The sequence below is a fragment of the Rhineura floridana genome, chromosome 4 (genome assembly GCF_030035675.1).
Source record: "Rhineura floridana isolate rRhiFlo1 chromosome 4, rRhiFlo1.hap2, whole genome shotgun sequence".
Taxonomy (NCBI): Eukaryota; Metazoa; Chordata; class Lepidosauria; order Squamata; family Rhineuridae; genus Rhineura; species Rhineura floridana.
Window position 1 is genome coordinate 148,587,139 of NC_084483.1, and position 72,089 is coordinate 148,659,227.

Here is a 72,089-nt window from a genome sequence, read left to right on the forward strand (position 1 = left end):
CACACATACACACACACAAAATTCAACATGGAGAACAGCTTAAACATAGCAGTCTCCAGGGTATCGCTGTGATTACTGTTTGATTGTCAGGACTCTGGTAGAAGGAACCCTTTCATTTTCATGGGATAATATGTCAGGACAAGCAGGTTTACAAAACTTCCCCTCCCTCTACTCCATTTTAATTTGCACCTTGTGTGATCTAGATCAGGATTGAAGAGACTTACAGAACGAGAAAAGGTGTGTCCATATAAAGAATGTAAAGGATTGGTATTACATATGACTCTCACTGGTGCTGACTAGAACTGAAACAAATACTCAAGATTTGCCAGTATTTCCAAACTGGCTTCTCAAATTTTAATGTGAAATTTCAAATTTCAGGGTTTTTTTAATGAGAAACTTTACTTCAAAAAGTCAACATGTGTGCACTTCACACTTGTTAGCATCTCTTGGTCATTTTGAGTTAAGTGGGCACCAAATAGAAAATCTCACATTTTATGTGTCAGATAGTAAATGCAACTGCATATCAGCCATCAAGTAAATTCAAATACTATACTATATACCATTACATGTAAAAGCCCTGAACAACTCGAGACCAGCTTACTTAAGGGACTGCCTTGCTCCATATATATTATCAGTGGATGAGTACTTGTTAAGGAATTTTGTCTATTGCGCTGTATTTATCTGGTTTTTAAATGATGTGTTGCTTTGAGAATTTTTTTGTAAAAAACAAATAATAAATGCAATAAATCAACAAATAACAATAATACCTGCTCTATCTTTACATTCAGCCAGAAATGCTCTCTTAAGGGTGCCATATGATGCTTACCTTGCTTTTACAAGACAGAGGACATTTAGTGTGTGTGCTCTGTGTCTAGGTTGTGGAATACAAGTACCATTACTACTTTGTTCAGATGCCTGCTTAAAACACTTCTGTTTACATGGGCCCTTTCTGATCTACAGCTCTACCATCGGTTATTCTGTCATCGTCCAGATGTTGACTAAGTATTTTATGCTTTTTTATGGATGTATTACGTTTTCCTAGACAGTTTGTTTATTGTGCGGTATATAAGCCTATAAATGAACCAGCCAACAAACACACATTGTCAAACAGAAAGTGGTATGTTGAATGGGGTTGTGAGCAGTACAGAGGTGCGTACTGCAAGGTCACTGTGTACTGCAAGGACTTTTGTGTGGGTGTGCAAGGTATAGGCCCTGCAAGATCGTTGTTAGCAAGAGCCCAGCTACACACAGCAAGGAATAGCGGCCAGGTTTTGCCTGATCCTCACTGTAACATTGCCCACAACTGCAGAGCTTTACTATTCGCCATTTCCCAAGAACTAATGGCGTCATTAGCCCGTTGCTGCGCGACCAGTGACATCATCCCACTGCCAGTCATTTAACAGCCACGCGGCACGGTGCTGTGCCACTTGCCCACTGCTTGGACTGCCTCCAATAGATGGGCATCCCCTGGCCTCTCATCACCCATCAGTGGTGGCAGCTGTCTACGGCCCTGTATATATATAAAAAACCAAATAAACTCAGTGGCCGTGCAATCTGCTCAGGCGGCCTCTGAGTGAGAAGTCTTTCTGCCCTCCTCCCGATTCCTTCAGGACCCTTTGGTGGCGGTGCTGAAGGGGCAGCAACGCGCGCCCGTCCGCCTTTCCCTCTCTCTTTCTTTCTTGCTTGGCCGCCGTGTAGGTGGCGGCAGAATTTTCCCCCGTCAGGGGGCGATGCGCGCAGCCGCTTGTCTTGTGAGGCGGAGAAGGAGGCGGTGGCACGGAGGGCGGGTACTGCGGGTGACAGGCGGACACAGGTGCCGCGGCCGCCTCTGAATCAGAGGAGAGGCGCCTCCGCGCCCCAACCAGCTGCTGCTGCTGCTTCAGCCGTCAGCCAAGGGCAGCTCTTCAGAGGCGGCGCGTGCAGAAACAGCCGCACGAGCCGAGCAGCCGCGCGAGCAGCCCACGCGTTGGCGGAATCAGTAAGTTGCTACTCATGCTGCTGCTGCTGCTGCTGCAGCGTATGAACTGCTGTTTCTACTGGTAACTGCTTTGCAGCCGAGGCGATTTATTTTGTGACTGATTATTATTTTCTTTTTCCATCTCCTGCACCGCTCTCGGTCATTAAAAACTAGAGGAGGTAGGAAGGCAAGAGCGGTGGGTTGCAAAGCCAAAGGCGGACTGGGTCAGCCATCGCAGGACGCACGGAAGGGGTCGTTGTGGGAGCACGACGACGACCGGACGGGCTGCCTGGTAGGATCTCGTCTTTGACCCCACCTCCCCTGCGGTTCTTTTGGCGCATTCAGTGGGGAATGAGGACTGCGCCGGGAGCCGCCCAGTGCTATAGGAAGACTCCTGCTTTGTGTGTGATGTCAGTGAAGAGCAGCGTCGGATGTAACGGGAGGATTTTGAGAATGGGGGGTTGTTAATGAGTGGGGGGGGGAACAAGGTGACACAAGAGCAACTGGCAGCACTGGCTGTGAGACGGTGGTGGCTGCAACTCAAAAGAGGCACAACCTAGATAGCCTCGCAGAATTGAAGTTCATCTGATGCAAATATGGGCAAATCTAGTAATAGATCTTGCAGGGACCGTTCATAATTTTAATGCGACATCTTCCAGAGGGAGGGGAAGAGATGTGTGGGGGAGTGTTAATGGACACCCAAGGTAGATTTCCTCAAATTCTCCTCTCCTGTATTATATGCAATTTCCGTGCATGGTTTTACAATGAATTGTGGCTGCTGTGAGGGAAAACAATAGATACCCAGGATAGGAAAATCTAAGCTAATCAATCAATTCTCTGAGATCCACACAATGCATAATTATTTATTGCATTTCTCATATCACATTTTCATTAAAAGAAGCTCTAAAGTACATGATTCCTCATTCTCCTTTTATCCTCACAACAACCCTGCAATGTAGGTTAAGTTGAAGGACAGGGATAGGTCAAAGGGGATGCAGTGTATTTCAGGGCTTAGTGTGGATTTGAACCTAGTTTTTGCTAGGCCTCTCTGAAGCTAACCACTGCAGCATGCCAGTTTTGCTTTTCTATTATTATTATTATTATTATTATTATTATTATTATTATTATTATTATTATTATTATTATTATTATTATTGTTATTAATGTAACAGTTTGCATGATAAAGCTTGCTGCCAGATATATTGATGAGCACTGCCCTGTTCTGTAGACTTTTACCTTCACTGAATGAACAAAATTCCATGTGTCGATCCCCCCTGAATACAACTCAGGCATGCATGCACCCACTGCATGTGCCAATATTGTCATTCCTCAGATGTTCAAGCAGGGTACTGATTTGTTCCATGGTAGTAGTATAGTTTTAGAATTGATGTTGTGAGCTTCTTATTTTAACAACAACAAAAACCCCACAGATTTTTTCTCTCCCAACTTTAGTGCCAACTTGATGTACCTTGTAAATGTAAATTACTGCTCTTTAGTTTATGAGGTCTTTGTTATATTATAATTGTGCACTTTTGGATGCACCATTTAAAAATAAATGTTTTCTCTGTTACTGAATTATTGCATAGTCAAGCAGCTGTGACCTTAACTGCCTTAAAGGAGAGGACAAATCTGAACAGAAAATCTATAGTGAGCACACAAAGTCTGTAAGATAGGGTAGAAGTAGCCTTTATATGTGGACAAGTACAATATTTGTTCTGTTAAATCAGTGGACATTTATTTTTTCCAGCTGTGCTGTAGATGTGGACATTAATTTGAGAGTACATGTTAAATGGAAAGGTGTGTTACTTTATTTCTGCTGTGCTTGCTTTGCCCTTTCCACAGAATCCTTAATTGGTTCTTTGCTTCCCTGTTTGCTGTTCTGTCAGCCATAGCTTATGGGTGTTTTTGCATACGAAGCTTAAATTGGGTTGTACTTAAATTGGCCTATAATAGTAATGTGAAACATTAGCTGACATGCAAATTTGATTTACCTTCCCTATTTTAGCCTGCATTTAAAACATTCATATTTGTTACACAAATAATACCAGAGGGCTCATAAAACATAAGAAGTGCCTTTCTGGATCATACTAGAAGCCTAGCATTCATTCTTTCAACAGCAGCCAGCCAGATGTTCCTAGGAATCTCACCAAGAGGGCATGACTGAGATAGGCATTCTGTGTTGTTTGATCCCAGCTTTTATTTAGCTGTTGTGTATAATAGCCATTGATAGACCTGCCCATCCCCATGGATTTGTGGACTCCTTTCAGATTATTAAATGAGTGGTCATCATCTCATCTTTCTTTCTTGATTGTTTGTTGGACTTACAGCTCACCCAATCCGAAGGACTCAGGGTGGATAATTATATTAATCTAATCTATCCATCTGTATCCTTGGCCACCAAAAAGCAATTTGAATAAAGCTTTCAATCTCACGCCACTTGGGCTCGTAGTTTCATGGGTTTCATGAGGAAGATAATCCCAAAGTTGAGGGGCAGCTGCTGAACGTGCCTCAATGTGACTATTGTAGGTCCAATTTGACACCTAGATGGTATATTTTAGAGAGTGTTCTTGATTGGACTTAGAGGATGTGGTGGAACATAGGTCTGGAGATTGCCTCTTAGGTTTGCTGGGCCCTGACCATTTTTTGAATCCTGTACGTGAACGATGATGGGTTGTGACAAAGTACTTCCCTTTCTCTTTCCTTTTTAGTGCCACATGTGAAAATTGACCATGTCCTGAGAGCTGAACAATGACCTCGTGAGGAGGATTTCCTTTAAAATCTGGTTTAGCCTCTCCACAGATTCATTGCTGCTCTTAGATGCTGTGTGCTTTACTATGTTAATTACAGTTGGGATACAGCTATTAAGTTGTCAGGGTGTCATCTTGTCAGAGTGTGTGTTAATTTCATTCATTTCATTCCATCTGGCAATTTTCCTACATTCACTTTCTATTCTTAACACTTTAGCACTAGGGCTTCCACTTAGAGAAGATGGCAAATATATTTGGGGCAATCAGGTAGTGGCATTTAGTTGGAGGCAGCTAGATAGTTCTGGGCTTTTAAAGAAGTTCTTTGGCAGGGTGCGTGTAAAGACCAGTCACTGATTTTACCTATCCCTCTAAAATTCATCATTGTCCACTGTGCAAGGAAACAGGATATTGTTCAAAGAGATCAATAAGAAGCTTTCAAAAGTGTCTTGGACAAATAGTTTCATGCTGCTTCAACAGGGAAGGATATAATTGTACATGTGACTTTCACTGAGTATTATCTAGTATTCTAAATTGAAGCTATTTGGATTACTTGTTCTTGCTAACTCGCAGCCTTTTAAAGTCTTTTACACTTTGATCCTAAACACATTTGCTTGGAATGGAGGCCATCAGTCCCCCACAAGATGCTATGTGTAGTATTCTCATGTTACAATTTTGAATACAGTACACTGCTGTTAGGCAGCCAAAAGGGTCATACATTTTGCAGTTATAAAGGCATGTTGCAATAATAATCACAACCTACTTCCCGCATACCTTTTTATAAGTGTAACATATAAAAAGTAGGAGAAGGGGAGGAGTTGTAAAGCTAGGAATGTATGGTAAATGCTCAATGTGAAGGCAGAGGAATTGGAGCATATCTCTACACCACAAACTTACAGACATTTTATAGCAGTCCTAAGTATCATGCCTTCCCCCCAAGAATGCTGGCAATTATAGGTCAGTGTGTGTCCTGAGTTCTGTATACCAAGCTTCCTGGAGACAGTGAGTGTAGATATGTGTGCCTAACATTATTAATTTAACAACTGCTTTGATCAGCAAAGTTAATCTTATTTCTGCCTCCTTCTGGAAGCTGTTCACTAAGGCGGCATATGGGTGGTTGCCATCCTGGTGCCCTTCAGATGTTTTCGACTACAACTGGTTGGGGCTGGTAGGAGTTGTGGTCCAAAACAACTGGAAGGCACCAGGTTGGGAAAGGGTGCACAACAGACATCATCTTGTGCTTGCAAAAATGGAGGTAGAACCCCTGCTCTGTCCTGCTTCTCACTGTAATTCCCTATTCTACTAGGAATCCTGGGGTGAGCCCAGGACCTCCATAAAGACCAAGGCTGCTTCCACAACCCATTGGATCCTGAGCAGTGACCTTATCTCCCACATCACCTCTTCCCAGATGCCTCAGTTTGCTCTCCAATCTCAGAAACAAATCTTTGTCCAGCTTAGCTTAGATGTGGATGAACTGAGCTCATCTGGAGCAGGGATTGGATTTTAGACATGCACCAGAGCAAAAGAACAAGTTAACCCCTTGCACTTAAACTGGAGGACAGCCTTGCATTTAATAACTCATCTGCTCACCAGAGGCAACAAGGAATTCTCCAGAGGCACTGAATGAGCTGACAAAAGGCAGGACTCCATTATTCTCCATCAGACTGCTTGTCCTTCTGTGTTGGCTGAGCATGGAAGGAAAGCGAGTTCCTCAGCTTGGTCCCTTCTCTATCAGCCAAGTTCACTTGGGAGAATACATTTTTTCTTCTTTTATTATCCTGTTAAGAAGGTAATATCCTGAATTTTCATGCTGGATATGGAAGAAAATACAGGAGACTAATAGCTTCTTAGCAGGTAGGCTAGTAAAAAATGTTTTTACAAATGGAGGCTAGTAACTTTAGTTGACTTACGTACAAAGCTGCTGGTGGACCTTTACATCAGATCCTGTGTGCCAGTGCAGCAGATCACAATCTTATGTTCACTGCACTGATGATGACTAGCCGGAGGACTGGGTCAAAAATGTTCTTCTTTACAGCCAAGAAAGGTGGATTAGCTGTAGGGAGGAAAATGTTTTCTTTATTCTAGTTAGGCTGCTTATTGAGTGCTAGAAGAAGGTGACTCCTTCTATGACTCTTCATCATTTTCGTATGACAGGGTCTATTACAATAGGAAATGAAAGGATAAAAGTTTACAGTCATTTTAAGGCTTGGGAGGTACTCTCAATTAAAGCAGAAAGCAAAGTAATTAACAGTCAACTTAAAAACATTAACTTGGAGGTAAGCCCTGCTCATTACAATGGAACATCCAATCAAAATATATGTACTTGGGATAGCAGCCTTAGATAATTTTATGGTTAATTTCTTTTCTTTCTTTTTTCCCCTTGCTCCAAGTGTATCTACTTGGTTTTTGTTTAATGATCCATGTCCTAAATTAGGCTAACACATTTTGAAATGTAGGGGAGAACTATTGAGTTATGGATTTAAAACCTCTTGTTTGGGGCTGATGCAGATGCAATCTCTCTGTCTCTCTCTGTCTCTCTCTCTCCCCCCTCCCCCAACCAGCTGGAAAACTGTGTGGGTTCCCCTTTATTCCTTTAGCCTCTTCCTTCCGTGGACTAAATCCTTCATCCCCTGCTAACCATGGTTGAACCTAACCAGGTCCCCTGTTTACCAGGGTTAGAAATCAGCTTTTAAATCCTGGTTAAGCAGGATACCTGGTTTACATTAAAAGTGTTTAATGTCAGTCCATTTATTGTAGTTATGGCAGGGGAGAGGAATTTGCTCTACTGAGGAAATACCGCTGCTCCATCTGGCCTCCACAGTGAAAATGCAGTGGATATATTAGGTTTTAATCTGATGCCCTAACCATGTGACCTGTGGTGGGTAGGTAATGCTTGTCTTCCTGAGATTATTTTCTCCTCAGTTCAATCCATTGATCTCGGAGGTGCTTGCTTCCAAGAAAGTATGCTCCGCAAGTGATTGTGGTGTTTGGGTTACTTTCTTTGGTGTTTTGATCCTAAACATATTTACATAAATGGGAGTCTCATTAATTTCAGTACAAACTGCTTCTAGATCGTCACACTTAGATTTGCAGATAATGGATTGGGGAGCCCTGAAGATGACAATTTTACTACACAGCTGCCTTTCAGGGGTAGTAAAATTCTCTATCCCGCTCAGCAGGATGATACATTTAATCAAGCTACCCTGTGGTGAAAAATTTCACCTCATGGTTGTTTGTCTTTGCAGGAAAAGATTGAAAGACATTAGCCACAAAAACTAAATATAGACTATCAGTAGGTATGCTAGTGCTAAGAAAGGTCTCTCTTTGGATAATTTATTATAAGTTCATAAGAAAACTGTGAAGCTGCAACCATCCTCTTCTCTGTCCAGGCTGTTACCTCAAAATGAAAATAACTGAATGTTATTGTTACATATTAGCTATTGCTTAAAATGGCTTTATATCTCCTCTGAAAACTTAGAACTAATACAATTGTCTTAACTTCTGCTTAAGGATTTGTAAGAATTGCTTGGGGATATCTTATAGAGACTTACAAGCAGTCTCAAATAACTTCATTTCCCAGGATTCCCTGGGGCAAGGGTATGACAATTCAACTGGTGTAAATAATATTTATGTGTATGGTGTAAAACTGCATTCCAGATTTGTCTATCAGTCACCCAGTCTGGAAATAGGGAGGAAGCACATCTGCATTAGCTCCTTTTTGGCTTCCAGGTACAAGGTTGTGGCTTTGATCGATACAACCCTAACCACACTATTTGTTCCTTTGTTTCATCATGACTTTTCAGTTCAGCCTAGAGTATCTTCTTGACTGTACCATCCATGTGCCAACTTCATTCAGCAAGGGGACATAGAGAGGCATTGTAGATGGCTCATCTATTACTATAAAAATCAGTTCCCTTAAAGTTCCATCAAAGTCCAAGCTTGGATGCCCATGTTGAATCACTGAAAGGCTGATTTGTTTGGCCTGATGTTCTACTAGGAGTAAGAGAAGATATTCAGCTTAGTGTATGAATAAATAATTTATTCCCTTAGGGAGACATATTTTTTGCCTTCTTTGGCATGTGGCCAGTGCTTATTATCTTAACCAGGCCCACCATGCCACCTGCGGTGGAAGTCATGAATCCCAATCCTCAGGATGTGCAGACAGGCTGTGGTTTCTTGGTGGTAATGGAAAGAATTTTCTACAAGTTCAGAAGCTTGGCATTTATTCTTTGCATAATCCTTGACTAGTATTGAAAATATATTCCTACATTGAGCCCTGGTGATCCCTGCATGTGGCAAATTGCATGAGAGGGTTTATTTTCCTAAACATATTCTTTATCCTACAGGCAAGAGCCATGGCACAATAAGCTTTTTTCTCTCTCTCTTGCTAGTAGGCATGAAAGAATGCATCTGTCCATTCAGGGAGTTATGCTGTCTGAATCTCAGATACAAACTAGCACTAGAATTCTGATTTTGGAACAGAGTCTGACATATATCTGATACACATATCCAGACACATCTGGATATTTGGCTCTTAAAAGGAATTCTCAAATGTCATTCTCTATTACCAATCCATAGCAAAGCTGGCATTTTACATGCATTTTGTAAACTATATTATGTTCTACAGGAGAGGCAATTTTTCTCTCTTTATGCATGTTTCACATATTGTTTGTATGGGAGTAACTGGATCTTCTCATCTAGGGCAGAGTTAATTTAGACTAAAATTGCTTTAAATTGCCTACCACAATTAGTTATGTTGACTATCATTTTGTATTTGATATAACCCCCTAGCTTTGCCATAAAATCAAATTAACTGCTGAGGATAATATGGTTTAACTTAGATTCCTAAACTCTCTTTAATTCAATTTATTCTCTGAGGTGAACAAGCTAAAGCTGGGACATTGTAGAAGACAAGAGACATATACTATTATTTTGCCTATGCTTTTAAGGATGCAGATTCCATATGCACAGTGAAGGGTCTGTTTTCAGTTAGAGATACCAGGAATTGAGTAATGTTAGGATGTCTAGAATGCCTGCTGCCAGTGTTACTAATGATAAATTCCCAGTAGGGAGTTGTCTTTGCTGTCAGTTTACCATTTATGCTTTCAAATTCTGATAATGAGCTCTCTGTTGGGCAAACACTCAACTGTGGGACTTTGGTAAGAATAATCTCCCTCTCCCACCCCCACCCCCAATAACATTCTATTTAATTCTGCTGTTACGTTTGTCGTTAATGGTGATCCATTTCCATTTTGATCCATTCTCACAGGCACATTGAATATGGTAGCTGCTGCATGAGCAGGCATGGTCATGTGAAGGCCATCCACATGGCTTGATCCTAATTGACAATGAGTATGTGTTGACATACTGCTAATGTAGCTTTTTAAGTATTCAGATAGCCTGCAAAAAACCACAATGTATACTGAGAGTTTTATGCATAGCATTGGTATTCAGAGGCTCTCACTGTGCCAGGAGAAAGTCAGCATGCACCGTGGCCATCACACTAGAGGTGGTTGTGACAATGTGCTTTCATAGATGATAGCTGTGGTCCCATAGAGGTTCACTGAGCACATGGAGCTCTGTGGGACAGGGACTGACCATTAACAATGTAAGTGTTGGAAAATGTTCCATGTGCACAATGATCTTGATACTAAGGAAGCACCCAAACAGAAAATAATAATAATAAATTACAATGTGTCATGTCAATAATACAGCTATCTTACTATAATTAAAGCTACATATTAAAGAAGTTGCTGCAGTAGTGTTTTAAAATGTGACAGAATAATAAAGATGTAGAAGACTAATGTCACATAAAGCTATATAATTCATGAAAGCTAAAAAAGTTTAAAAGATTTATTTATTTATTTATTATTTATTTATTAAATTTCTATACCGCCCCATAGCCGAAGCTCTCTGGGCGGTTCACAACAAGCTTACTAGTTTGATAGCCCATGTCAGCATTTGCTTTGATCATGTGTTCATGGTAAGAACGGAGAGTAATCATAATTTCATAATTCCATATTTCAAATGGGATCCATATTTCAAATCATAAGGGGTTCCCCTCGTGTGTTGTGCATTTTACATTGTTAGACTAAGAGCAGTTACAGTAGTTAACTTTTGTAAATTGTATTTTGTAAATTGTATTGTTTTACTGATGTATTTTATATTGTATTTTTATATTTGTGTTTTTTTTGTAAGCTGCTTTGAGGGCCTTTGGTCGAAAGGCGGGGTATAAATAATAATAATAATAATAAAATAATAATAATAATAAAATAATAATAATAAGGTATGGTAACTTACCTTGTCTATTGACAACTCAGCTGTAGATTATCTAAATTTACAGATTTAGAATATGTAAACATAGGAATCACCATTTTAGCAATCCCCCTAAAAAGAAAGGGGGATGGCTTTATGTAGAAAAGGGGTTAATAAACTCATCCTGCATCTATCTCAAGAGATACTGCAGAAGGCTACTGTTGTACAGAAGGGTGAACGTGAAGCATGCCTTTGTTGAACTGAATGGGGCACATACGCACCCATTTTCATATTTTGCCATAAAGGCTCCCTATGGGCAGAGAACTACTGAATAAATTTTAATAGTTGCATGTTTGCCTCCAAATTATATATTCACAAATTCTATACTGCTGAGTGACACCTGCACAAACATAACTTTTCAGTTAATGATCTTGGTAAAAAGATGCAAAACTGTAAGTGTGCTTTCTGCTTCATGGCTGATAGCCATTCAAGGGGGAATTTGCATCAGGGAATCAGTTCAGCAAAAGAGCTTACACTTGCTGTCCCAGTGCCACCTAGTCTAAATTAGGCCCTCCATGGCTGCTTTTAGGAGAAGAAAACTATGGATTGAATCACAGATCTCTAATATTTACCTAGTTTGGTGCTCAGTTCCCTGTCTGACCAATTTTATAATACTCTGAAATGTATATATATAATACTCAAGAAATGATATATAGATGAATAATGACACAAAAGTAAAAGAAGTAAGAATACTTGTTATTACACAAGGGATCTATGTTTTCTGAGTAGAAAAAAAAATACAATATAAGACAGACAAGTCCCTTAGTATTTTGTTTATTATGGCACTAATAACATTGTTATTACCAGAGCCGGCACTGAAGGGCAGCCAGGTTGGGCCCTCGCTGAGGGTCCCTGCGGCCCAGAGAGGCCCATGAAGAGCCCCTCCTTAGGGTTAGAGGGTGGTGCTCCTATTCCATGATCCGTGGCAGCATTGGGTCCTGCAACCCGGCCCTGCCACAGATCGCCAAGAGGGAGCTTTCAGGCAACCCCCCAATACAGACAGCGTGGGCTTCAGTAAGCCCACATGCACATGCCACCTACCTCTCCCGTCATTCGAATGCTGTGCATGCTGTGTGCTCATGCCTGCCATCATACAAGATGGTGACAGGGTCTTCCCTAGGGGATTGAGGCCCCCGCCACCGTCTTGGTTGATTCCAGGCTACGTGTGCACATCATTCACACAACATCCAAGGGTCCAGTCATGCCTGGCACTGACTCTGGTTATTCCACACCGGAATGCTTACCTAGAAGGTTCCCATTACTCTGTTAATGTTTTGGGGGGAAGGAAGGAAGGTTTAAGTAATAATCTTCTTTGGACACTGAGCTGTTTGTAAAATTTTCTGGTCTCTAACCAGTGCTTCTCTGGGCAATCTGTATATTTCTGAAAAAAGACAATAAAATTATGTAAAAAAGAAAAGAAAATCTTACTTTAATCTTACTTTATTGACTGTAGTCATGCAATTTCTCAGCCTGTCTCAGGAGTTCTTCAATTGCAGGTTTAATAAAGTTTATGTTGACACTGTAATATAATTGCAGGGATATTTTATTCGGTAACAAAACTAAAAGAATTAACTCTACAGCGGCAAATATAAAATCTGTAACAGTGACATCTAATTTTCCTTCTGGTTTAATATGTCAATTCACACTTCCATGTTCATTAGTTTTGAGTAATTCACTGAATTAAGCAATAATCCTTTCTCAATTGGAGATAGTATGCTTCTGAATACCAGTTGCTGGAAACCATTGGGGGGGTAGTGCTCTTGTGCTCAGGTCTTTCCTGAAGTCTTCCCATGGGCAATTGGTTGGCCACTGTGAAAACAGGTTGCTGGATGAGATGAGCCACTGGCCTAACCCAGCAGGCTGTTCTTATTTAGGATGGGCCCAGTTAGCAGTGCACAGGCATTACTTGGGAACCAAACTCTGTTGCCATCTACAGCAGCTTTCTAGCCACCCTCCTCCCTGTTGCCTCACCTGGGTTCTGAGAAAGGGGCAACGAGATCCATCTTCTCAGACATTCAAGGTTGGGGTAGCCAGAAAAGAAAATTACACTGCGGCTGTGGTTTACTGTAGTGCATAGGAAGACCTTTTAAACTTTTTAAAAAAGCTTTTAAAAGACTTCTAAGTTTAAAAGGCCTTTCTAGCTGCCACAACAACTGCAGGAGCAGCACAGGCATTCTGGCCACCTCGCCCAGAAAACCTGGCTCTGAAGAAGGACCCCTTTGCTGACACAAATAGGACGAGAGCAGGGTGGTAGCAGTGGGTGGGGTTCTGGCTTGCCAGACTGTGCTGAGGAGGCCTGTAAAGTCTGGTGCCGTCCTAGGATGATAGGTACCTGAAAAAGGACTTTCTTCGCTGTGACATTCTGTTTGTGGACACAAGTTTTATAGTCATGATGAGTGTGTATCTTTTCAACATATTATGTGAGGATAGAATCCATGAAGAAGTCCTATAATTGCAAAAGTGTTCTTGCAGTGCTGATTCTTCTCTGTTGGAAATAATGCATCTCAAATAGTATACTCTGAAAGCTAAAGCATGGGCTTATTGCAGCTAAATATATGGGGATGTTGGCACTGAGATAAATAGCAGGGGTCACTGGAAGAGCTTTAATTTCAACTCAGTTAACCTCAGCTAATTTAAAATACATCAGAAATGTTTAAATCATATGCTTTCACTCAGCCTTTTTGCATCAATCGTTGCATGTGGCTAGCAATCAAAAAATTTGGGAGGAACCTTTTCTTAATTTATCATGGGTAAATCGACTCATTTAACCAGCATAAATCCAGTCCTTAGACATTAGCTATGAGAATTACATGCCAAATCAGTTTGGTGTTCTGTCAGTTGATAGTGTCTGAGCCTGAGATAGTGTCTTAAGACTAAAGCAATGTCTTTTTGTATTTGGGTAGTCTACCAGAATTAGGCAATTATATTTATTTGCCATGGAATCCCTGGCCTGACACACCCAAGATCAAATATTTGATTGGAAACACCTTGTTTGAACGTAATTATATTTTCAGTATTAGAAATTAAATTTTCTTTTGTTCATATTGGGCAGGTTTGAATGTAATGCTAAATCATGGTTTAGCATTATGAGAACAAGCCCAGGCAAGCCTTGGGCTGTTATGCTACCTTCTTTTCCTATGGTATGACTGCAAATAGGAGTTCAGAAACTTTTGATTCTGTTTTAGATTAACCAAAGCTTGCCATATTGTCCAAATCCAATAAACTTCCAACTCCGTAGTTTATGGCTTGTTTCAATAAACTGTAGTTAAGATAAACCACAGTGTAGGGTTTGAATGTAAGACTAAACTGGATAATTTAAAGCAGAAGCTTTCAATCTCATTGCAGAATTGTTGGAGGACAAGGAAAGCATGTGGACCAAGGGTGTAGTCATTCGGGGTCTTGGGAGGTTTTAGACGCCTTACTTGTTTAGGAGCAGGGTCCCTATGTCTCCTGCATCCTACAAGCTAATCAGCATGAAAGGGGAGTGTGGTGGGCACTGATAAGAGTCTTCTAGCTTGTTTCCTTATCATTTCCTGCATATTGGAGCCAATCAGAGTGAAAGGAGGTGACTCTAGCTAACACTTTCCTCTTTTATGCTGATTTGCTCCTAGGAATGTCTGCTCTTGTCGGAGAAGGCATTATCAAGGATCTCATTCTCAACCCCACAGCAAAAAAAGGTGGGGGAGAGGAATGGGTGTGGCTGCAACTAACATGAAGGGACTCTGCACTTCTGAATTTGTCACTGCACTACTGATGTGGACCTGTGTGCTAATCCTTGTAATTCTAAACCATGGTTTTATATTACATGCCAGCTAGGCCATTGTATTGCTTGAAGATCCATAGATAAGAATAAAGTGAAAAGGAAAATGGTAATCAAGTGAGAACAGACAAGAACTGAAATAACTTTTCCTCGGATATCCCTGAAAGAATTCACCCATTTATCTGCATTGCTGCTTCATTAATTGCATGGAAGACTACTTTTGTTTGGTCAGCTATAAATTTACACTGACTGACAGCACAATCATAATGCATGTTTATTTGGAAGTTAGTCCCATTAGTTCATGGGAGTTACTCATAAGTTACTGTGTTCAGGACTACAGTCTTAGTTGATCCATTCCAGCTAGAAGATAGACCACTTCATCATGACTATTGCATGCTATTGCCTCCCGATAATTTGTGCCTTCAGGCTCTCCACATGATCAGGGTTAGGGCTGTACATATGTAGACTGCCCTTTTGGACATCACACAGAACATGCAGGTGTTGGGGCAGGGCATGAATATTGGGGATGAGAGGTGCAGTTCTGCTGGCCCCTTCATTTGTTTGTGGATCAAGTGAACATGTCTTCTCTCTTGGATTATGGCCACTCTCTTAAGTTTGTCAAGCAAACTCTCTCTTACAAATCAGCATCTGAAAGGTTAATTGATTCATTAGCGTTCTTCACTATGTCTCCATAGTGCCCTACAGACTGTGTAAAATGGAGATCTGCCAAACAATTTTGTATGTTGTGACTGAAAGGCAGCACATGGTCTAATTACTGTTTATTTGAGTCTGTTGAATGCAGTACGCCAGTCATAGCTAGGCGGAACCAATACCTACAGTAGGCAGAGGGAGCCATCTACATAGCTGAAAAGATGGTATTAAGTTACACATCAAAGAGAACAAGACTCCTGTTCTCCTGTTACTAAACGAGGAGGTGTCTGTGATATGTAGAACTATCTATTGCCAAGGTGGGCAATTGCAGCTGTCAGCCTAATTTCATGTGGGTGGCAAGGATGAAAAAAAATGCATTGGCAGAAAGAGAAAACAATGTGGCAGAAAGAAAGAGGGATGTTAGAGAGGGGGTTGCCCTCTTTCTTGTCTCTGATCCAACTGAAAAGGGTCTGCCTCATCCACTTTGGGCTTTAGCACTGCCCACCACTGGCTTTGGTCCCAATGACTCCTGGCCTATAGCCCCCATCAGAATCCCTCAGGGCATGCAGCCCTTGATAGACAAGAGGTTCCCATGCCTGATCTACTGTACGTTGGATGAAGGTGCAGCATAATGTCTCTGAGATTAACTCTTGGGCCAAGGCCTGCTAGCAAGTGGGGAGGTAGGACTCTTCTTATGCTTCAGAACAAGGCTAAAAGTTCACATCTCAGCCCAGGCCTTTGGAGAAGGCATAGCATTACACAGAGCAGGGGTGAGGAACCTCAGGGCCAGGGGCCAAATACTACCTTCCAGGCCTCTCTGTCTAGCCGTAAGGATTCTTTCTAGGTCTGTCCAAAGTAAATGGAGATGGGGCATGATAAGGTACATGAAGTCCTCTGGGGACAGGACAGGCCCACACAAAAATCCATAAAATTTCCATATGCCTCTGGGAAATTAAGATGGTGGGTGGCTGGGATTTCACCAGCATTGTGGTTTGAAGTATGGCCAGCTGCTCTATAAGTAAAGTATAAAGAAAAACCATTTTTGAAGTTTTAAAAAGGGGAGATGGGGCAGGAGAACTTGTGAAGCCAGTCTGTTGCATAAGATCTCCCAGACAACTATAATTGCGCAACCAGAATTTGTCAGTATGTAATTTAATCCCATCCAAAATTAGCAACACTTTGCAAGTGCCCCAAGAACCCTGGGAGTTATTCTACAATTTCATTCTAGGATTTTGTGCACTAGTTTGCAATAGTATGCTTCCTTTGGAATTTAGCCCACACTGATTTATCTCACAGAAATTTAAGCTGAAGCTGTCATTTTGGATTCGGCATTAGCTTCCCAGAGGATCTCTCAAATAATTTCTGTAGCACTTTATGGGCATTATATCTCATTCTGAACAGAGAAGTTAAGCATTTCTACTTTTTAATGGCTAATATTTGGAAAGCTAGTTTTCAAATGAATATGCTAACAATTCTTTGGGTTAGATCCATAGTTCCTGTGAGCTTCTTGGAAGCAAAGTAGAATAAAAATGGAATAACTAAATAAATAACATTATTATTATTATTATTTAATTTTTTCAAGGATTAGCTTGTGCTTTTTGTATTTTACAATAATACATAATATTTTACAATAATTGCAAAAACAATTGCAATACTCTCTGTGGTCTGATTTATGCAATACTTATGAAAACTATTTGTATTCATACTAATTACATGCAAATAAAGTGTGATCCCACTTCCAGTGCTTGGACTGAACTAGTTCAGTTAAATTAAGTTTATTGACCTAGTTCAAAAATCTCTGAAGTATACTTGAAAGTATTTCCCATAATTGCCAGGTGAACTAAGTTCATTTTGGGATAGAACTTTGAACAATTTATCAATTGAATTTTATCTGAACAAAATATAGTTCATCTTTACATTCAATGCCTCTCTAACCCTACTCCACCTGGAGGAGGCCTGGACTGTTTGACTTTCTTAAAAAAAAGTTATCTGACATCTGTAAATAAAGTTAGAAAGCAAAACATGGAGCCATGAGAAGTGATTGCTGGGGCACTGGAGTTGCCCATCAATTAGTACCTGGACAGCAGACTGAACAGGCACACAGGCCATCTGATCACAGATTTCCTTACTATGGTGAAACTGACAGTGTTGTATTTCTATTTAAATTGTAGTAATTATTTCTAAAACTACATATATAATTATAAATTAACATGCAAATATTATGCAAATGTGTCCTTTCTCTTTTTTTGGTGATGAATTGCCCGTTGTTTGGTGATTACATAAGTGGCTACCTTATTCCCTCCTCTCCGGATCATAACTTGAATTTGATCTTGCACTTATTGATGAACAAGTTACTTGCTCCTGAACCTCTGTACATATTCAGTTGACTTCAGCTTCTTATGCCACATTGCTCCCACTTCCTCCTCCTGACAGCTATTTCATAGGTGCTCTACAAAGATCTGTTAGTAATCCTGACCCATGTTTTTTTTAAAATGGTAGGTTACTCAAAGTCAGATTATAGAAATTTCTTGTGACTATGTATAATCTAGAAAACTACCACCAATCCTAATAGCTAGAAAATAATGGGAGTTCTGTTGGGAATGATTTTCAAGGGCTTTTCCCTCCCATTTATTGTGAACACTTTAAAAGTGAATGTGATTGGAGTCCTAAGTTGTACCCTTATTATCTCAGATACTCTCAAAGCTCTTATTACAGGTTACTTTGGCTACAGTAAAATAAGAGATTGTCTCAGTCTTTCATCAAAGGAAAAGCTTTTGATGCAACCTTTGAGCAAGCAGGAAAAGGGCTATTATACACATGTGAAAGGAAGCATTGCACAAAGCTTTTTTTACTTTCTGCAACCCACTACGATGTTTTCTTTCTTACGGGTTTGTTTTTATTTAAGATATTACTGCGTGGTTCATCAGTAAAACTTCCAGGCCGACTTACAACAGAATAACAACACAGAAATATAACAATATTATAATAATAAGTTAATACCAGCAGCAGTAATCATACTGCAAAATCAGCAATCAGCAGAAAGCAGGCATTAAAAACCAACCATAAAATACAACAGAATGGACAAAAACTAGGCTTACAGATAAGAAACACAGGCAAATAAATTGCCTTGTCCTTAAGTGATATCAAAACTGCTGTCTCCCTTAGATCAATGTATTCACTGTGCGAATCATCTATTTTAACACACAGCTCTTTTTCAGCACAGGCCACTTCTAATCCAAAAATTAAGAGAGTTTGTGAAGTATCTAAAGATTAATGAATTCATCATCTCAATGCTTTTTCTTATTTTGGAAAATGCCCTCTTCAGTTGAAGAAGAAACTGTAAATTCAAAAGTGTGCTTGGTTGCAGTCCTAAACACAGCTTATAAATAACAACTCACCTGATTACATTGGAGGCTGGTGCCCATTGGGAATGGTAGGGCAGAAGGCAGGAAGACCAATAGTAGGTGGAGCCAAAGCTAACTCATTCTAGTTTTGTCCCCATCCTCCTCGCTACTGAGTTCTACAGAAACGCTGAGACTAAGGAGGAGGAAACTGATGGCCAGGGCTACCCTTGGACCAGTTGTAAGTACTATGTCAGGCAGGTGGGGGCTGGTTGGGGGCATACTGAGGTTTGTGGGGCAGTGCCAGATTTGCCCTAATGGATCAGCCTCCACTGCCTGGTTATCTGTGGCAAGTAACAACATCCTCTGGTTGTCAGAGAGGGAAGCTTTCTTAAAATAGAACTGAGTTGCCACATACAGTGCCTTGCAAAAGTAATCAGACCCCTGACCGATGCTCTTATATTGCTGAATTACAAATGGTACATTGTAATTTCATTCTGTATGATATTTTATTTTGAAACACTGAAACTCAAAATAAGTTACTGTAAGGTGACATTGGTTTTATGTTGGGAAATGTTTGTAAGAAACATAAAAGACTGAAACATGTTGCTTGCATAAGTATTCAACCCGCACACATTAATATCTGGTAGAGCCACCTTTCCTTGCAATAACAGCTTTAAGTCTTTTGGGGTAGGTATGTACCAGCTTTGCACACAGTGTCGGAGGGATCTTGGCCCATTTTTCTTGGCAGATTCACTTCAGGTTGGTTGGACGTCGTTTTGGGATGCAATTTTCAAAGAGCACCACAGATTCTCAATGGGATTGTGATCAGGACTTTGACTGGGCCACTGTAGGACATTCACCTTTTTGTTCTTGAGCCACTCCAATGTTGCATTGGCCTTGTGCTTGGGATCGTTGTTCTGCTGAAAAGTTCATTTCCTCCCAAGCTTCAGTTTTTTAGTGGACTTAAGCTGGTTCTCTTGCAGTATTTCCCTGTATATTTCACTGTAGGGATAGTGTGTCTTGAGGCATGGGCAGTGTTAGGTTTGCTCCACACATAGCGTTTTGAGTTTTGGCCAAAAAGCTCTATCTGGGTCTCATCTGACCACAAAACCTTTTCTCATGTCACAGCTGGGGCATTCTCATGCTTTCTGCCAAACTCCAGACATGCTGTCAGATGGTACTTTTTGAGTAACGCTTCTTTCTTGCTACCCTCCCTTACAGGCCAGTGTTATGCAGAGCTCTTGATACAGTTGACTGGTGCACCATTACTCCACTCCCAGCCACTGAACACTGTGGCTCCTTCAAAGTGATTGTTGGCCTCCCTGTGGCCTCTCTCACAAGTCTGCTTCTTGTTCAACCACTGCGTTTTGAGGGATGGCCTTTTCTTGGCAATGCCTAGGTGGTGTGATGCAGCTTCCATTTCCTGAATATTTTATTTATTTATTTGATTTATATCCCACCCTTTCTCCCAGTAGGAGCCCAGGGCGGCAAACAAAAGCACTAAAAACACTTTAAAACATAATAAAAACAGAGTTCAAAACATCTTAAAACACAACAACCATTAAAAACATCTTAAAACAAAACATCTTTAAAAACATTTTTAAAAAAGCTTTAAAAACATTTTTATTTAAAACATATTAAAAAGCCATTCCAACACAGACGCAGACTGGGATAAAGTCTCTACTTAAAAGGCTTGTTGAAAGAGGAAGGTCTTCAGTAGGCACCGAAAAGATAACAGAGATGGTGCCTGTCTAATATCTAAGGGGACGGAATTCCAAAGGGTAGGCACCACTACACTAAAGGCCCATTTCCTATGTTGTGCAGAATGGACCTCCTGATAAGATGGTATCTGCAGGAGTCCCTCACCTGCAGAGTGCAGTGATCAACTGGGTATATAAGGGATTAGACAGTCTTTCAGGCATCCTGGTCCCAAGCTGTATAGGGCTTTATACACCAAAACTAGAACCTTGAAATTAGTAGCAGATTGACATGTTGGCGATAACCTGCTCCAGTGAGCAGTCTCGCTGCTGCATTTTGCACCAGCTGCAGCTTCCGGACCAATCTCAAGGGTAGCCCCACATAGAGCACATTACAGTAATCCAATCTGGAGGTTACCTGTGCATGAACAACAGTGGTCAGGCTATCCCTCTCCAGAAACGGCTGCACCTGTCTTACCATCGGAAGCTGGTGAAAGGCACTCCTAGCCGCAGAGGTCACCTGGGCCTCTAGCAACAAAGATGGATCCAGGACCACCCCCAGGCTATGGCCCTTCTCTTTCAGAGGGAGTACGACCCCATCCAAGGCAGGCAACTGACCAATTATCTGAACTCGGAAACCACCAACCCACAGTGTCTCCATGTTGCTAGGATGAGAATCAGTTTATTGGCCCTCAACCAGCCCACCACAGAGTCCAGGCACCGGTCCAGGGCTTGCACAGCCTATCTTGATTCAGATGTTACAAAGAAATAGAGCTGGGTATCATCAGCATACTGCTGACACCTTGCCCCAAATCTTCTGATGACCACTCCCAAGGGCTTCATATAGATGTTAAATAGCATGGCGAACAAGATGGTACACTGCGGCACCCCACAGCACAACTGCCAGGGGTCTGAAATACAATCGCCCAATGCTATTATCTGAAAATGACCCTGGAAATAGGATCAGAACCACTGTAAAACAGTGCCTCCAATACCCATCTCACCAAGTTGGCCCAGAAGGATACCATAGTCAATGGTATCAAAAACTGCCAAGGGATCAAGTAAGAATAACAAGGTTGAACTCCCCTTGTCCTTCTCCCGATAAAGGTCATCTATCAGGGCAACCAAGGCCGATTGAGTCCCATAACCAGGCCTGAACCTAGATTGGAATGGGTCAAGATAATCTGTTTCATCCAAGAGTACTTGCAATTGCTGTGCCATAACCCTCTCAATCACTTTCCCTAAGGATATTGATCCAGCTGTGCTCACTGGGATATCCAGACACTTGGATACTATCTTGTACCCTTTTCCTAATTGATGCATTTGTATTATATTATCTCTCACTTCTGTAGAATGCTCTTTGGTCTTCATTTTCCTTCAGATCCACAGCCAGACCAATGATCCTTCAACAATGGGGTTTTTATCCTGACAATGTGACAGCAACTTTAATGGTTCACAGGTGGAGGCCAATGGTAATTGTGTCTTCAATAGGGCAATTTCTTTCATCTGTGTAAACTGGGAGCTTCCACAGCACAGGGGTTGAATGCTTATGCAAGCAACATGTTTCAATTTTTTATGTTTGTTACAAATTTTCCCAACATAAAACCAATGTCACCTTACAATAATTGATTTTGAGTTTCAGTGTTTCAAAATAAAATGTCATACAGAATGAAATTACAATGTACCATTTGTAATTCAGTAATATGAGAGCATTGATCAGGGAACTGATTACTTTTGCAAGGCACTGTATGTCTCCCCCCCCCCTTTTTTTTTGTAGGCTAGTTACTTTTCTATGTTCCTGTGCAAGGACTTCTAAGTACACTTATATGAAAGTACGTTCAATTGAAATCAGTGGGTCTTGCTTTGAAGTAAACACATTCATTTATATCACTGCTGACATATAAGTGCTCATCTGTTCTTACTTTGCTTTTGCTATAAATAAGGGCACCTGGCTAAAACCTGTAGAACAGACAAATTGTTTGAGTATTTCATCCTTCTTTGTAGATAAAATGGATTTATTTCCTCCAAAAGCAGATGTGGCTATTACTGAGAGTGCCTAATGCTAACTTAAACATAAGTCACAATGAAATGCGACATATTTCAAAATTGTCCAATTGATTTAGCAGGTGTACATGGCTTAGAATAGCAACCAGAGATCTACATAGACCCAGAAAGAGCAACATAAATACTGCTGGTGTTCTGCAGATTTCATGAGCCACATCAAGAGTTTCCTACATTCCCACTTTAACCAAAGCCATGCACAATTCCACATTATACAATATACACAGTCATTTTTTTCCGGGTACACTAGACAAGATCCAAGACGGTGGGGGTGGGGAATGACACTTAATGTGCAGATGACTTCAAGGAGGGTTAAATGTGAAGAAGGATTGTGGGAGGTTGAAGCAATTCTTGGCATGTCTCTCCCCATATAAGCTATAAGACTGCAGAATGTCACTGCCACCTAGGATTTGCCTTCAACTTACTGATATAAAAATACCACAGCAGAAAATAAAGCTGCTCTTATTACATAATTGTCAACATCATTTGAGAGTAAACATGACAGTAGCAAAAGGTCGACCATACAACTAGCATGCCGTTTTGTATTATTAGAGGTTAGTGCACTTAAATTGAGTTTTAGCCTTTTTATACAAAGCTTTGCTTTGGAGTATGCTTCTCAATATCAGGATGATCATTCCAATAACATATGGGGAAAATAATTTAGAGTCCACTGGGAGGCAACTTGTGTTAGAGATCACAACATAGATAACAAAAGACTTAGGAAATGCTTCATGCAAATACCATATAATTTTATTTTTAACAGCCCCAACATGTGTGTCCAGAACACCGTGTCCCCAGAAAAATCTTCAAAGTTACTGGGTAACATTCAAGAAGACGTGGTAGATTCCTCACATCAGAATTTGTTTGTGGGGTCATTGTTTGAAAATGTCCCCACATAACTTTCCATAAGATGTTTATCTCTCATGAAAAAGTTAAAAATAGATTGCTTCTCCCCATTCCATTAAACTTTCTACATTTGAGAAATTCCAATGTTTAAGTACTTTCTTCATGGTTGGACAAGAAAAGCCCTTTTGTGTTGAAAAAAAATGTGTGAGGACTCAAAATGGATAGGAGATATGGAGGTACGTGAACTGGACCCGCTCCCAACATATCTGTATACACCAGTCCTTTGGTCTGCCAGGAAATTTTAACTGAGTTCAGCTGAACACAGTTAGAATCCTCCTTCAAACTGGGACTTCTGTGCATAGTTCTTTATCACAGGGAGAATCCCCCTTCAGACCTTCACACTGAATGTGTGATGATTGGGAAAGGAGCTGGCATGTGTGTGAACCTTGCAGACCAAGCATTAAATCTCTGACTTCTGGTTGAGGGCCATTGGGCCTCTGTAACATGGGGACAACTAACAGTGCTCTTCCAGATGATCTCTTAATTCCAAGGTTGATCACTAGACAATGATTTAAGAGAATAATTCATATTCTCTGCCACTTCAGAAAAGCCATACACTTGCAATGCCTCTATTGTCCATATATCAAACTTTCCACACTGTCTCACATTAAAATGCTTGTTGTTTATTTCCAGTACCTAGGACCACAGATGTGTCCATCAAGTGACCATCACAGATCAAACCCCACAGATTGAACTTTCATAAGACTTCAGCTCAAAGGCAGGGCTTTTCCTTTGCCACTCAAGTGAGGTACCTGCATGTATGAGCCAACCATTAGCCTTTCTTCAACAGTGCTCTGGATCTACTACATTTTTATTTCTTCTGTTTCTAGTTTTAGCACTGTACAAAGACTGGTTACATGCTACATTAGTGTACCCACGCTGGCAATTTCCACAAAAGCTTCTAGGAAATTGCATTCAAAAAGATTTACACAATGCTCTTATAGTATGAGTCTTCTGTCCATCTTGACTAATGGGTTACCAGTAAACATTATGTAAACATTTGCAGTGATTTTAGCGGAGGAACAAATATTACTATCAGTTCAGTGGGCACCACAAAACCATAAGAACATAAGAACATAAGAAGAGCCTGCTGGATCAGGCCAGTGGCCCATCTAGTCCAGCATCCTGTTCTCACAGTGGCCAACCAGGTGCCTGGGGGAAGCCCGCAAGCAGGACCCGAGTGCAAGAACACTCTCCCCTCCTGAGGCTTCCGGCAACTGGTTTTCAGAAGCATGCTGCCTCTGACTAGGGTGGCAGAGCACAGCCATCACGGCTAGTAGCCATTGATAGCCCTGTCCTCCATGAATTGGTCTAATCTTCTTTTAAAGCCATCCAAGCTGGTGGCCATTACTGCATCTTGTGGGAGCAAATTCCATAGTTTAACTATGCGCTGAGTAAAGAAGTACTTCCTTTTGTCTGTCCTGAATCTTCCAACATTCAGCTGCTTTGAATGTCCATGAGTTCTAGTATTATGAGAGAGGGAGAAGAACTTTTCTCTATCCACTTTCTCAATGCCATGCATAATTTTATACACTTCTATCATGTCTCCTCTGACCCGCCTTTTCTCTAAACTAAAAAGCCCCAAATGCTGCAACCTTTCCTCGTAAGGGAGTCGCTCCATCCCCTTGATCATTCTGGTTGCCCTCTTCTGAACCTTTTCCAACTCTATAATATCCTTTTTGAGATGAGGCGACCAGAACTGTACACACTATTCCAAATGCGGCCGCACCATAGATTTATACAACGGCATTATGATATCGGCTGTTTTATTTTCAATACCTTTCCTAATTATTGCTAGCATGGAATTTGCCTTTTTCACAGCTGCCGCACACTGGGTCGACATTTTCATCGTGCTGTCCACTACAACCCCGAGGTCTCTCTCCTGGTCGGTCACCGCCAGTTCAGACCCCATGAGCGTATATGTGAAATTAAGATTTTTTGCTCCCATATGCATAATTTTACACTTGTTTATATTGAATTGCATTTGCCATTTTTCCGCCCATTCACTCAGTTTGGAGAGGTCTTTTTGGAGCTCTTCGCAATCCCTTTTTGTTTTAACAACCCTGAACAATTTAGTGTCGTCTGCAAACTTGGCCACTTCACTGCTCACTCCTAATTCTAGGTCATTAATGAACAAGTTGAAAAGTACAGGTCCCAATACTGATCCTTGAGGGACTCCACTTTCTACAGCCCTCCATTGGGAGAACTGTCCGTTTATTCCTACTCTCTGCTTTCTGCTTCTTAACCAATTCCTTATCCACCTCTCCTCTTATTCCATGACTGCTAAGCTTCCTCAGAAGCCTTTGGTGAGGTACCTTGTCAAACGCTTTTTAAAAGTCTAAGTACACTATGTCCACTGGATCACCTCTATCTATATGCTTGTTGACACTCTCAAAGAATTCTAATAGGTTACTGAGACAGGACTTTCCCTTGCAGAAGCCATGCTGGCTGTGCTTCAGCAAGGCTTGTTCTTCTATGTGCTTAGTTAATCTAGCTTTAATAATACTTTCTACCAGTTTTCCAGGGACAGAAGTTAAGCTAACTGGCCTGTAATTTCCGGGATCCCCTCTGGATCCCTTTTTGAAGATTGGCGTTACATTTGCCACTTTCCAGTCCTCAGGCACGGAGGAGGACCCGAGGGACAAGTTACATATTTTAGTTAGCAGATCAGCAATTTCACATTTGAGTTCTTTGAGAACTCTCGGGTGGATGCCATCCGGGCCTGGTGATTTGTCAGTTTTTATATTGTCCATTAAGCTTAGAACTTCCTCTCTCGTTACCACTATTTGTCTTAGTTCCTCAGAATCCCTTCCTGCAAATGTTAGTTCAGGTTCAGGGATCTGCCCTATATCTTCCACTGTGAAGACAGATGCAAAGAATTTATTTAGCTTCTCTGCAATCTCCTTATCGTTCTTTAGTACACCTTTGACTCCCTTATCATCCAAGGGTCCAATCGTCTCCCTAGATGGTCTCCTGCTTTGAATGTATTTATAGAATTTTTTGTTGTTGGTTTTTATGTTCTTAGCAATGTGCTCCTCCAATTCTTTTTTAGCATCCCTTATTGTCTTCTTGCATTTCTTTTGCCAGAGTTTGTGTTCTTTTTTATTTTCTTCATTCGGACAAGACTTCCATTTTCTGAAGGAAGACTTTTTGCCTCTAAGAGCTTCCTTGACTTTGCTCGTTAACCATGCTGGCCATATTTTCCAACTTTAATCCAAGACTGAATTTGAAGTTGGATATACGAATAACAGACAAGTCCACTGTGAGAGTTCACCCCCTCCCCAAGAGAAACATTTATAGGAAGTTTAGCTCATGTTTATTTCTTATATCCATGATGACCCACATTTAAAAATGTCCAATCAATGTGTTAATTAATTGCACACAAGGTATATGCAAGAGAATGTATCAGTTTATGGTACAATACTAATTTACAGTTCATACATCTTATTTTATGAAATTACTATTTTCTTTCAGCCAATGCCATGGTATTTAAAAAAATAAATAAGGATAATTGCATGGAAAAGTGACAATTTAAAATACATTAAAAGAGAAGTATATGATATATCTCCTGTATAATATTGTATTGTTTCACTTGAGACAGAAACATGAAGCAAAAAGGAATACAGTGCATCATGTGGTTCAGTCCTACCTTGAAGTAGATCTTGTGAATCTCCATAGGCATCATGTGAGCCCCCCATAGACATTTAGCCTAAATCTTCTTGTAATTCAACCTCCTTTTTTATCTTAACCTTGGTGGATCTACTGAACAATCATTCTCCCTCTTCTTTCTAACAACATTAAGGGTATGATCCATTGATTACATATGGGAGATACTTAAGAATGTGTTGAAAGCTATTCTCAGCATAGCTACCTTGAAGGAGGATAAGGCTATCAAGAGTAACTAGTCATGATGTTTACATATGACCTCCAGTATCAGAGGTTTTATGCTTCTGAATACCAGTTGCTGGGGAACATGAATGGGAGAGCACTATTGCACTCATGCCTTGCTTGTGAACTTTGCATAAGTATCTGCCTCGGACGGAATGCTGGGCTACACGGGTCTTTGGTCTATTCCAGCAGGTCTCTTCTTATGTTCTTAAGTACTGAAATTAATGGAACTTACAGATCCTTAGCTTTGCGCAAATATGCAATAAAAAGTGTTTAAATGGCCAACATGATCTCCTTTAGACATATTTCTAAGTATAACATACCTAGTTCTTAGTCAGTCTGAGATCTTCCCTTTTTATTTGACATATCTGTTCTGAAAGAAAAATACTATTACATGCTGATCTTTTAACATTTAATTTTCAGAGTCAGCAAAATGTGAAATGCTCAAAATCTTGATTATGATCAGTATCCAGAGATTCCTTTTGTGGCACATTCATTCTCCTACCCTTACATTTTATAAAACAGGTAATACCTATCCTCTGCAGGGCCACAATGCTTTAAAAGGGCCCATTAGAAAGAATAAAGGGAGACATAAACTTTTGCTTGAAAGCACCACTAAAACTCTGACCTGCTGCATGGCTTGTTTTCAGCATCAAACAGGTATTTCTTGAATTTCTCCTGTGTCCCACAAAATACAAAAATAGATACAGCAGAACAAAATTAAGGCTAATTCAGTTTTATCAGTGTATTACAGTAGCAATTAAAATTTTATGAATTCCAGTGTTGCCTGACTTGGTCCTCGACTAAGGTGGAATTTGATTCCGGTTCCAATTTTGATGCTTTCCAACAGCTGCTTTACATGGTGAATTCACTATAAGTTGATGCTTCAGCATGTACCAATGGCACAAACTGCCATTTTCTGGAAAAACCTTGAGCGGAGCCAAATGGTGGTAAGTTGCAATTTCAGCAGATGTCAGAATGCTTTTTAAGTTTCGGAATTAAGGAGGTCATTTGGCATACCAGTTGAGAACATGAGCTATGAGCAGAAGCCAGAAGTTCAAATCTTGACTTGGCCTTGAATTTGCTGGGTGGCTGCAAATTGGAAATAATGTGCTGACCTAACTTGCAGGTGTTTTGTAAGAATTACTAAGATAATGTATATGAAGCATATGGAGCAGTTAGGAGAAAGCACTTTATAAATATTAATTTATTTAAGAGCCAGTGTAGTAGAGTAAGTAGGGCAGGGATAGCCAGTGTGGTGCCCATCCTCCAGATGTTGTTGAACTTTATCTCTCATCAGCCCCTGCCAACATGGCCAGTGATGAAGGGTGATGGGAGTTGAAGTCCAACAACATCTGAAGGGTGCCACATTGGCTACTCCTAAGTTAGGATGTTGGATTTGGATGTAGGAAATCCAGGGTAAAATGTACTGTCTCTGTTTGCAAACCTGAATCCAATGTAGTGCTAAGTAACTCTGTTAGTGCAAGGATTTCCTCTTGTTCAATGGAACTTTTCCCCTTTCCTCTTCCCACTTAGTTCATAAATCTTTTCTGGGTTTTTCGCAAGCCTCCAGAGAAGATTTGGGGAAGGTCTCAGGGCATGTGGGGGGGGAGTTCCATTGCATTAGTGTAAATCCATGTGCTAATTGAATGAGGGCATTGGCAGTATTTTGAAAATAGCTGTAGAGTAAAGCAACTAGAAACCCTAAATACAGAGATTCAATACCTTCCTTGCCCACCTTGACCCAAAAACCTATTATCCACATTTTTTAAAAGAAAAAAAAGACTGAAAAGTGACAACCGGGAGGTAAGAACGGAGTATGTGATGACAAATCAAGATCGCAATGCAAGGTTGCAACAATAAGACAACAGCTTTGGTGTCTTCAAGTAACTCCTAACATTTCTCCTTGATTTGATTGTGCTTATCTGGGTTTTATCACTAATGTAAGCAATGTTTTTCTTTTCTTCCTAAAGTTAACATGTCCTCTTGCATTTTTTTCTTTTCTTTTTTTTAGAGAGTTTTAGGATTGTAAAACTATATATTTAGCTACTAGAGTAGCTCTGTTCCTAAAATGAGGTGGTTGAAAGCAAATCTTATGCAAGCTGAAAGAACCATCTTAATCCACCATTCTACTTCATGGTAGAGGTGTTGACATGCAAAGGCAAAACAGATGTACTAGATTCGCTGGCTTGTTTTCAGAGATCCCACACTTGATGAATATGACTGGGTGCGAATGTGATCTAAACATTTTTTTGTAAAGATCTACTGTGGTACTTTTTAATGAACCTCAGTACTGATTCCCACATTTCTTTGTTTCTCATGCCATGCCTGAATCTGTATGCAAGCTAATCTTTGTTTGATTTTTGTTGTGGGTGTATCAAAACCCTGTACCGCTGTAGCTATAAATAACCACTGGTGTGGAATATAAATCTGCTGTCTGTTTTCTCCTCACACCAACACCGTGAGATAGGCTAAGCTGAGAGAGTGATTAGTTCAGGGTCACCCAATGTGCTTCATGACTGAATAGGGATTTGAACCCAAGTCTCCTCAGTCCTATTCACTCTTATTTATTTATTTGAACTATCAGTTGCTCACTACAAAAGAGCCTCTAAACAACTTACAAAAAACATTAAGAGGAAAGACATAACATAAAAACAAAAAATACATTACAAAACAAAAAGAAAACATTACAATAAAACCATTACTATGATCCATAAATAGACACAGAAAAACTTTAGCAGCAGAAAACAACTATCAATAAAGAGCAGAATATCTATCATAATCCACCAAATGCCTTGGAGAAGACAGAGGGTTTTATTCAACACAGCGCTAAGGGGAACATTCCACCAGATTTCTCCTTGTGTAACAAAATATTCTGCCTTTCTGCTCCCCTCATGTACCCACTAAATCTGTTCTGGGGTTTCCCCGAACCTTCTGGAGCAGATTTGGGGATGGCATGGGGTGTGCACAGGGGGAGGAGAGAGTAGAAACTGCACAAGAAGAATTCCACTTGTGCTGTTATTGAGTTGAATACCATCCATAGGTTTTTACCTGACTGAAAGGATGTTAATTAGGGCATGAAGCAGACCAGGGCTGCGTTCAGACAGCAGTTTATAGCATTTCCCCAACATTTCCTTGCCTGATAATTTCTCCATTTTATTTGATCTTTCAACGTAAAAGCTCCTTCTGGAAATCTAGCAAAATATAGTGGAAGTTTAACACTCATTTCCATGTTAATTGCTTGCAGAAAAAAATCTGTTTGCAACCCCATTAACCCAGAAAATCATGGGAGCAAAGTGATGACATTTGGGATGGTATACCAACATAAACTTCTTTCCAACCATTTTCATGGGGGAATCATGGGGGAACAGAAGAGCACATTTGCAGAAAGGGTGGGGGAGTAGTGACATGTCCAATGATGTTCATTGTTGTGTCACACCATTAGAGCCGGCCCCAGGCATGCCGGGGCCCTTGGGCATCAGCTTTCCCCGGGCCCTGGTGTGTGTGTGTGCACGTGCATGCGTGCAGCCCCCCCATGTCCCCCACCTACCTGTTGCCTGTCTTGTAGCATTGCCATTAACCAAGTTGGTGGCCACGGTTTCCCTAAGAGGATTAAGCCTCCACTGCCATCTTGGTTGATGGCACACGTGCGTGCTACACGCGCGCATCTCTGCCATCAACCAAGATGGCGGCAGGGGCTTCAGCACCTTAGGGAAATCTCAGCCGCCATCTTCATTAAGGGCAATGCTAAAAGGCAGGAGACAGGTAGGTGGGGCAAGGGAATGGTGGGCAGGCAGAAACTCCTGTCCTGCGATCCGTGGCTGCTGCCGCGGATCACAAGAGGTGAGTGGAGGGGCCCCTGTAGCTCCAGGGGCCCTTGGGCCAGTGCCCCACCTGGCCGCCCTTTAGAACTGGCCCTGCACACCATGGTGTGAATGAAACTGAGCATGACATAGTGGTATATCAGTCAAAAAACCGCAGTTTCATAATGCAACAAGTACTGCAGTGTGAAACGGATGTTAGAAATCAGGAGAGAAGTGCTGCCATTGTAATCAGTAAAATTAAAGCAATAAGCCCATGTCTGAATGCAGCCCAGAGTTAACTAGTACATCACAATGCGGCCAAGCCTAATTGAAGTGAGACCATGGTCTGTGTGTGGATGTATACAATACCCCTTGGCTTGTGCTGTTCTTTGTTTGTTTATATCGCTAGCATACATGTGACATAGTTAGAAACATTTTTAATAGTTTGACCAGGATGTAATACCAGCTATGTATTATTTTATTTTTTAAAATCCATTAAATTTACATTTATTTTTCATATTTAAAAAAAAATACTCTCCATTTTTTTCATCCAGTATAGGGATACTAAACTGTTTCCCCCAGTTTTACTTTACTGAGTGTGGGCTTCTACTATCTATTTTTATATATTTTTTATATCAGACCTTTTTGTTGTTCAGCGAGTAATGTTTTCTCAAATACTGTGAGGTATTCAGACGATGTCCACTCCTCTTACAGCATGTTGAATATAATTTCTTATTTGCAGATACTGGGAAAAATGGTAGATGAGATTAACACATTTTGTGCTATTTGGGTGTTTGACACTATAAGCCCCTGAGATTCAAAATCTTTTTTATATATAATTGTCTTTAATTTTCTGAATATACAAAAAAAAAACCACATTGGAACAATTAATCAACATAATCTAGGTACAATGTATATCTGTAAATGCTGTTGACTCTCCAAGCTAACAACGAAGCTTTAATAGAAACCAAATGGTATAACATAATTGTTGCACATCTGCTGCCTTTATTCTCTTCTCCCTTCTGTGATTTCCTTAGTGGTAGTGTGGAAAATTAACCCTCGCCATAGCGAGACACGGGACACTGGAGGAGAAAGCACTGGTATGGTTTTGTTAATATAAACTATAAACAGGTGCCACACCTCATTGAACTTGTCCGCTTTAGCCAAACCTCGAACTTTTCTATCATGTTACATTAATTTCTCAGAGAGTGCTATTTCCCACACTCTGTCCAACCAATGTTCTATTGAAAGGTTCTGCTACTTTCCATTGAAAAGAAATTTCCATGCTAGCTGCTGCTAATAACAGAATGACCAAATCTTTGTGCACAATAGTTACGTTCAAATGCCCAGTATAAGATACCAAGGCCAAAGCCACATTTGGAATCAGTAATTGCCCTGTAATATCTGAGATTTTCCCAAAAACCATATTCCAGAATTCCTTTATTGGTTTGCAGTTCCACCACATATGGCAGAGTGAGCCTATCACTTCACACCCTCTCCAACATAGTGGAGAGAGGGTTTTGTTTGTATGGTATAACTTTAAAGGTGTCCAATGCCATCGGAAGAGTATTTTAAGCGCTGCTTCTTGGATTTTGGCCGAAGCAGTTTTTACAGGGGGCTTGGACCATATCTGGATCCATTGCTGTTCTTCCATGTTGATGTCCAACTCTTCCTCCCATTTCATTTTAAGACCTAAGGTATTGCCCATTGTGGCCCCTACCAGTGCTCTGTATATTGATGCTGCTAGACCTTTTGTCTCGGAAACTGAGCTCGTACACATTTTTTCGAATAGTGTGAGAGTGTGTTTAGTATCAGTTCATTTTCCTAATCTATTTGCTAATGAGCAAACCTGGGCTATATGCAGCCAATTATATTGTGTCTGACCTAGTTTTTCACATAGTACAGCCTCTGATATAGGTTGGCCTCTTACTAGCAGATCCTGAATCCTATACAAGCCCTTCTTCTCCCACCCTTTATATTGGGCATATTTGTCTTTATCCCCCAATTTAAAAAAGGTTACCTGTAAAAATGGGTTAGAAATTTGTTTGAGTCGTGGCCACGGCATGGATAGAAAGGGCCACACTCTAACTGTTTTCTCTATCTCCATGGCAGCCCACAATGTGCCCATAATGTATCTTCTGAGTTCCTAATTATGTGCAAAAGTTGTTTGGGTTGAAAAGCCTTGTATTATAGTTTTAGATTAGGAACCCCCAAATGTCCCTTGGTTCTGGTTCTGTATCTAGTCATCGCACTCGTTCTATTACTTTTACCCTTTGTGATAAATTTGTCCAATACCTTTTGCCATTTACAGAACCATTGCTTGGGCATCAAGATCAGAAGTACCTGGAAGAGAAACATCGATTTAGGAAGAATGATCATTTTTATGGCAGCTATCCTGCCCAACCAAGACAGTTTCAAGTGCTGCCAGCTAGCCACCTCGTGAACTGTTCCCTTTGTGACTTTATGGAAGTTACATGGCCTGAGCTGATTAAGATCCTTAGAGATCATTATCTCCAGATAATGGAAACCGCCATGATGTAGGCAAAAGCTTGAGATTGCACTTAACCAATTCTGTTCACCCAGTGACATAGGGAAACACATTCATTTCCTTGAGGCCAAGGTGGCGGACCTGGAAAAGCTGAGAGAGGCAGAGAGGTGTGTGGAGGAGGCCTTCAGGGACGTTAAGAACATAAGAACATAAGAACATAAGAAGAGCCTGCTGGATCAGGCCAGTGGCCCATCTAGTCCAGCATCCTGTTCTCACAGTGGCCAACCAGGTGCCTGGGGGAAGCCCGCAAGCAGGACCCGAGTGCAAGAACACTCTCGCCTCCTGAGGTTCCGGCAACTGGTTTTCAGAAGCATGCTGCCTCTGACTAGGGTGGCAGAGCACAGCCATCACGGCTAGTAGCCATTGATAGCCCTGTCCTCCATGAATTTGTCTAATCTTCTTTTAAAGCCATCCAAGCTGGTGGCCATTACTGCATCTTGTGGGAGCAAATTCCATAGTTTAACTATGCGCTGAGTAAAGAAGTACTTCCTTTTGTCTGTCCTGAATCTTCCAACATTCAGCTTCTTTGAATGTCCACGAGTTCTAGTATTATGAGAGAGGGAGAAGAACTTTTCTCTATCCACTTTCTCAATGCCATGCATAATTTTATACACTTCTATCATGTCTCCTCTGACCCGCCTTTTCTCTAAACTAAAAAGCCCCAAATGCTGCAACCTTTCCTCGTAAGGGAGTCGCTCCATCCCCTTGATCATTCTGGTTGCCCTCTTCTGAACCTTTTCCAACTCTAGAATATCCTTTTTGAGATGAGGCGACCAGAACTGTACACACTATTCCAAATGCGGCCGCACCATAGATTTATACAACGGCATTATGATATCGGCTGTTTTATTTTCAATACCTTTCCTAATTATCGCTAGCATGGAATTTGCCTTTTTCACAGCTGCCGCACACTGGGTCGACATTTTCATCGTGCTGTCCACTACAACCCCGAGGTCTCTCTCCTGGTCGGTCACCGCCAGTTCAGACCCATGAGCGTATATGTGAAATTCAGATTTTTTGCTCCAATATGCATAATTTTACACTTGTTTATATTGAATTGCATTTGCCATTTTTCCGCCCATTCACTCAGTTTGGAGAGGTCTTTTTGGAGCTCTTCGCAATCCCTTTTTGTTTTAACAACCCTGAACAATTTAGTGTCATCAGCAAACTTGGCCACTTCACTGCTCACTCCTAATTCTAGGTCATTAATGAACAAGTTGAAAAGTACAGGTCCCAATACCGATCCTTGAGGGACTCCACTTTCTGCAGCCCTCCATTGGGAGAACTGTCCGTTTATTCCTACTCTCTGCTTTCTGCTTCTTAACCAATTCCTTATCCACAAGAGGACCTCTCCTCTTATTCCATGACTGCTAAGCTTCCTCAGAAGCCTTTGGTGAGGTAACTTGTCAAACGCTTTTTGAAAGTCTAAGTACACTATGTCCACTGGATCACCTCTATCTATATGCTTGTTGACACTCTCAAAGAATTCTAATAGGTTACTGAGACAGGACTTTCCCTTGCAGAAGCCATGCTGGCTGTGCTTCAGCAAGGCTTGTTCTTCTATGTGCTTGGTTAATCTAGCTTTAATAATACTTTCTACCAGTTTTCCAGGGACAGAAGTTAAGCTAACTGGCCTGTAATTTCCGGGATCCCCTCTGGATCCCTTTTTGAAGATTGGCGTTACATTTGCCACTTTCCAGTCCTCAGGCACGGAGGAGGACCCGAGGGACAAGTTACATATTTTAGTTAGCAGATCAGCAATTTCACCTTTGAGTTCTTTGAGAACTCTCGGGTGGATGCCATCCGGGCCCGGTGATTTGTCAGTTTTTATATTGTCCATTAAGCTTAGAACTTCCTCTCTCGTTACCACTATTTGTCTCAGTTCCTCAGAATCCCTTCCTGCAAATGTTAGTTCAGGTTCAGGGATCTGCCCTATATCTTCCACTGTGAAGACAGATGCAAAGAATTCATTTAGCTTCTCTGCAATCTCCTTATCGTTCTTTAGTACACCTTTGACTCCCTTATCATCCAAGGGTCCAATTGTCTCCCTAGATGGTCTCCTGCTTTGAATGTATTTATAGAATTTTTTGTTGTTGGTTTTTATGTTCTTAGCAATGTGCTCCTCAAATTCTTTTTTAGCATCCCTTATTGTCTTCTTGCATTTCTTTTGCCAGAGTTTGTGTTCTTTTTTATTTTCTTCATTTGGACAAGACTTCCATTTTCTGAAGGAAGACTTTTTGCCTCTAAGAGCTTCCTTGACTTTGCTCGTTAACCATGCTGGCATCTTCTTGGCCCTGGCGGTACCTTTTCTGATCTGCGGTATGCACTCCAGTTGAGCTTCTAATATAGTGTTTTTAAACAACTTCCAAGCATTTTCGAGTGATGTGACCCTCTGGACTTTGTTTTTCAGCTTTCTTTTTACCAATCCCCTCATTTTTGTGAAGTTTCCTCTTTTGAAGTCAAATGTGACCGTGTTGGATTTTCGTGGCAATTGGCCAGTTACATGTATGTTTAATTTAATAGCACTGTGGTCACTGCTCCCAGTCGGTTCAACAACACTTACATCTCGCACCAGGTCCTGGTCCCCACTGAGGATTAAGTCCAGGGTTGCCGTCTCTCTGGTCGGTTCCATGACCAACTGATCTAGGGAATAGTCATTTAGAATATCTAGAAACTTTGCTTCTTTGTCATGACTGGAACACATATGCAGCCAGTCTATGTCTGGGTAGTTGAAGTCACCCATTACTACCACATTTCCTAGTTTGGATGCTTCCTCAGTTTCATATCTCATCTCAAGGTCTCCCTGAGCATTTTGATCAGGGGGACGATAGATCGTTCCCAGTATTAAGTCCCTCCTTATAGCTGTGTCCCACTCCAACGATGATAGCTCTCCTGCTATCATGGACAACGATGGTCTCGGGGAAGGAGAGCATCCAGCTGAGGAAGAGGGAAACGATCCCTTAGAAGGGACCCATTCCTTAGGGGATGAGCAGCTATCCTCTCGGGCCGAGGATATATCTCCAGGGGGTGGAGGGATCCTTGTAGTGGGTGATTCGATCATTAGGAACATAGACAGTGGGGTGTGTGATGGGCGTGTAGACCGCAAGGTGTTTTGCCTGCCTGGTGCGAAGGTTGCGGATATCGCCCGTCGTTTAGATAGTTTGGTAGACAGTGCTGGGAAGGAGTCAGTGGTCGTGGTGCACGTTGGCACCAACGACATGGGGAAATGCAGCCGTGAGGTCCTGGAAGCAAAATTTAGGTTGCTAGGTAGGATGCTGAAAGCCAGGACCTCCAAGGTGGCTTTCTCTGAAATGCTACCGGTTCCACGCGCAGGACCAGCCAGACAGGCCCAGCTTCGCAGTCTCAATGCGTGGATGAGACGATGGTGTCGGGTGGATTTGTTAGGCACTGGGGAACATTTTGGGACAAGCCAGGCCTGTACAAAAGGGACGGGCTCCACTTGAACCAGAATGGAACCAGACTGCTGGCACTTAAAATTAAGAAGGTGGCAGAGCAGCTTTTAAACTGACTGAGGGGGGAAACCCGACAGGAGCTGAGAAAGGTCCGGTTCGGAATAAACCTCCCCCCTGGGATAAAAACCAAAGAAATGATGAAATTTTAAAAGGGGTAGGCCTAGAAGTAGGCATTGTGAGAGCAGGGGCACAGGATATAAATTCAGAAGAGCAAAATTACCACAGGCCTAACCACAAGTGCCAAAGACACTTGAAGAGAGACACTGCTTACAAGTGCCTGTAAGCTAATGCTAGGAGCCTGCGAACCAAGATGGGAGAACTGGAGTGCTTGGTCTTAGAGGAGAGCATTGATATAGTGAGCATAACAGAGACCTGGTGGAATGGAGAAAACCAGTGGGATACGGTTATCCCTGGATATAAACTATATCGGAAGGACAGGGAAGGACGTATTGGTGGCGGAGTCGCTCTATACGTGAAAGAAGGCATTGAATCCAGCAAGCTCGAAACCCCAAAAGAGGCAGACTCCTCCACAGAATCGTTGTGGGTGGTGATACCATGCCCCAGGAGGGACTTAATACTGGAAACGATCTATCGTACCCCTGATCAAAATGCTCAGGGAGACCTTGAGATGAGATATGAAATTGAGGAATCATCCAAACTAGGAAATGTGGTAGTAATGGGTGACTTCAACTACCCGGACATAGACTGGCTGCATATGTGTTCCAGTCATGACAAAGAAGCAAAGTTTCTAGATATTCTAAATGACTATTCCCTAGACCAGTTGGTCATGGAACCGACCAGAGGGACGGCAACCCTGGACTTAATCCTCAGTGGGGACCGGGACCTGGTGCGAGATGTAAGTGTTGTTGAACCGATTGGGAGCAGTGACCACAGTGCTATTAAATTAAACATACATGTAACTGGCCAATTGCCACGAAAATCCAACACGGTCACATTTGACTTCAAAAGAGGAAACTTCACAAAAATGAGGGGATTGGTAAAAAGAAAGCTGAAAAACAAAGTCCAGAGGGTCACATCACTCGAAAATGCTTGGAAGTTGTTTAAAAACACTATATTAGAAGCTCAACTGGAGTGCATACCGCAGATCAGAAAAGGTACCGCCAGGGCCAAGAAGATGCCAGCATGGTTAACGAGCAAAGTCAAGGAAGCTCTCAGAGGCAAAAAGTCTTCCTTCAAAAAATGGAAGTCTTGTCCAAATGAAGAAAATAAAAAAGAACACAAACTCTGGCAAAAGAAATGCAAGAAGACAATAAGGGATGCTAAAAAAGAATTTGAGGAGCACATTGCTAAGAACATAAAAACCAACAATAAAAAATTCTATAAATACATTCAAAGCAGGAGACCATCTAGGGAGACAATTGGACCCTTGGATGATAAGGGAGTCAAAGGTGTACTAAAGAACGATAAGGAGATTGCAGAGAAGCTAAATGAATTCTTTGCATCTGTCTTCACAGTGGAAGATATAGGGCAGATCCCTGAACCTGAACTAACATTTGCAGGAAGGGATTCTGAGGAACTGAGACAAATAGTGGTAACGAGAGAGGAAGTTCTAAGCTTAATGGACAATATAAAAACTGACAAATCACCGGGCCCGGATGGCATCCACCCGAGAGTTCTCAAAGAACTCAAAGGTGAAATTGCTGATCTGCTAACTAAAATATGTAACTTGTCCCTCGGGTCCTCCTCCGTGCCTGAGGACTGGAAAGTGGCAAATGTAACGCCAATCTTCAAAAAGGGATCCAGAGGGGATCCCGGAAATTACAGGCCAGTTAGCTTAACTTCTGTCCCTGGAAAACTGGTAGAAAGTATTATTAAAGCTAGATTAACTAAGCACATAGAAGAACAAGCCTTGCTGAAGCACAGCCAGCATGGCTTCTGCAAGGGAAAGTCCTGTCTCAGTAACCTATTAGAATTCTTTGAGAGTGTCAACAAGCATATAGATAGAGGTGATCCAGTGGACATAGTGTACTTAGACTTTCAAAAAGCATTTGACAAGGTACCTCACCAAAGGCTTCTGAGGAAGCTTAGCAGTCATGGAATAAGAGGAGAGGTCCTCTTGTGGATAAGGAATTGGTTAAGAAGCAGAAAGCAGAGAGTAGGAATAAACGGGCAGTTCTCCCAATGGAGGGCTGTAGAAAGTGGAGTCCCTCAAGGATCTGTATTGGGACCTGTACTTTTCAACTTGTTCATTAATGACCTAGAATTAGGAGTGAGCAGTGAAGTGGCCAAGTTTGCTGATGACACTAAATTGTTCAGGGTTGTTAAAACAAAAAGGGATTGCGAAGAGCTCCAAAAAGACCTCTCCAAACTGAGTGAATGGGCGGAAAAATGGCAAATGCAGTTCAATATAAACAAGTGTAAAATTATGCATATTGGAGCAAAAAATCTTAATTTCACATATACACTCATGGGGTCTGAACTGGCGGTGACCGACCAGGAGAGAGACCTCGGGGTTGTAGTGGACAGCACGATGAAAATGTCGACCCAGTGTGCGGCAGCTGTGAAAAAGGCAAATTCCATGCTAGCAATAATTAGGAAAGGTATTGAAAATAAAACAGCCGATATCATAATGCCGTTGTATAAATCTATGGTGCAGGTGCATTTGGAATACTGTGTACAGTTCTGGTCGCCTCATCTCAAAAAGGATATTCTAGAGTTGGAAAAGGTTCAGAAGAGGGCAACCAGAATGATCAAGGGGATGGAGCGACTCCCTTACGAGGAAAGGTTGCAGCATTTGGGGCTTTTTAGTTTAGAGAAAAGGCAGGTCAGAGGAGACATGATAGAAGTGTATAAAATTATGCATGGCATTGAGAAAGTGGATAGAGAAAAGTTCTTCTCCCTCTCTCATAATACTAGAACTCGTGGACATTCAAAGAAGCTGAATGTTGGAAGATTCAGGACAGACAAAAGGAAGTACTTCTTTACTCAGCGCATAGTTAAACTATGGAATTTGCTCCCACAAGATGCAGTAATGGCCACCAGCTTGGATGGCTTTAAAAGAAGATTAGACAAATTCATGGAGGACAGGGCTATCAATGGCTACTAGCCATGATGGCTGTGCTCTGCCACCCTAGTCAGAGGCAGCATGCATCTGAAAACCAGTTGCCGGAAGCCTCAGGAGGGGAGAGTGTTCTTGCACTCGGGTCCTGCTTGCGGGCTTCCCCCAGGCACCTGGTTGGCCACTGTGAGAACAGGATGCTGGACTAGATGGGCCACTGGCCTGATCCAGCAGGCTCTTCTTATGTTCTTATGTTCTTATTACTGATTTTGACTAATTGATCTCCAAGGCTGCTACGTTGCCAAACTCCTCTTGTGTCTCTTTTATGTAGGGGATAGCCCTAGCTGAATTTTTAAGTATCAGTAACACATCATCAGCGAATAAGTTAATAGTATGGTCCATACCCCCAGCATGGATGCCCTCTATCTCCATGGTGAGCCTGACCCCTTGTGCTAAGGTTTTTATAATGAGAGCAAATAGGAACGGGGATAGAGGGCAACTCTGTTTAGTTTCCCTTCCCAATCCTACATGGGGAGATTCTAGCCTATTGGTACAAACCACTGCTGTTGAGTTTGAATATAGCTGGTCAATCAAGTGCAAGAATGGTTCTCCAAAATTCATCTTCTATAGTAGCTTTTTCAGAAACCCCTTTCCACCCATCAAAGGCCTTGAATGCATCAAGAGATACCAGAGCCACAGGGAGTTTGCGAGTGTTGATTATATGTATGACATTTAGGACCCTATGAAGTGAATCAGCAATGTTACATCTCGGCATAAACCCAGATTGATCTTGAGTTATAAACTGTCTTACAAATACATTTAGACGCTTAGCCATTATTGAAGATAACAGTTTAGCATCTTGATTTATGAGTGGTATCGGGCGGTAGGAGTTCAGTGACTGAGGGTGTTGAGCCCCAGCTCTCCCAGGGGGATCAGGGTGGGGAGCCAGCCGAGTCCCAGCCTCCTCAGATAGGGCAGGGGGAGGAATCAGAGGTAGATGAGACTTTCGAGGACAGTGAGGGAGGGGGAGTAGCTGACAGCCTGCCCGTTCCCACAGACAGTTCACCCGCCAAAGCAGACTTCGCTCCCCCTACAGATGCCTCAACAGAGCCATTGAGGGATGATCGGGCGGGCGCACTAGCTCCACCCCCCCAGGATTCCCAGCCTGGCACTTCAAATGCTTTCCCGCCTCCTGAGGCATCTATCAAGCCTGTACTGTCAGATGAGCTGGCGGCGGCTCGCCCCCCCCTTCGCCCTGCATGAGACGTCAAGAGAAGGTGGGACTTCGCAGGAGTCAGAGATTGCGAGCGAAGACCTTCCCTACTTAAGGCGGTGCCCCCCCAAACCCGGTTGCTGAGTCAACTTTCTTCACATGCTGCTGAGTAAGCCTAGGTAGCTTAGTTAGGGAATGTAGTGAGTTAGCGCAGCTAAGTCTATGAAACGTCTTGCCTTTGATGTTACTCTAATAAAACAGGAATTAATTCCAGCCTCCCCTCCATTTCGTGACCCTCACTCTGGGTAGAACAGCGGGTCTCAGTCAGGCTTTAGTAGTACTATTATTTTTGAGTTGCGCCATGTGTTGGGTATTGCCCCCCCCCGATAAAATGTTGTTGAATAGATGAGTCAGCCAGGGGCAAGTTCCACTTTGAATGCTTTATAGAAGTTGCTAGTGAATCCATCCTCTCCTGGAGCGTTGCCATTTTTCAAATTCTGATGGCACCAACTACTTTGATCGTTACTGGTTGGTTCAGGTAAGCCTTTTGGTCTGTAGAGAGTTTTTTTAGATCTATTTTTGCCAGAAACTCCTCTGTTTTGTTACCATCTGGTTTGCCTGACGTGTATAGTTTTGAATAGAATGTTGCATATTCCTCATTAAATTTTTTATAGTCCAAAAGCAAGGACCCCAATTCATTTTTAATTCCTGGGATAAGATTTTGAGAACGTTGTCTTTTAAGAGCATGAGTCAGTAATTTAGGTCCTTTATCATCAAACTCATAGTATTGTCTCTTTGTGTGAGCCATTGCCACATACACTTTGTCTTTCTCTAGGGATTGCAGTTCCCTCCTTTTGTTGTCCAATGTTAGCCCTAGTTTCCTATCTCCAGTCTTTTAAAACTCTTTGTCCAATTTATCAATATCATCCAGATTAGTTTTGACATGTTTTTGTCTTTCTCTTTTGAGAAAACTGGCTTCCTTAATGCAATGCCCCCTCACAACTGCCTTCACAGCGTCCCATACCACATGAAACCCAACCTCCGAGGTGTCATTTTCTTGAAAGTAAAGAGCAATGGTTTCCTTCAAGTTGGAGCAGAAGTGTTCATTCGTGAGTAAATTAGAGTTAAATTTCCATGAGATAGCCTGCCTCAACGTAGATTTCAAAGATACCACGAGTGATGTTGGAGCATGATCTGATACCATTTTTGCTGCTTTGTCAGCCTCTATTACTCACTCCCATAACTCTTTATTGATGAGGATATAATCCAGTCTTGAATGTGAATGAAACCTGTGGGAGTAGAATGTGTAGTCTCTTTCCGAAGAATCAAGCAATCTGCGAGAGCCCAGAAAGTTGTGAGAAGCCAAGAGGTCCGAAATGTAGGTGTTGTTAATGCGCTCCATCCGTCTATTATTGCTGTGGTCCAATCTATTATTAAGGCAGCTATTGATATCACCACCTACAATGATTGGTCCGTGAGCAAAATTCCCAACAGTCTGCAATGTTGTTCTTAGATAAGCCAATTGACCTTCATTACGCACATATATTGAACACAAAAGTGAGTTTCTCCCCTTCGATCATGCCATTTACTATTACTTAACGACCATTTGGATTGGATAAACTATCACACACTACTAGGGGGCACTTTTTAGTTACCAGAATGGCCAACCCCCCCTTGCCTTTGATGTTCCTGCAGCACAAATTTGCTCACCTAACCATCCCCCTCTCAAGAGTTTGCCCCGTGGTGTTTTATTTTTTGCATGATGGGTTTCTTGTAAATATATTATATCTGGGGATTCACGTTTGAGAGCTGCTGCTACTCTGGCACGCTTGATAGGGGAACCCAGTCCATTTACATTAAGGGAGAGTATTCTCAACTTGCCTGACATCGTTCTCATAGTATTACGAGAAGAGAAAAACCAGATGCTTTTTCATTTAATTGGTGCCAGAGAGTGAATTGTTCTGCCTGTACTCCAACCTTTATAAACCCACTTGGGGAAGAAACTAAACAAAACAGCATCAACAAACAAACTAGCGGGGGCAGCCCCCATTTAGTTGACTGCCATGAGACAACGCCGAGAAGTGTCTCAGCCTTCACGAATTGATATAGATAATGTGGCTAAACTAGCCTATTTGAGTAAACGAAACAATCCTGCAAACTTATAAACAGATCAAGAGCAGGGGCGGTCGTAGGTAATTGTGATCAGTCTTCATTGTTTCCCAGAGTGAGATTGCTGCTTCTGCTGCTTTCCCCTTCCAACAATGCTGCAGCATCCTGTTGATTTTTATTTTTGCTTCCCTTACTTCTCTGACGTTCTCATTGTTCATTCCCTGTGTCCAAGTCAGGGCTCTTTCTGTCTTGTGGTGGATTTATGATGGTTGAGACTTGGAGGTTGTGAAGAATTTTCTCCGCTTGCTTCCCATTGCTTGCCATATAAACTTTCCCTTCATGGAGCACCACCAGCTTAAATGGGTATCCCCAGCGATATTTAACCCCTGCTTCTTGCAGTGCTGTGGTGTATTGTTTAAAGTCCTTCTGCCTAGCCAACATATTGGGACAGATGTCTTGGAAGATGCTAATTATAGCACCATTATACTTGATTTCTCAAAGGTTACATAATGCTTTGTATATTTTTCCCAGAGCTTGGAAAAGTTACTTTTTTGAACTACAACTCCTATCAGCCCAATCCAGTGGCCATGCTGGCTGGGGCTGATGGGAGTTGTAGTTTTAAAAAGTAACTTTTCCAAGCTCTGATTTTTCCTTTGTTTTGAAACATTCAAATTTTATGATAATATCTCTTGAAGGGCCATCAGGTTTGGGGTGAGCCCCTAGATCTCTATGTGCTCTCTCAATGTCTTCCATTGTGAGTATTACTCCTAAATTGAGCATGTTGAACCAGTCTGCTATGAACCCGGGTACATCTGCCCCTTCCTCTGATTCTGGGATCCCTCTCACCCAAATATTGCCTCGTCGGGCCCGATTCTCCTGTTCTGCCACTCTCGGCTCTAGTACTGTAGTCACCATTTTCAGCCTCTTGTGATTATTTTCAGCTTGTCATTATGCCTTAGGCCTAGCTCCATGGCTGCATTAGCTGTTTTGGATATTTCCTGCACTTGCATAGAGAGGTTTGCTATTTTCCCTTCCAGAGGCTGTAGTGCCTTTACTCAATCAGATGAAAGGGCTTTTCTTATTTTATCTATATATTCATTTGGGTCGGGATCGTTTACTAACGTGCTTGTCTGTTTCCCGCCTTTATGTGCTTTCTGACCTCCCCATGCCATGTCAGTTACACTCTGCATTTGACAGGTCAGAGGGATCCGCACTAATACTAGCTTCTGCGTTGAGTTTGAGAATTTCTGCTGGAGATCCTTCGATTGTCTGGGACATCACCCCCCCCCCGGTCTTGATGATTAGAAGTAAATTGCTTACATTTTGCAGGATTTTACATGAGATTTTTCCTCTGAAATTGCGGGAGACTTGGCTCTACGCCACCATGTTGCCCGGTAGCAAACCACACACCCCTGAGATTCAAAATCTTGAAACATAGTAATGCCTTCTTCAAATCACCTGGAGTAGTATCTCATTTATTAATTTTTATGAGACCATGATAGGTAATGTTTGAAAAAGAAATGTTAATTTAGTTAATATAATTTATCTTTATTATTGCTACTCTCTCTAGCCATGAGACTGATAGCTTGCCTCACTTTCACATATACTCCTTAGATTTCTCCAATACTTGTAGCAAATTATCTTTAATAGTTATGCCTATCATCTGAAAGAAATATTATTATGTATCCAATACTTCTTAATTTATTTCTAGAAATTGTTAAAAAAAATCTGTATCAGTTTATGTTCTTCAGTGTTCATAGGTAATATTTTTGATTTTTCTGGATTTTATTATTTATTTATTCTTGGATTTATTAGTCACCCATCTGGCTGGTTCTAACTTATTCTTAAGAAGTTTAACAGAACCTGCAGGGCACTGTAATATAAATGCTATACAATCTGTATAACACATAATTTTGATTTGTATCATTGTATAGTAATTCCTTTTATGTTTTTACTATTCTTGATACATAGATTAAAAAGTAATTGAGAGGGAGAGCATTCCTATCTGACACATCTTTCTAATTGTATTGTGGGAGAGATGATTCCATTAATCAAAATCTTAGCCACATTTGATTATATTGCTTGAATAAAACCGCAAAAGTATAGTCCTGGTCTAAATTTCCTCAACATTTTAAACCATAGACCTCCATTCTATAGAATCAAATGCTTTTTTTATTTACAAACTAAAAGAGTAAAGTTGTGTTTTGCTTATATTTTAACTCTGTTAAGTTGATAATTTTGCATACATTCCATTATGATTGTCTGCCTACAATGAGTTCTGTTTTATCCTCTTTGTATATATTCTCCTGACACTTTATTAACTCTGTAAATAGGGCTGTCACACCTTTATAATCAGTATTTAAAAGTGATATACTTGGCCTTGGGCCAAGGGTCCAATCTTGAGGACAGCTAGTGCTGAATTTGCTCAACTTAATCTACCTCACAGGGTTGTTGTGCATCCAAAACACTGTCTTGTAGATTAGATATAAATGTAAAAAAAAACTTTAATAAAATTAAATAAAATTAAAATCTACTGAAATAGCTCAAGGTGCTTCTCTTGCATAATGGCCACATATAGATAACTATGTGAATTGGCCTGACAGTGGGACATCTGAACTCTTCCAGAAAACCTATTCATTTTTGGCAACATTTAACTACTCTCAATATACCATCTCAAATTGTGATCTCAGAGGAGTAGGAGAAATGGACTAAAATTATTTCCTCTCCCAACATAGGCTGATTTAAATCTTACAAATTTGATGCCTAGGGGAGAAAACATTTCAAATAAGGCACTTTACAGTAATATTTTAAAAATCAACAACAGAAAATTTACTGTCAGCTCAGAGGGTAAACTAAGATATTAGACTAACATCTGCTTCAAGGAAAGTGTACAAAATTCCTTAGCATTGCCTAACCATGGGGTAAATTCAGAAGAAGTCCACACTGAGTAATTTGTGCTATGGGATTTACAGGTGTGAAGTTGTCATTTTTGCAATTGTTCAACCAGTAGGGTGATTAAGATAGTGGGGGTGGGGGGAAGTACTTTATAATTCAATCAATAGACTGATTAAGATAGTAAAAGTGGCAGGGAAGAGAAGTGTTCTCATCCAATTAAATGAAGTTACTTTGATGCATATTCCTTCAGGGACGGTTTCAGGATTTCCTGAATGAGAGGAGCCAGCCAATCCTACCTGACTAGTTGAGGGTTGGAATTGGATTTTGCAAGTATACAAAAGTTTTTTTCCAGGCAACATTCATTCTCCTTTTCTGTTCTCTTCCAGAGACTACACTCTGCTACTGGTACAGAATTTTCCACAAGATTACAAACATAATAGAAGGTAAGTTTTTTGCTTAAATATGTATTTGCTGTTTATTTGGTAAATGAAACACTGAATAGTGTCTATAATATCATTAGCTAGTAATCCAGCTGTTATCACCACATGCCTGCACCATCTTTAAGTAAAATTAAATTGAATGGGGAAAAAAAAGGTAGAAACCATCTCTAAAAAAACCACAACCAAAGTTAGTCAAAATGGAAATTTTAATTTAATGTGAATGTGTTAAAGCCTACACATACAACCTCTTAAAACTAAATCACAGCATATATAAAATAGTGAATGAAAAACTGTTTTTCTATGTAAAATAAATAGCTTCTGAGAAACTGAGGGCGCTTTCAGACTGACACTATTTTGTTGGTGGGATTCAACTACATACTGGCTAATTGTACATATTGCCGCCGTGGGCTCCTCCTGGGAGGAAGGACAGGATATAAATCAAATAATAAATAAATAAATAAATAAAATTCAGGTGGTGCAGTTAATATGAATTTATTTTATTATTTATTTATTTTATTCATTCTTTTATATATATCCCACCTTTTTCCCAGAACTGGCTTACAAAAAGTAAAACAAATAGTTAAAAATAAATAAAACATGTAAGAAGTTATAATTAAAATGTAATTAAACTAACTATAAAACCACAAAAGACAATTATGCTGGGGAAAACAGCAGGGAGTAGAAAAAGAGGAAGGCCAAACAAGAGATGGACTGATTCCATAAAGGAAGCCACAGACCTGAACTTACAAGATCTGAACAGGGCGGTTCATGACAGATGCTCTTGGAGGTCACTGATTCATAGAGTTGCCATAAGTTGTAATCGACTTGAAGGCACATAACAACAACAAATAAAACCATTTAAAACATAGCAATTAAAAAAACACAAAATACAAAACAGTAAAAACAGCACCCTATTTAATAGTCTTCACAGTCAATTCCCTGTCGGAGCATAAAAGTCTTTACCTGCCAACAAAAGGACAGCAAGGAGCCAGTCTAACTTCCCTAGGAAGGGAGTTTCAGAGCCAGGGGGCAGCCACTGAGAAGTCTCTTGCCCCTGTTCCCACCAGACATGTCTGCGAAGGTGGTGGGACTGAGAGAAGGGTCTCCCTCGATAATCTCAGGGCTCGGACAGGCTCATATGGGAAGATACGGTCCTTCAGATAACCTGGATTTGGCTGCTTCCAAAAATATCTGACTTTTTGTGGTAAGGAAAGTGCACTAGAAAGTGTGGAATAAAAAATGTTTTATGTGATATCATACATCTTCTCCACAAACAAGTCAGAATGCTTTCTGTTTATTATTGTGGGCTTCCTACTGGACCCAAGAACTACCAAGTCATTAGTGTGCTACAATCCAAGAGATGTCATTCTGTTTCTCACTTTTTTAAAATGTATCAATTACCTGAGCTCTCTAATACATTCAGGTCTCAAATTATGGAAATTAATGTATTTACCAACCAGACAGAATGGACATTTACTTTCCATCTCATGGAAATACACTATTTCCCCCAGTAACTTTTTAATGCCTTATTATATTTTCAACTTTGTAATTTATAAACTACAAGGAGAGTTTAAGATTAACACTGTGGTGTAGTGGTTAGACAGTAGGACTATGACTTGGGAGACCAGGGTTCAAATCCCCACTCAGCCATGAAGTTGGGCCACTCAGCCATTGACCTTGGGCCAATCATAGTCTCTTAGCCTAACCTACCTCAAAGGGTTGTTGTGAGGATAAAATGGAGAGGGAGAAGAACCATGTATTCCACCTTGAGTTTCTTGGAGGAAAGATGGGATATAAATGTAATAAACAAATAAGCACAGACAGCAAAATTAATGGTAAAATATTTCCCTGAAATATTGAAAAAGCAACCTTTGGTTTTAATGGTTTAATTGTTTATTGGTTTCACTGTACACTGATTGTATTTATTCCCCTAGGATTATATGGTTTGAACATCATTTGCAATATAAAATCATTTTAGGGTTGTTGCTTTTACTTTGACTTCTATATTTATATGATTATTGATTGGTGTTTAGGAAAAACTATCTTCTCTTTGTATTAATAGCTAGCATGTATGCTTGTTAGGAAATACACGTTTAAATGAGTTTTTTTCTTGATAATCCTATCCATGTCTATTTAGAAATAAGTCCCATTTGAGTTCAACAGGATTTACTCCCAGATAAGTCTCTATAAGATTGTAGCCTAAATCATGGCTTAAATTAATTTTTTTACTCAATCCACCCTTCCCTAAAACAACTAAGACTGCAAAGAGCAAATTCGAAACTACTGAATGTGTTAGTTTTAATACATTGAGATTTGATATTCCAATTGAACATCTGTGTAAGTCCCTGCAGTGCACAAGGGTGTACATAATCTAGCCTTTTTAAAAATAAAGAGAGCAGCAGCATGGATATTTCCCCTTGCAGTGAGATAATTCCAGCCTGTTATGGGTGGACTTGATATCATGCTATTTAGCTTGTGAAACAGTGCTTGTCAGATAATGCAACTGAAACTGAGAGGCGAGTAAGGGCACTCTTTGAACTGATTGCACAGATAAGCCCTAAAATTTGTAGGCATCTGTTAAAACAATTTCAGCTTTGATCTTTCAAACTACACATACAAAGATATTCCAGCTTCGATTTCAAAGGCCTACAAAGATATGTTTATAAACCTCTGTTTTTAATGTTGAAGGGACTTTTTGGTACACATGTTTAGAAGTGCTTCTGGAATGTCTGGAAAGGTGTGGGCTTTGCCTGGCACCGAGATAGAAGATGATTGACAAAATAAGAAAAAGCAAGAAACAAAGATAGGGAGCTTATTAAGTGAGTTGGGTTTGGCAGGAGCCCTGGCTTAAAAAATGTACAAAGTTGAGGAAAAAAGGTTAGTTAGCTCTTATTAGATGAATCCTTTTATCCTGCTTAATGAAGGGAAGCAACATCATACAACTAATCTCCATGCTGAAACTGTCAAGAGCAATATTAAGTGGGGTTTTTTTGCAAATATCAGATTGAATGAACCATGAAGAGCAAGTTAATAATAACCTATTTTATTTCTCATGCAAGTTTCTGAAGTCCTGGAAGCGAGTGAACATTCTTGCAGCCTGGCAAAGTGTCAGCACCTAACCTTGAAGAGGGAAGCTTACATTAAAGTTCTGAGAGAGAAAATTTTGGTAACCAGAGAAAGCATCAGCAGCCGCTGTGTGTGATGGTGTATTTATAACTAACACAGGAGTTGATATTATGGCATAGATAACACAAAAGGATTTGCTGAAGAACGACTCACACTTTGTCGATTGTTTTTCAATCCTTCCTTTTTACAAAATAGTCCCCTCCCCCAAACACTGCCAAAAGATGCCAGCCAAGACACCCATCTACCTGAAAGCCGGCAACAATAAGAAAGGGAAAAAATTCAAGCTGAGGGACATTTTGTCTCCTGATATGATCAGCCCGCCTCTTGGTGATTTTCGCCACACGATTCATATCGGGAAAGAAGGACAGCATGATGTTTTTGGAGACATATCCTTTCTGCAAGGAAATTATGAGCTCTTACCTGGGAATGAGGGAGAGACAGCCAGCCAGTGTGAAGGCCACAATGAGTTCCTAAGAGCAAACAGCACCTCTGACTCTGTGTTTACTGAAACGCCTTCTCCGGTGCTCAAAAATGCCATCTCACTTCCTGCCATCGGTGGTTCTCAAGCCCTCATGCTGCCCTTGTTGTCACCAGTGACATTTAATTCAAAGCAGAACTCTTTGGGGCCTTTAAGGAACCCCAGACATAGCTGTGAGCCCGTAATGGAAGAAAAGTTGCAGGAGAAGAGCAAACACTTGGAGAATGGGAAAATATACAAAGATGACATCACATGGGAGCAGAACATCCCAACATCACATTATTCTAATGGAAGACATAGTCATTCATCCAGCCTTTCAGAACAATACGCTGAATGGCAAACAGAGGAGTTATTTGACAACGGCCATCTTTCATGTGATGTAACCAAGACCCAGCCGAAATCAGAAGACTCCCTTTCAGATCTGGCAGAGCCTCTTCTTTCTTTGCAACTTGACCTCGGGCCATCACTTTTGGATGAAGTACTCAATGTAATGGACAAAAACAAATCATAGAACTTGCTGCTCTTTTCACCTCAGTCGTTCTTATAAACACAACTGAAATGCATGAGCACCATCCAGCCAAAGGTAAGCAATTGAGGCTGCAGACCTACGCACACTTATTTTGGAATAAGCCTTACTGAACTCAATGTGCCTTAGTAAAACATTAGGTGCACCTATTGAGAATGCATGGGATTTAAATATGCTTAACTTTGGATGGATTGTGATTTGTGTGGTTATGTACAAAACTAATGCTCTTTGCAGTTGACGTTTTCTAAAACAAATGACTTTAAACTATTTTTTTACTTAATTTCCATGATTTTTGTAACATTGCAAATGTCAGACAACAAGAGGACATATTTTAACGACACAATTTTTCAGCCAAATTAAACTGTTTTCTAAAAACCAAGAGTTGTCAATGTAATATTTGGGAGGATTCTGCAAGTTAGAACCATTAATTCATTTTCAGGAACGCTTTGCTTTTCAAGGACCCTGTGTGTACCAGGCATAAAATTTATGAAGCAAAGGTTAAATGTCAATTAGTTCGGCATTACTTAATATGTAATTCCTTCCCAGAATAATAGTGGAGTTTTTTAATTAGCAATGTTTTTCGTTCTGGCTGCACTGTTATTGTTGAGTGTTAATGCATAGCTCTGTGTTCAAATGGGAATGATTTTTTTCTGTTCAGCTATTAAGGGAAATATATGTAGCTAATACGAATAAGGTGCCATTAACATTACTGGAGCCTCTTGTGTGAGCTCTTCTCCCAACATGTCTTGAATCCTAGACAATCCAATCTAAAAGAGATGAATTACATTATTTTATGAGCTGAAATCTATTTTTATGCACATTTACATTAGGTTGCACACACACACACAACACACACACACACAAAGCATTGCACCAGTGAGCTGTTGCTTTGCATTTTCTTGGGAGAGCCATTGTATAAACTGTATATTTGTGTGCATTTATGGAAAATACGTATTTGATCCTTTAGCTTTGTTCCTTCAGTTACTGACAATGACACACAAATCTTTAAAATTTTGCAATGGGTTGTTTTATGATTTTAGAGGAAAGCTCAAAGGAGATTGTGCTGCAGCAAATGGTACTTCAGGGAGTATAGAGATGTCCCTGCATTGGTTAAATACTTTGTGCAATACAATAAAAAATAAATGTGGAAAATCATGTTTCTGTGTCTGAATTACACTTTGTTAAGGGGAGATTTCTTTCCATATGCAGTTGAAATCCACTTACAATACATTCCAATGACATTGTGCAAGGCCAAAGCCAGCGAGCGGCCAGGTTGGGCACTGCCCAAGGGCCCCTACAGCCCCTGCCTGGCCCTGGAGAGAAGCAGGGTGGCGAGGAAAAGGGCCAGACAATGCCTCCTTGCAGTTGTGGTGGGCAGCCCTTTCTTTGTGCTTGAAGGTGGGAGAGAGAGCAGAGGAAGTTTGTCCCTGCAGTGCCACTGTCCTCTTCCTCCTCTCCCTATGGGCAGGGAAACTGAGGCGGCGGTAGCAGCTCCCCCTGACAGGTCAAAGCAGAGGAAGAGGAGGCAGGTTCAGTGTCAGAGCTGCACTATCCTCCCCATTCATGCCTCCTCCTCCGTCTCTTTCTCCGCTTTTGCCTGTTAGGGGGAGCCTGAGCCTCCTCTGCCTCAGTTGCCCTGCCCGGAGGGAGAGGGGGAGGGGAGGATGGCGGCCCTTCTTGCCATATTAATAAAGCAGAAGCTGCCTACTGTTCATGCAACACTTTCCACATCTACAGTGTTTGTAGTTAGGATCTTGTCAAAGCTATAGCGATCTAGCCAACATTAATGTAATTTCTGATTCATGAATGTGCTAATAGATGCGACATGTGAATATGGTAACACTGGGCATCAGATGAAGGACCTTAATGGACCTTTTCAGCAGTTGTGCCACTCTGGTGCACCCAAACTATTCTGGTTCTGCCCCTCCCTGAAAACAAACAGAGAAAAAGGCTATTTAGCAAACTTGATCCAGTTGCTTGCCTTATTTTATTACAGCTTCTCTAGAAGAGGAATGTCGAACTTTTAAAATGTTTTTACAACTCAGCCTTTGTAAATTTAGAAAGTTAGCTGAAGGGTAGGTTTGCCATGAAATAGTCATGCTTTAATGGTTGTATTGCATAATATATACTAGTTGCCTATTCATAACAGAGGGTAGACACCCCCTTGTGGTTGTGCTGGCTTCAGTGAGCCTCCCCCTCCATTTCTGAATGCAGGGACACATGACGCTGGTAAAACTCCATCCCCTTTTACTCCAAAATCTTGGAAGCTGCAACTTGAGCATGTTTTACCTTGAACTCAGATTCCCATAGACTTCAAAATGATTGGCCATCAACCCTGTTGCCCCTCCAGGTGTGTCCAATGAAAACGCTTTGTTGTAGGCTCAGGCAAATACGGTGATTGGCCCAATGCTTTGCAGTGGGTGGTCCTAATCAGCAGTGGGGAAGGGAGATGTGTCCAGCCCTGGGCAGAGTCATTTTAAAACACAGCCAGAGAAAATAGTCCAGCTGCTTTTGAAGCAACGAGCATCCAGAAAGTTTGCAGCAACTGCGTCGTTTAATGACCAGCAGGTTTTTAACTGAAACACTTAACTTGAGAGGAAGCTCTTGATTTGATCTTGAACAAAAGAAGCTGCCTTACACTGAGGCAGACCAATGGTCTGCCTAACTCAATATTGCCCACATTGACAGGCAGCAGCTCTCCAGGGATTCAGACAGGGTCTCTCATATGATGCCAGAAACTGAACCTGTGCTATAGTCCTCCCCCAAACTCCTGTTGCTTGACATAGACTATTGTTGCCATGTTGATTCCAAAAGGTGACATGGCAAAGCAAGGTTAAGACAACATATTTATTATTTATTTATTTCTTAAACTTATATACCGCCCGACTAGTAATAGCTCTCTGGGCGGTTAACATAAAATACAATAAAATTACAGAATCTGATACAACAAGCATATAAAAACTACACAATCTAAAACCAAGTTACAAACATTTAACTAAGATTAAAATGCCTCAGAGAAGAGAAAGGTTTTAACTTGGCACCGAAAAGATGATAGTGTCGGCGCCAAGCGTACCTCCTCGAGGAGACTGTTCCACAATTCGGGGGCTGCCACTGAGAAGGCCCTAGATCTCGTCACCACCCTCCGGGCCTCCCTATACATCGGGACCCGGAGGAGTATTCTGTTTGATGATGGTATAGGAGTAGGTAGGTTTCAAAGTTCTACAAGAGGGTTCCTTTCCACTCTGTCTAATGAAGAATACTTTAGGTTTGTGGAGAAGGGGCATATATGCCTGCTTCCACATCAGTAAAAAACAAAAAACCGCACAACTGAATTGCCATCTGAGCAATGTTTGAACTCGGCCATATTTTCTCATATGGAACTAAGGAAGCATTCCCAAGGTTAAGGAAAGGTTGTTTCCCTGTATTTTTCACTGATAGGTGCTACTTGCAGTTCTGATTTCCAAGGAGCAGAAAGGAAGGGACAAACATTAGTACAGATGAATTCAATAAGTGTGAACTTTCCACCCTTCTGTCAAGTCAGCAAATATATGTTTGAAAGGTGTTAGGGGGTATGAGAGCATGGTTTCATCTTTGGCAGGACCACTCACTCTTCAGAAAGGGCAAAGCTTTAGTGGAATCAGAATGTGCAATTTTCCAAGACCTGCACTGACCAGAAGTCTGATATTTTTGGCTGAATTAAGCTTTCTAAGCTTGAGTCAGACTCTTATGTTCTCTAAGAAAATGCTATTCTTTTGAAAGAGATCTCCCACAAGGGAAATATATCAGCTAATCTTACAATTAAGATAATATCCTTCTGTGTTTTGTGTTCTTTGATTATTCCCCTTGCCACTTCACTGGACAGCTAAGATTTTTGTTTAAATAGCAATCTACTTGAGCTCATCAAATCAGAATGCTGACTTTATGAGATCCTGGCCATTTTCACAGCAGTAAACTACTCCAGGGAAAATCAGTAATAGAAAGTAGATAATGCTGTTCTAAAACCACAAGATGGGGAGAGTTTCTGATAAAGCCCATTAGTATAAATATATTTTACAAGATTTTCTGACATGAAATATGGGGCACGATCCAACCAAACTGAAGCATGCTTGTAACGCATTGGTTTCAGTGGGAAAGTTGAACACATGCTTAATCCTCTCCCATTGAAATTGATGGGATTTTAAAGTGCTGAACTTTGACTACAGTGTTGTCTCTGTTAACACCAGATCCAAGAATGTGTCCATTTTAACTTTCAGATCTAGAGCAACAAAAGAATAAAATTAATCTGAACATGTAGTTAATTTTGTTAAGTGTTAAGATACATAACTGAATGATAAAAGGCATAGGTTGGTCCATTAAAAATCCAAACATCACAGTAAGGTAATATTTTGATTAGGATCGATCAACCAACAATATTACAAAGTCACAAGCAAGCTATCAAGTTCTCCAGAACTCTTCTTCAACTGAACAATTTGAAAAGCATTATATTTTAGCTACCATAATATGAATGTCACGATTCTAGTGCAGGCAGCTTTTAAAGACAATTCCTGGATTTATAAATATACAGTGCCTTGCCAAAGTAGTCAGTCCCCTGACCAATACTCTCATATTACTGAATTACAAATGGTACACTGTAATTTTGTTCTGTATTATATTTTATTTTAAAACACAAACTCAAAATCAATTATTCTAAGGTGACACTGGTTTAATGTTGGGAAATGTTTGTAAGAAACATAAAAAACTGGAACATGTTGCTTGCGTAAGTATTCAACTTCTGTGCTGTGGAAGCTCCCAGTTTACACAGATGAAAGAAATTGCCCTATCGAGGACACAATTAGCTTATCATTGGCCACCACCTGTGAACCATTAACGTTGCTGTCACATTGTCAGGATAAAAACCCCATTGTTGAAGGATCATTGGTCAGGCTGTGGATCTGAAGGAAAATGAAGGCCAAAGAGCATTCTACAGAAGTGAGAGATAATGTAATACAAATGCATAGATGAGGAAAAGGGTACAAAATAATATCCAAGTGTTTGGATATCCCAGTGAGCACGGTTGGATCGATAATCAGGAAGTGGAAGCTGCATCACACCATACAGCCACTGCCAAGAAAAGGCCGTCCCTCAAAATGCAGTGGTTGAACAAGGAGACTTGTGAAGGAAGCCACAGAGAGGCCAACAATCGCTTTGAAGAAGCTACAGAGTTCAGTGGCTGGGAGTAGAGTAATGTGAACCAATCAACCATATCAAGAGCTCTGCATAACACTGGCCTGTATGGGAGGGTGGCAAGAAAGAAGCCTACTCAAAAAGTACCATCTGAAAGCACGTCTGGAGTTTGCCAGAAAGCATGAGAGTGCCCCAGCCGCCATGTGGGAAAAGGTTTTGTGGTCAGATGAGACCCAGATAGAGTTTTTTGGCCAAAATCTCAAAGAGCTATGTGTGGCACAAACCTAACACTGCCCATGCCTCAAGACACACCATCCCTACAGTAAAATATGGTAGTGGCAGCATCATGCTGTGGGGATTCTTCTCATCAGCAGGGACTGGGCATCTTGTTAAAACTGAAGTAAGAATGGATGGAGCAACATACAGGGAAATACTGCAAGAGAACCTGCTTCAGTCCATTAAAAAACTGAAGCTTGGGAGGAAATTCACTGTTCAGCAGGACAATGATCCCAAGCACAAGAGCACAAGGCCAAAGCAACACTGGAGGAGCTCAAGAACAAAAAGGTGAATGTCCTATAGTGGCCCAGTCAAAGTCCTGATCTCAATCCCATTGAGAATCTGTGGCGCTACTTGAAAATTGCAGTCCATAAGCAATGTCCAACCAACCTGAACGGCCTGGAGCGAATCTGCCAAGTAGAATGGGCCAAAATCCTTCTGACGCTTTGCAAACCTGGTACATACCTACCCCAAAAGATTTAAAGCTGTTATTGCAGGAAAAGGTGGCTCTACCAAATATTAATGTGTGGGGTTTTTTTGAATACTTAAGTTTCAGTTTTTTATGTTTCGTACAAACATTTCCCAACACAAAACCAATGTCACCTTACAATAATTGATTTTGAATTTCAGTGTTTCAAAGTAAAATATCATACAGAACAAAATTACAATGTACCATTTGTAATTCAGTAATATGAGAGCATTGGTCAGGGGTCTGAGTACTTTTGCAAGTCACTGTATATAATACGGAGGGGCCTCTGTCCTCCTGCTTGCTCTCTCGCCCATTCGCAAACAAGGTACTTCCAACAACCCCCCCAACAAACGTGTGCACATATACACACAGTCTCTCTCTCTCTCTCTCTCTCTCTCTCTCTCTCTCTCTCTCTCTCTGTCACACACACACACACAGAAGAAGTCCCAAATAGGTCACCCTCCCTCCCCAACCCGTCACTAAGATTCCTCTTCTCTTCCCTCCCAAGTTTTCTCTTTTTCTCCCCTTTAGACTTTCTGCAAGGAAGAGGGAGGCAGTCAGCTGAGGTGAGCGACACAGGAATAGTGGGGAGCAGCCGGGGCAGCACCTCAGCACTCCTATCCCGCTGCTTCCCTCTACCTTGCCTTCAGCCACTGAGGCTGTTGGTGACATGGGGGGAGGGGCAGAAACTGCACAGCAGGATAGCTAACAGGAGCTACCCTGGGCTGTCTGGATTATTCCTCTGCAGCTATACATATTATATGTATAGAATATAGATTTGCAATCTAACAGGTGTTTAAATCTGCACTCTTAGCACACTTACTAATGAGTAAGCCCCACTAAACTCAATGGGACCTACTGCTGGGAAAACACTGGTGGGATTGCAACCTTAACCTCTGCAGCAATGGAATTGAAGCATTCTTAATTTTGGATTGAGCTGCTGATTGCATTTTTCCAAGCAGCCAAGATATTTTCCTGCTCCAGCCAGTTCTGAAGTTTATCAAGTAGGTGGCTGGCGTAAAGCTTGCTGACTACATTCAGCAAATGAATGGGTCTATAGCTGGCTGGATCAGCTCGACTGCCTTTTTTGTGAATTGGAATAATGATGGCAAGACCCCAGTCCTCTGGGATACAAGCAGTATGATCAATGCTCGTAAAAAGAGCTGCCAGGACCGGTGCCCACCACTCTGTACTGGATTTAAATACTTCAGGGGGGATGTTATCAGGCCCAGGGGCTTTACCCTGCTTCAAGCAGCCTGGTTTGGGTGGGAGTGGGAATAATGTATACTGCCTGTTGTTATGATGCATTTTTGTCATAGTTAAATGAAAGTTACACAGTCTAAAGTGTTCCAAACTCCAAATTCCCCCTTCCACTTACCTTAACATTCCAAACTCAAAACAGTCTCCTTTCCCGCTCCCCTCCCAACCCAAACAGAGGGCTGATTCACACGGGAGCTACACCTCATATTAAAGACAAAGCTTTTCCCATTGCGATAGATTTTCAACGTTCACACACTCTTCCAATCTGCTGTTTTTCATTCACATTTAGTATTGCTGTTTTCTTGTGGCCCTGCCCCCCAATTTACATGTTTGGCATATGGCACTCAGAATGGAGAGAGAGGTGCAATCCCCATGACTGTTCCAGCTTCCAGAGCTCCTCAGCATGAAATTGACATGACACTGACTAGACCCCCCCCATTCCTAGTAAAACCCTTATTTTTCTTTTTTTAAATTAGGTAGTCCAGACAGGGCGTGTGAGTGAGTGAGAGACAGAGACAGACAGACAGACAGAGAGAGACTAAAACGATACTGCAATAAAAAGTAGATGCCAACGCCGCCCCCACTGTGAGGGAAAATTGTGGGGGTAGTTCAGCTTCACTTTTGCAAAGCCCAAGGAAGTTTGAGTGGAATGAGTTTGAAAGAACAGGAGTGAAGGAAGGCAGTATACTGGGCAAGTAAGGGGTGAAAGAAAGGAGGGCTGCAGCAGTTTGGGAGCAGTCAGTCAGAAGTTGCTTCTTGAGCCACTGGAAGTAAAATGGGAATTAATGGAGAGTTTAGTGGGTGGAAAAAGGGGAGTATCTGAAAGTGTCGATCCATCCCCCAGCAAAAAAAATCAGGGGAAAGAGCCTACATGGGAGGAGCACAGCGAAGCGGAGATGGTTTTTCCTTCACTTACCGCATTTTCAGCGAGTTGCTTTGATTCATTTTGAAAGGGAAACGCAGCAGCACACCTTCCCTTTGCCTGCAACATTATGTAAACAGTGCAAACTGAACGGGGGTGCAGATGGCATCCACCTCATATTAACTCTCCATGTGAACCAGCCCAAAGTTCATTATAAGAGGATTCTACTGCTGTGGTTCCTGCACACAGAGCCGTGTCATTGCCTTCCCCTTCCCCTTCATCCAGCTTTACAGGAGCTAGGTCTGAGAGCTTGATCCACTGAACTGCAGCCCTCTCTTCCGTACAGGCAGCTTTCGTGACCCTAGACCTTGTCAGGTGTTGGAGGAGATGGCCCATAGTAGGCTCAGCTTGAGGAGCAACAGCTTTGCCCATTGCAAATGTGTTCTCTAGCAATTGTTGCCACTAACAGTCATGTGGGAAAGAACCCAGAGGTGGGGAGGAACCCCCCACTGGGTTGTGATGCTGCTTGTTCTTTTTTAAACCTTATTCACATGGAGAAACACTTCTGGGGGTAACCAAAAAATTAGATTGATTCCCAAAATCTTTTCCCCCACAAACCACTTGAAAATTGCTGGTGGTTTTGATGGACCACATCATACTTTTTCTGCCTGCCGTAGCAATTATAATGCATTGTGGTAAATGCAGTATGATTTTTAATTGTATTTTTATTGCTGCTTTCCCCCCTCATATTGTGTTTCATATTACAATTTGCATTCCATGGAATTCAGCTGTAATACAATAAAATACAATATATAAGAAACAAAAGAAGCAATAAAAATACAGTTTTAAATCTATATGAATACTTAATGTAGGCATGCCAAGGACCACCTGAATGAAGCTAGCGGATCACTGGTGGTCCACAGACCACAGTTTGGGAACTGCTGTCTTAGATGAAGATGACATTTAAAATGTTTTCTTTTTAAAAGGATACTTTGGGATTAACCCCACCAACAACAATAATATAGTTTGGGATACCTGGTTCAAATGGAATTCTGAGTCATTGTCTCAAAGTAGTCTTTTAAAATCTCGCTACTTGGCCTCACTTTATTTGTCTCCTTTTCCCATTACTCTTTAAAAAATAAATCTCTTTCTGTTGTTTAGTTGGTTCTGGATCAAGGCTGGGAGTAGGTGGAATATTTTGAAGGATGAGAACTATTAAGAGACTGTTTTGTATTGTTGCATAAATTAAAATATCCCAGTGAAACCTTCCCCCCCTAAACTGTGAGGATCAAAGCTTTTTCCTGAATTGACAGGAGATGTCTCAAGAAGAAAAGAGAGGCTTTCTTTCTGTATTTTCATATGGCTTAACACTGTTCAGTTAATTTAATCAAGGGTTGAGATCCCAAAAGTGCTTCCCCCTTTGGATTGTCCGGAGGTGTGTATGGAAGACAGCTGTTGAAGTCAAAGCTAACTGGTAAAAAGAGAGAGAGGCAGCCTATTTTGTAGGATCCAGGAACCAACTGCACAGCTTTACTTGCTATGCATGGGAGCAGAGTTTTTGCTGGAGAGGGAAGAGTCAAGCGGACCTAAGCTGAGATTTAATTTGTGGAGAGAGGGAGACAGAGTTGAGGTTGAGAGAGAAATGGCTGAGCCCTGATCAGTGTGCTTTTAGTTCTTCTTCACTCTAAAATATTCATGAACTGTGTCTTTACAATACAATTGGGACCCTTTTCAATTTCATTTTTAATTTAATATTGGACTACCTTGAGCCCCTCCCCCACTTTAAAACACTTCTGGAATTCCTGATACAGGGCATTTCTGGGACCAAATTTCAGTCTTGGATGTCAAAGTATAATGTGGATAATTGATCTTGCTTTCAGTAGCTCAATCATTTTTGAAGATAAGTTGGCATCAGGTACCCACTTCTCAACTACACCTTTTTAGAAAATAAAAATATGATATGGTAGTAAATAAATAAATGATTAATCACAATATTGATGAATACAAGTATCACAGTCTTGATCCTATAGACTCCCTCAGCTGATCTTGGGCTGATTCTGATTGAATAAAAATATCATTTTGCTGATTTCAGATTGCATATCATCTGGGAAATATTTGGTGAAGACTAAACGCCTTACTTTTCAGAGTGAGTGGGAAATCACCAAGATAGGAAACAATCCTTAGTGTATTGCATAAATAATTCCACTAGAAGAATAACAAACAGACAGTTGTACTATGTGCAACGTAACTAAATATAGTTAAACTGAGAGAGCTGGAGAAGAGTGCATGGTTTTCAGTAGAAAATCAACTGGACAATTTGCATGACACCACTTTCCAAGATTCTATTGCCACAGTACTTTATGATGGATAGCAATGTGGGGTTGAATAGTTCAGGTACCTTCCATCCCATTAAAACCTAGAATCTGTGTCAATAAATTAAATGAGAGTCAAACCAAGGAGGCCACGCTCTCTGGGAATCACTCTAGGAAAAACTTGTAAGACTGCCTTCCAGGTAACTGTGCAAAGGATTGGGTTGTAAGTTACCAATACCCAATGGTAGTACATGGTAACAGAATAAGAAAACAAAAAGGTGCTCATGCAAATGTCATATTTGGGCATTGAACTCTATGCAGTTAAAACCCACCCCTGTCATTGCATCCCCTCCTCCACTATCCACACATTTGTGGAAAGTTCTGAAGAGGGGAGGCTATTTTACACACCATTATTGCATCCCTCCATTATCCCTCCACACTCCCTCCATTATTGAGAACCTTGACTGTTCAGAGATTGTACAAGTGTGAAGGGAGCCTATGAGTGTGGAACATGTCCCCCCTCTTCAGATGTTCCCCCACAAATGGACAGCCAGGAAGGTGAGCCTGGCAGGGGACACAACAGTGGGCCAGTCTTGGCCATAGCACTAATTAGTTCTATCACCTTGTTTGTTTGCCTGACTTTTCAAATATAATTGTGTCTGAATATTCATTTTTTATTAATACTTTCCATTAAAAACTTTTCTGAGGCTCTAGTCCAGTGATCCACAAACAGGGTAGCATGCCTCCAATTGGGGTATGGAGCATCTGGAAGGCAGGATAGTTTTAGGGACAAATAGGATCCTGAAGCAGGTGGTGATTTCCTCCTCTTCCAGCTTCAAGAGTTGAAGGGCTGAGTGTTCCTTGGTAGAGAATGGGGTAAATGTACCCTCAGTGCCACATCATCCCAATGCAGTTTGGGAAGAAGGAATTTCAGGAAGAGCTGCTGCCTTGTCCTCATATTTACTTCAGTATAGCTTTAGGGGGGCTTCAGAGAGATGATGTAATGCCAGCAGTGTAGCATTACTAGCTAAATCCACAGGTCCTCACATGCAACATCAATTTGTATGCAAGGATATGGGGTACATTTTGTAAAGAAACAGATGATTGGTTTGGGGGGGCTTTAGTTAAAAATATTTGAGCAGATTGTTCCTGGAATAATAGCCTCATTAAGAAATTGGTACTAAGGATGGGTGGCTGCATCTGTGTTTAGGAGAGTAGAGGGAATGGGGAACCTCAGGCTCGGTGACCAATGAGGTCTTCCAGGCTTCTCTATGTCTCTTGAGAGCCCTTAAGACTTTCCCCAGGTCACATTCCTCAGTAGTCCTGAGTGCTTTTGCCTGGGTGGGATGAGTTCTTACATTATGAAAATGCCTTTAGCTTGCCTGGATGGAAAGGCATGTGGGTGGGTGCGTATGTAGAAATCTCGTGATTGGAATGAACAAAAGTAAAAGTTACATCTGTTTGTACACCCACTTTTGCCTCTAGTCCTGCCCACCACTGGCATGCAGGTCCCAGAAGGTGGTCCATGAAGGAATGTGGTCCTCAGGCTGAAAAAGGTTCTCAACCCCTGGAGTAGAATGTGATATATGAAGACATGCAAATATAGTTCAGAAAAGTGTCTCCATTTTATATTTATTTATCACATAGGTATCCTATAGTTACTCTAAGAAGATCAGGGTGACACATGAATGAAACAGCAGCCAATGAGATGTTCTCCAGATGTTCTTGAACTTCAAACTCCCATAAGCTCCAGCCAGCATAGTAGAGGGTCAGGAATGATGGGAGTTGATTATGGCTAAGCAGGGATTTAAGCCTATGCTTCCCTGGTCCAAATTTCCCCCAAGCGCTAATGACAGCTTGGTGGGCTCATTCGGCTGAACATCAGGAAAAACTTCTTAACTGACTTCCGGGAAGGGTGACTTAGCCTGTGCCTGCTTTTGAGACGGGCTCCTGCCTCAAAAGAAGCTTATTCAGATATATCAGTCAGTTTTTTCTTTTTTTTTTTGACTGATTAAACTTCTCCCGGGTAGGGAGAAACGAAGAGATTAACCTCAAAGCCTATTTTTGTTGGGACGACCAGATCTCATTAATCTATGGGACGAGGTCCAGCCGACGAAAGTGGGACGGATTTTCAACAGCAAGCTCTATCTGATAAAGCGAACGTTCACCTTATCTTCTAAGAGAGAACGCACTAACAGGCAAGCACCCTTCTTTCTATATTTTTCTTTTACTTGACTTAAATTGTTGCTGTTTAAAAGAGATTTGCCAGATTGATCGGTTTTTGACATCTCACTGGGGAGCCGTAACTTCTCTCTGCTACGCACTAATTAATAGCTTATCTCTGTTTTTGTTGCAAAAAGCTGTCCTGGATTTGCATTCTAAAGATATACACAGAAGAGGGATTTCTATTCCAGATTTTTATTTTGAAAAATATTATACTGTTTTGAGACTACTCTCTTTTTGGTCTATTTTATTTTGACGAATCTGTTTTTTGACGATTGCCATTAATTGTTTCGATCCTGGGAACTGCATTTTGTTTACTTAACTATTGGAGAGATAAGGCTGTCTGCTCTGTTTATACTGTGATGTCACCAAGTTTGGAGTATTAACCCAATTGTTGCTGAAATAAGAAGTGGTTTTCCTATATTTTTCTTTTAAAATGGCAATTAAGAAAGTGGCTGAGAATCTGGAAATAACTATGTTTCAGAAAATAATGGATGAGATTGAGATAATGAAAATTGAATTGAGTAAAATGAAGCAGGAGATTAAAGATATAAGGGTCCCTGTGAGAGAGGTGACCCTGGAAGGGGTCCCTGTGAGAGGGGAGACCCCGGAGATTGGAACAGGGGTCCCTGTGAGAGAGGAGACCCTGGAGACTGGAATAGGGGTCCCTGTGAGAGAGGAGATCCCGGAGATTGGAACAAACGTGGAACAGGAACAAGATTTGGAGTCTATGGACTTTAGAAATAAAATCTATTGTTTGGAACTCAATGTTATCTCTGAAGAAATTAATGAAGATTCTAGAGATAAAGTTATCAATGGCATGGACTATCTTCTGGACTGGAATGATGTGATGGAGCCCAATATAGACAAAATCTATGGAATTAACTGCAGCCATGTGACAATGGAAAAACTTTTAAGAGATGACCCAGTGTATTTTGAAAAAAAGAACAGAGATATGATTTTACAGCAGTATTTCAGCAACCTATTCAGAATGGATGGCAAGAAAATATTTGGGATAGAGGTAATTCCCATCAGACTCTTACTATATGACTATGGCTTTGACAGCAAGATTATTATGGAATACTGATAATGGAAGATTGGATATTGAAATTACTGGACTTAACAAGACTACTGAAGATGGAAGATGGAAAATGGAATTACTAGAGATAATAGAACAATGGCTATTGAAATTACTGAACCTAACAGATTCTGATGTGATGGATTAATTGAAATGTTTATTTTGACTATGGTTATGACAATAAGATTATCATAATTAGTAATGAGATGGATTAATCGATATGCTTATCTGGAAAAAAAAATTGATAGATATATTTCTTAAAGAATTGAAACCTCTCTTTGACTTTTTGTGGAAAGAATAAAGTAATGTTTATGAGATTTGATGATTAAGTAAGATAACTACTGGAGGAAAGTGATTTTATAATATGACTTAAGAGACAGGATTGTTATATATTATAGACTTATAACTGATTTGATCTTTGACAAATGGGAAGTCAATATTTTACTCTTTATTTTTTATTTTTGTTTTTTTTTTTTTTCTTTTTTTCTTTTTGTTTAACTATTTTTGATTTTGTTTTTTGTCTTTGAATGTTTTATGATTTTGTCTTGTATGTTTTATGAAAATTTGAATAAAAATTATTGAAAAAAAAAAAAAAGGAAAAACTTCTTAACTGTTAGAGCAGTACAACAATGGAACCAATTACCTTGGGAGGTGGTGGACTCTCCAACACTGGAGGTATTCAAGAGGCTGCTGGACAGCCACCTGTCAGGTATGCTTTAACTTAGATTCCTGCATTTAGCAGGAGTTGGATTCAGTGGCCTTATAGGCCCCTTCCAACTCTGCTATTCTATGATTCTATGACAGTCTGAAACAAATCAGATGTATGTTTTGTCTATTGGTGATCTTAGTTCTACAAACTAAGATCTGGTTTGTAGCTAACTTAAGTTTCAGCTTTCTTCCTACTGGGAGAAAGAGTGGGATATAAATCAAAGATATATATAAATAAATAAAATGGGTTATTGAACTGTTGTATGTTTATTTATTTATGCAACATATTTATCACATTGGTCAAAGGCTGGTCAGCCCAAGAGATTTTGCTGAAACAAAGAACAAAATGCTTACCCCCCAAAAAAATCTGTGTACAAAAGCTGACGGGATTGGCAACTGAATTTTACTTCAGTACAGTCGACTGAATAGCATCATCCAGTGCACCTGAGTGGAGCTTGGGAGAACCCGCTAGCTTAGAGGGTACATGACAGCCTGTAGCACACACAGTTCTGATCTGTCAAGGGGTTCAGAAGGAATAACCAAGGGTGCTGCTACTGATGCCCATCACGATATCTGCCACCCAAGCCAATTGCATCACTCTGCCTAATAGGAGAGCCGGCCCTTGTCAAAAGACACTCAAGGTGATTTCCAGTAAATTAACTCCTAAAAATAGTAAAACAGCATTAAACAAATATACAGTTAAGCATTAGCAGCAAGAAATAAATAAAAAAGCATCTCTATCTCAAGGAAACGAAGTGGGGACACATTCTCCAATTCAAAATGTCCGGGTATATCAGAAAGATATAATAATTTGCCTAACACTAAGTATTGCATCCAGTCTTAGTCCTACTAGGAGTAGACCCACTGAAAATAATAGGCATTACTATCTTAGCTCCATTATGTACAATGGGTCTACTCTGAGTAAAACCTAGTTAGCTACAAACCTAACCAATGAGATGCTCTGATGCGACGCTATACCTCAACAAAGATTTTTTGCCACAACAAAGCTTTTTCAGTTGTTATAATTTGCTACAATGGTATCTATTTCTCAGCATCATGGCTGACTGGAGTTTTAAACCCTGGTCTCCCAGGTCCTAATCTCGTGCTCTAAGCCTACCATCACACTGTCTCTCCTTTCCTCTATATTAGCAGAGCTTGGAAGATTACTTTTAAAAAGTAATAAATTACAGTTACAATTACTTGGCAAAAAAAGTAGTAATTCCAGTTACAATTACAATTGCTCTGAAAGTAACTGATTACTTTACTTTTTCTCAAAAGTAATCACTACAATTACATTTCAGTTACTTTTTAAAAAAAATGCCTACAAGGTGCTGGCCTTGGCTGCTGCACATCTAAGTAGCCTAAAACAATATTAAAACTAAACACACACACATAGGGGGTAGTAGAAGGGTTCGAATCCCCACATAGCCATGAAGCTCACTGGGTGACCTTGGGCCAGTCACTGCCTCTCATGAAAACCCTATTCATAGGGTCACCATAAATCGGAATCAACTTGAAGGCAGTACATTTATTTTTTATTTTGAAGATGATGATTATGATAATGCAGCATTTCAAATTAATTCTGTATGAGAAGCATTCCATGCCAGGCTTGGAAAACCAAGGAGGAGGTATAAAATGTAGACAAAAATACTTTTGACAAAATGCCGTTTATCCTTTATATCTATATCTATAATTAACAATACAGCTGAATGATGTATGTAAAGTATTTTTTCTCTTTCCCTTTTTTATTAGTATTTTAGTACTACTGCTAAAGTTCTGATGAAAGAATAAAGCATTCATTAGCCAAATTCAAATGATTAGAACACATCACATAAATTCCACTGAAGTTGGAGTTTTTGCCATAGAAAAGGCAAAAAACACATACCCTATGATAGCCCAATAGACAATCAGAACTAATATAAAACCCTATTGCTTCTCATTTGCAAATGTTGCAAGATCTAAGGTAACTCTAGATCATGTGAGTTCAGGTGATGCATGTTATGTAAATTTGTATAGATATTAGCAGAGATTGTCAACAGTCTGAGATGTGTGTGTGCCAATGTGTGCGTTTACCTAAGTGGCAGGCTTTTACCCTGCACTGGGATAACTGAGACTTAAGACTTAGTAAAATAAGAAAAGCTATTTTATTTATAGAAGTACATAGTAGATACGAAAGGCATACCTAGTTCTAACTAACTTGGAGGCGCAACACTCAGGTTTGGGAGTTGCCCTCATGGCTCAGGAGGGAGAGAGCAGAGACAAAGGTGTCTCCTCTCTCTTGGATTACTTTATTGCTTAACTGCATTCTGTGTTTGCCTCTGTAATTCTCACTTTTTTTTACCCACTGTTTGAATGTCTTTTGGGAATGCCTACTGATTATTTGTTATCATTTTGGGCTGATTACCTTCAGCTATTATCTCACCAAAGTTGCCTACACATGACAGATTTAAAGCACATTTCCACCACCACCCCAAAAAAGAATCCTGGGAACTGTAGTTTGTTACGGGTGCTGGAAATTGTAGCTCTGTGAGGAGTAAACTACAGTCCCCAAGATTCTTGGGGAAAAGCCATGTGCTTACATGTATGGTGTCTACTGGGAGACTCTTACGGATTGATTCTATACTCCCAGAAGTAAATCCTATTTACTGCTATGGGAATTACTTCCAAGTAAGTATGCTTGGAATTGCAGCTTTTAGGTCATGCTTAATAGCCACCTTGTATCAAATTGAACAGTTTCCAATCAGATTTAAATACTAACCACTTAAACTGGTCAGAGTGTCATTCCCTCTATTTCTGAAGCTCAGGCTGGAAGTGTTGTTGCTTATGTAGCCATGGTATCACCATCCATACCACACATAATAAGGAGTATTAGTGGGCAAGAGGGAACCCCAAGTGTTGCAGAATATAAAAAAGTGAGAGAGAAAACAGAAAGGGGATGACTCCCAAAACAGCCCAAATGAGTACTGAGCATGCTCTGTTATGGAATGCTCAGTGGCTGAGTGAGTGAGTGAGTGAGTGAGAGAGAGAGAGAGAGAAAGAGAGAGAGAGAGATGTCTCAGCTAACAGAAAATTATAGAACAGTTGAGTTGGAAGGAACCTTTAAGGTCATCAAGTCCACACCCCTGCTCAATGCAGGAATCCAAGTTAAAGCACACCTGACAGGTGGCTGTCCAGCTGCCTCTTGAATGCTTCCAGTGTTGGAGAGCCCACCACTTCCCTAGGTAATTGGTTCCATTGTCATACTGCTCTAATGACTGACAGTCCTTTTTTGAGTGTTGAAAGGTGTTTCAAATAAAATTCTAACTTTTATAATAGTCCAATTTTTTTTAATGTCCATATGATTGATGGGCAGGCTGGAAAGAAAAATGACTCACTAAGGCTACATCCACACCAGACATTTATTCCACTTTAAACAGTCATGATCTCAGAATCCTGGGAAGTGTAATTTGTGAAGGGTCCTGAGAGTTGTTAGGAGACCCCAATTCCCCACACAGAACTCCAGTCACAGAATTGTCTGAGAAGAGGGGCTGACTGTTAAACCACTCTGGACATTGGAGCTCTGTCGGGAGAATAGGAGTCTCCTAATAACACTCAGCACCCGTCACAAACTACACTTGCCAGGATTCTTTGGGGGAAGTCATGACTGTTTAAAGTGGCATAAATGTCTGGCGTGGGTGTGGCCAGAAGGTCATCCAGCGAGTTCATGGCTGTGGTAAGATATGAACTCAGAACGTCCCAGCTGCATCCAGCATAGAACTACACTTTCAGCAGCAAATACCAGAAAACCAACTAAATGTGTGCTGTCAATGTGCAAAGTATTTGCTGGGGTGCATTTGGGTAGGTGAAGCAGGAGATAGATGGAAGGGGCTGTTTTCCATGCCTGCCACTTTACCAGTGCAATGCCCCATATTTTTCCTTATTGACCTCCATCAGCTAGGGGAAAGTGGCCAGGGAAGGGGTTGCAGATAAAAAGTTTCAGCAGCAAATTACCCCCTCTCATCACTTCTCCCTAACAAAATGCCCCCCACATCAGTAGCAGACACCAGCAGGGAAGTTCTTTTTTGAGTTGTAATTCAGCTCTCATTCTGTTAATTCCCAAACTACACCAGTTGTCATTTTGACCTACATGCATAGGGAGAAAGACAGTGTAAAGGGTGTGCACAAAGGGGAGGGGATGACAAAGGATTTAGGACTTAAAGATTTAATATTCCATGAGTAGAAAAAAATACCCTATGCAAATGTCTATATTATTGCAGAAAAGTTCAGTTCTACATATGTTTGCCATCTTTTCCTCAAGCACAACTGTTTTGAGATAACAGTCTTATTCTCTCTTGCCCTTCACCAAAAAGCCATGTTAGTTGTCCAGTATGTGAAATGACTGCAAGCAGGTGCAGCCCAAGACACTTTGCTACTTGAAGCAGAAGAGCAAATGGTGCCCTGCCCCCAAGTCAAGGTCATAGTACCATAGCTTGAAAAGTTATGTTGGCATTTGAGGCAGAAAATCTCACAAGTACCTCTTCCTGACAGTAAATATACAACAACCAAAAATTAAAATAGCTAATAATTTGTTGCATGGTGCCCCAAATTAGTTGCTTGGGGTAGTCATCTCTTGCTGCCTAGTGAGAGTCGCTCTGTGAGAGGCACATAACTGAAGCAAAACACACAAATAGAAGTATGAGACTGCACCTACCTCCTAGTCTCTTGCCAGTTCCCAGTTTTCACCCTCTCTGGAGGGGTGCAACGACAAGTGGAGGGGATGCAAAGAGGGTGCAAGGACAAGCGGAGGGGATGCAAAGAGGGTGCAAGGACAAGCTGAGGGGATGCAGAGAGGGTGCAATGACAAGCGGAGGGGATGCAAAGAGAGTACAAGGACAAGCAGAGGGGATGCAAAGAGGGTGCAAGGACAAGCGGAGGGGATGCAAAGAGGGTGCAAGGACAAGCGGAGGGGTTACAAAGAGGGTGCAAGGAAAGCGGGGGGGATGCAAAGAGGGTGCAAGGACAAGCGGAGGGGATGCAAAGAGGGTGCAAGGACAAGCAGAGGGGATGCAAAGAGGGTGCAAGGACAAGCGGAGGGGATGCAAAGAGGGTGCAAGGACAAGCAGAGGAGATGCAAAGAGGATGCAAGGACAAGCGGAGGGGATGCAAAGAGGGTGCAAGGACAAGCGGAAGGGGTGCAAGGACAAGCAGAGGAGATGCGAGGACAAGCGGAGGGGTGCCAGGAAGAGCAGAGGGGGCGGGTGAGCAGGCTGAGGGAGGCAGGATGAGCAGGGGGGCAGGGAGAGTAGGCTGGAAAGGGTAACACATACACTCACCTCCACAGCTCTTCACTTCCATTCTGCTGCTTCTGCCTTCTACTCCTCCTTGCCCTCCAGCGCTGTCTGACTCTCCACTTCCTCCCTCGTGCCTCCATAGAGCACGAGGGAAGAGCTAAACAGCGCAGAAGCCCAGTTTGAGGCACATATCTTTCCTCCACCATTCCACCAATCACAGCAGCAGATGATTTCCCCTGCTTTCCCCCCGCAGTAACGTCCAAATGCAACGCAAAAAAGTTACATTTGCAGCTCAAAAGTAATGAAATTACCACTCATTCTGTTACATACAAAATGTAACGAAGTTACCCGCTCGTTATGCAAAATAGTAACAAATTACAAGTAACTCGTTATTTCTAACGAGTTACTTCCAAGCTCTGTATATTAGTTTCTTATTTTTACCTTTTTTAAAAAAAATGCCCCCCTTTCTATGTAGTGTCAGTACAATTGGAAGGGGCAGTATCCATTTGATGAAAATAAAATTATTATTTTAATTTAAAAAATTCCTTGTTCTCTCTGTGGCTTGAAGAACCCTCCCCCCCCCAGCTGTCTAAGAACAATTTGATAGGCTTCTACCATGCGTGTGTGTGCACACGTCCATACATGTAGCGCCATTTTAGCATGTGTTCTTAAATTGTTTTTTTTAAAATATGTTTTTAAATTTGTATAGTTGTTTTTAATGTTTTTAATTGCTGTAATAAGCAGAGGGTGGCTAGCATCCAATACATTGGCACAGTACAGAAAGCGATTTGCTGGTCTTATAATCTTATAAGCTATTATCCCCTGATGAAGGCCTGCAGATAACAGGCTGAAACGCGTTGGGTTTTATCTATAATAAAAGTTCCTATTTTCCAGCATCTTGGTCTTTGACCCCTTTTTTTATTTAATTGCTGTAAACCACCCAGAGAGCTTTGGCTATGGGGCGGTATATAAATGTAATAAATAAATAAGTGCTCCTCTTCCACCAGTTTTAAAGATAATTGCTCTTTGTTGGTTGCAGCAGCTTCACTGGTGCTGACAACAGTTAGAAACACTAGTGCTGATCAAACCCAAACATTTATAAAACAGCCTGCAACAGTGAACACTGGAAGAAATAGCCAGCAAGAGTTCTAGGGAGACAGTTTCTCTAAAACTAGACATAGAGCTCTGCTGAAATGAATAGCACTATTCCAATTCATGAATCAAATCTGTGTACAGTACATCCCTTGCTTATCTAAACAGCCTGGGGCTCATCCAAAGCAACCAGACAGTCCATAAGCTTGGATAAATTTGAGAATAGTGTACACAGAGGTTAGCGCAGCACAGGCACCTTTGAAATGTTACAACTGCCTTGTGGGAGCCACTTTTCCTGGGTTCACCCCATGGTGTGGCTGTAAAGCAGCTGTCCCCATGGGAGTTGCAGTCCAAAACATCTAGAAGGCACCAGGTTGGGGAAGGCTGCTGTAATAGCAGAGAGGTCGAAACTGTGGCCCTCAG

At 41.1% G+C, this 72,089-nt stretch overlaps 1 protein-coding gene across 4 annotated transcripts; it reads left to right on the forward strand.

Moving 5' to 3' along the window:
- Positions 1-1,799: 1,799 nt before the first annotated feature.
- On the forward strand, positions 1,800-52,097 carry CDC42EP3 (CDC42 effector protein 3). Of its 4 annotated transcripts, XM_061626411.1 has the most exons (4): positions 1,800-1,978; positions 2,132-2,249; positions 46,770-46,826; positions 49,883-52,097. In XM_061626411.1, exon 4 carries the CDS (start codon positions 50,171-50,173, stop codon positions 50,936-50,938), a length of 768 nt encoding a protein of 255 aa, XP_061482395.1. In that variant the 5' UTR covers positions 1,800-1,978; positions 2,132-2,249; positions 46,770-46,826; positions 49,883-50,170; the 3' UTR covers positions 50,939-52,097. The 4 variants fall into 4 exon arrangements, with proteins under 4 accessions (XP_061482395.1, XP_061482396.1, XP_061482394.1 ...); XM_061626412.1 differs by lacking the exon at positions 2,132-2,249; XM_061626410.1 differs by lacking the exon at positions 1,800-1,978 and having other exon boundaries at positions 1,998-2,249.
- Positions 52,098-72,089: the final 19,992 nt, after the last annotated feature.

Excerpts from the sequence above, each read along its gene's own strand:
- CDC42EP3 (XM_061626411.1), top strand. The coding sequence starts at position 50,171 with ATGCCAGCCAAGACACCCATCTACCTGAAAGCCGGCAACAATAAGAAA.